At 36.0% G+C, this 72,089-nt stretch overlaps 3 protein-coding genes across 38 annotated transcripts in view; 2 read left to right on the top strand and 1 right to left on the bottom strand.

Annotated features, from left to right (window-relative positions):
• The first annotated feature begins 526 nt into the window (after positions 1–526).
• Positions 527–5,150, top strand: hapln3 (hyaluronan and proteoglycan link protein 3). The gene is given in 5 exon segments (NM_213101.1): positions 527–568; positions 1,010–1,182; positions 1,761–2,132; positions 3,176–3,478; positions 4,069–5,150. Coding segments are annotated over 4 exon segments (1,092 nt in total). The 5' UTR covers positions 527–568; positions 1,010–1,052; the 3' UTR covers positions 4,356–5,150.
• A 5,317-nt stretch (positions 5,151–10,467) lies between these two features.
• Positions 10,468–23,583, bottom strand: acanb (aggrecan b). The gene is made up of 18 exons (XM_087312109.1): positions 23,439–23,583; positions 19,433–19,515; positions 18,965–19,357; positions 18,689–18,863; positions 18,429–18,556; positions 18,047–18,340; positions 17,477–17,773; positions 17,088–17,271; positions 16,858–16,985; positions 16,474–16,767; positions 16,320–16,388; positions 14,911–16,224; positions 14,708–14,821; positions 14,229–14,387; positions 14,062–14,144; positions 13,812–13,956; positions 13,453–13,635; positions 10,468–13,232 (listed from the first exon to the last, which is right to left on the bottom strand). The coding sequence occupies exons 2-18, from the start codon at positions 19,506–19,508 to the stop codon at positions 13,147–13,149; spliced, it is 4,122 nt and encodes a 1,373-aa protein (XP_087168235.1). The 5' UTR covers positions 19,509–19,515; positions 23,439–23,583; the 3' UTR covers positions 10,468–13,146.
• A 13,985-nt stretch (positions 23,584–37,568) lies between these two features.
• Positions 37,569–72,089, top strand: part of ppip5k1b (diphosphoinositol pentakisphosphate kinase 1b) — a 109,024-nt gene continuing 74,503 nt past the window's right edge. For 8 of the 36 annotated variants that reach the window (XM_087312113.1, XM_087312126.1, XM_087312131.1 and 5 more), the window contains exons 1-15: positions 37,569–37,631; positions 55,156–55,535; positions 55,625–55,817; positions 58,339–58,429; positions 58,525–58,610; positions 58,990–59,144; positions 59,224–59,325; positions 59,395–59,556; positions 60,270–60,391; positions 61,985–62,086; positions 62,211–62,297; positions 65,756–65,831; positions 67,553–67,662; positions 69,563–69,586; positions 72,017–72,089. The exon at positions 72,017–72,089 is cut by the window's right edge and continues 13 nt beyond it. In XM_087312113.1, the coding sequence (XP_087168239.1) occupies positions 55,380–55,535; positions 55,625–55,817; positions 58,339–58,429; positions 58,525–58,610; positions 58,990–59,144; positions 59,224–59,325; positions 59,395–59,556; positions 60,270–60,391; positions 61,985–62,086; positions 62,211–62,297; positions 65,756–65,831; positions 67,553–67,662; positions 69,563–69,586; positions 72,017–72,089 (1,539 nt within the window). In that variant the 5' untranslated portion in view covers positions 37,569–37,631; positions 55,156–55,379. Of the gene's footprint in view, positions 37,632–50,267; positions 50,512–53,720; positions 53,852–55,155; positions 55,536–55,624; positions 55,818–58,338; positions 58,430–58,524; positions 58,611–58,989; positions 59,145–59,223; positions 59,326–59,394; positions 59,557–60,269; positions 60,392–61,984; positions 62,087–62,210; positions 62,298–65,755; positions 65,832–67,552; positions 67,663–69,562; positions 69,587–72,016 lie in introns of those variants that run through there. The other 28 variants (XM_087312118.1, XM_087312128.1, XM_087312121.1 and 25 more) reach the window with 11 other exon arrangements.

Genomic DNA, 72,089 nt, shown 5'->3' on the forward strand with positions numbered 1-72,089 from the left:
TCTACGCTTCTTTCCTTTGGTAGTTAAACCAAGGTTAATTAAGTCTTTTGTTTCACTTAAACATACATTATTTATAACACTGTGCATTGGGATGTAAAAAATGTAAAGTATTATACTAGCTGTAGTAGGCTATATTATTAGACATTCACTCCGGCCATTATAAGAATGGATTTTTTGTGTGTTAAACCCGCATAACGAGACATGAGTGCATATATTTTGGCTTCCACCTTGAACTCATGAAGCTCCAGGTTTGGGAAACCATCAACTCACCTTGTGCTGTAAAATTATACCGTGATGATGGACGGCAGCTCGACTGCTTTGTAGACCCCACAATTATTATTGTTCGCGAGCTGGAGAACTTCAAAAGACATGCCTAAGTGACGTCACCACAATATTATTACAGAGAGAGGGAAGGAGAGAGAGAGAGAGAGAGAGAGAGAGAGAGAGAGAGCGAGAGAGAGAGAGAGAGAGAGAGAGAGAGAGAGAGAGAGAGAGACTATTATTCCTCACCTCGGACGATGAACAGGGTAGTTGTAGCAAAAGGAGCCTGAGAAACTATTTGACATTGGTAAGTTGCGAAAATGCCTTCGTTGTTTGATAAATGTGTTTGTTAACGATTCTATGAACGTTGACTATATTGCTAAATGAATCGATGCGGGCTCGGTCATCATGGCTATAGTTTGCCTATTTGTGTTTTTAATTTGATTGTTTGTAACGTTAGCCTAAGTTTTATCATTGTCGTCTATTACTGTCTTACAACTTCTTTAAATGTCGCGTAATGTTTAACAGCTTGATGTAGGCTTGATGTATCCTTATTACTTTTGCTTCTCGTCTATTCAGCAGCAACTTAGTGTTTATAGAAGCTGATGATATATAACCCAGGCCATGACGAGCAAATCAAATCACTGTGTTTTAGTACACAAATGCTACCATATAAGTAACGTATGTTGCGTTTGAATTGTTTGTTGATTTGTTTTTACATATATCTCGCCTTGTCATAAAATTCAAGGATCCTGTTGGAAGTGTACGGGACACTGGGAAAGACTGTGAATATGTGGATTGTACGCCATCTGCTGGTTCTTCTTATTCACCTGGTCCTCGGAAGCTTAGCGCAGCGATTCTCCAATGGCTATTATTATCAGGACATAGTTGGAAATGGAAACAGCAACGGCAATGGGGAGAGTATGTTTATTTGTTTATGTGTTGCACTTAAAAATAAAGGTTTGTGGTACAATCAAAACGTGGCCTTCACTGTGATGCCATAGGCTATAGGCCTTAAAACTTTTTGGTTCCCCAAATTCCTAAACATTTATTATCAATTTTTTAAGAATATTTTTTGAATGGCCATGGATGTTAAAAGTTTTTCATGAAACCACTGAGTCCAATAAAAAATATTTTATAAAGAACTCCTGTGTATTTTTATTTGGTTAAATACGAACCTGGATATAGGCTATTTGAATAGCCCATGAGGTGTAGTCAACATTTGAAGTGAATAAAAAAACCTTTTCAAAAACTAGAGAATAGGAATTCAATAGTTTTGTGACAACTTTGAAGAAAGGTTTTGATGCGCTTTAAATGTTGACTAGCCTATATTCTTCAAAAATGCATTACGTTTTATTCTGCTTTTTAAAAATCTTATGCTTTTTTATGTTTAAAATTATATTTAATTAACTGGAAAAAAAACTAATAAAATGAGAAATGAGCTTTAAAATGCAACTAATTTTTCACATATTCATACATGCCTTTATTGTTTGTTTTAGTTTACTTACACAAGATCCGTCTTCATGTTGAATCCCCGGAGACTCTGGTGTCCGCTGTTCAGGGCAGTAACGTGACGCTGCCGTGTCATTACCGCTACGAGCCCGCGCTCAGTGCGCCCCGCAGGACGCGGGTCAAGTGGTTCTGGCAACCCGTGAACGGCGAAGGCCAGGAACATGACGTCATGGTTGCCATCGGCACACGTCACCGGAGTTACGGAGACTTCAAAGGACGCGTGCGGCTCCGGCGTAGCGCTCCGGGCGACGCGTCTCTCGTCATCAACCCGCTACAGTCCGACGATACCGGCCGCTACCGGTGCGAAATTATAGATGGTCTGGAGGACGAGAGCGTCACCATGCAGCTGAAGTTTCGAGGTCAGTCATAGAAAAAAACCTTATAGTCCTTCATTACCTTTACACTAAAACAGCCACAATTCTATAGATGTTGTAGGCTATTATTATTATTAATAACATTAAATACTCTTATCAATATAGGCTCATGATTAGTATATTAACATAAACATTCATTAATTCATTCATTTTCTTTTCGGCTTAGTCCCTTTATTAATCAGGGGTCGCCACAGCAGAATGAACCGCCAACTTATCTAGCAAATGTTTTTACACAGCGGATACCCTTCCAGCTGCAACCCATCAGGAAACATCCATACACACTTATTTACACACACTAACACACTATGGTCAAGTTGATCATATTGACGTGCTACCCACTGCGCCACCTAACATAAACATAAAATGTAGAATTAGCACATCAAACAAAATATATCATTTTTGAGTTTTATTACTAACAATTAGGCCTACTTATATGATTAAGTTATGAAATAATGTGTTGGTTTTTATATTACACAAATTATTTAGTTTGGAAATGCATTCTTATTTTCTAATTGTGAAATAATTATTTATAAAATAATTAATTAGCAAGTAAAATATTTTATTTCCCAGAGATGGGTTGCGGCTGGAGGAGCATCCGCTGCGTAAAAACTTGCTGGATAAGTTGGCGGTTCATTCCGCTGTGGCAACCCCGGATTAATAAAGGGACTAAGCCGACAAGAAAATGAATGAATAAAATGTTTTACTTAAAATCCTCAAATTTAGTAGGATTTAAGCAAGTTTATAATATTTGTCTTATTCTACAAATGTCTGTCTTCCAAACTTAAAGCTTTCTCATCAAAAGATTACAGAATATAACAAAGTTTTGCTCACACACACACACACACACACACACACACACACACACATATATAACCTAACTATAGATCACATTTTTATAAAATGTTTGTTTTTAGATTATTATATAGAAAATATAATTGCCAAACAATTGATTGACTATAGGTCTACAAAATACTCTCAAAGCAACAGAATAAAGAGCATCCGTCAATTTCTCATTTTGCACTCCACAGGTGTGGTGTTCCCCTATTACTCCTCCAAGGGGCGCTATTTGATGAACTATCACGAGGCAAAAGAAGCCTGTGAGAAGCAGGATGCACACCTGGCCACCTTTGAACAGCTGTTTGCTGCTTGGGAAGAGGGGCTGGATTGGTGTAACGCTGGATGGCTCACTGACGGGACGGCTCAATATCCTGTCTCAGTGCCCCGAGTGGCCTGTGGAGGCACCAACATGGCAGCTGGTGTAAGGAGCTATGGCATTCGAGACAAAGATCTAGATCGGTTTGATGCCTTCTGCTTCACTGCATCTATAAGAGGTAAAATGTTTGTATATATTTAGCTGAGGAAGATTCATTTAAGTTCAGTGTCCAACTGTTTCCAACTTTGGCTCCATGAAATTTCCTGGTAGATTCTCCTAAGGTTACTGTACATGTGGCTGTAATTTTCATTCTGAAAAATGTTGTTATTTTATGACTATTTGTTGATGTTGACAAGTTGGATGAACCTGCTAGCAAGAATTCATGAACTTTTCCATTTGAATCAGTCATGCAAATATTTAAAAGCTGTTCGCCTTGATGTCAGTTGTATTTAGATTTTGTCCTGGATTGGCATTCGATTCGTTTAGTGATGTTTTATACATAAAACATGAAGAAAAAAAGACAAAGTTGTAAAATAGTATTAAATTAAGATAAAATTAATAATTAAATCCTATGATTAAAATGAATATTATAATATTATTATATTAATATAATAAATTAATTCTAATATTTATTATTTAATATTTAAAATATTAATTCTAATATTTAATATGTATTAATATTAATAATTAATAAATTAATTCTAGTCATTTAAAGCTGAATTTTTAGCATCACGTGAAAAGTTACCTTATATCTTTCTTCAACTTCAGGTGAGGTCTACTTTCTGCAGCATCCCATTAAACTAAATTTCAGTGAGGCGGTGGAGGCCTGTCAGACCGACGGAGGTCATATTGCTAAAGTTGGCCAGTTATACGCCGCCTGGAGGTTTGTGGGATTGGATCAGTGCGACGCGGGCTGGTTGGCTGATGGTAGTGTACGTTACCCGATCGTTCACCCCAGGATGAACTGTGGTACATCAGAACCAGGAGTGCGCAGTTTTGGCTTTCCTCCCAAACATTTAAAACATGGCGTGTATTGCTACAAAGTCCACTGGTAAACTCTATAATACATGTAATATGTATAAACACTTCTGTGGAATGGGACAGTTTAGTACTTTTTCTACACTACTGATATTCGAATCATATTATTGTGTTTGTTACTGTATGTGTCTTTATTTGATATAGATGTGTATACATAGATGCCTCATTAGGGTCTTTTAAATGGGATGCTAAATAACAACATAGGCTCATTCTGAAAATGTGGCCCTATATACATTTCTGGAGATCATGAATTATGTAGCCAGAGCTACGTATGACTGCATATCATCTTTAAAACGAATGAAATGGGGCGGTATGACTTCCTTTTCTCGCTTACCAGCAGACCTCTTACCTCCATATGGGAGAGGGGTCTGGATGCAGACCTGGTGCAGTACAATCTGAGCTGCATCTAATGCTTTTTAATGGGCTAACCTAAGCCCACCTGTCACAGTGACATCATTCACTCTATTGAGTGCCTTGCGTCTGACATTGCATTGCTGAGTGATGCAATTTCAGCTTGCATCATAAAGGCTGCATCCTGATACTATTACCATATGGACGTTCTGCTGTTACCAGTTACCGGTAGCTTGACACGTACGTCGGCAGACTTGAGACGCAGAGCAGAGTCAACCATGATGACGGGGTTTGAGACTGGTGAAAAATGGTTCCAGAATGCAGGTGAGACAAAACCCAAAGAATAATTGGTCAGTCAGCAAGTCAGTGAGTCAACAGTGGCGCAAATGGCACTCGTCAGAGGAATTTGAGATCTGAAAAAGCGTTCACAGCAGCCTCTGGTGGATTCGTGAAAAAAAAAAAACTTAGCTCCTGGAACTTATTTTGCTTTCTCCAGAAATGTATATAGGGGTACGTATTCAGAATGAGCCTGGCTTGCTAAATAAGCTATATGCCAATGGTCAAAGTTAGTCGGTAAACACTTGATAACACTTAATAAACAATATACAAGACTTCAACAAATGATTATAACAAACTAATGTTAGCATACTACAACATGAGATCATATTGTATGATTACATATTTTAAAAACACTGTGTAATTTAGAGGGATAGTTCCCCCAAACATGACCATTTCCTCATTCATTTTATAAATATCTTTCTTTTGTTGAACACAAAACAAAGAATGTTGGAGACCGGTAACCATTGACATCAATATTGGGAACAAAAAACACTGTTTAAGTCAATGGCTACTGGTTTTCTACATTTTTCATAATCTCTTTTGTGTTCAGTAGAAAGAAAGATACTCAAACATGTTTAAAACAAGTGGAGGATGAGTAAATTATGACATAAATGTCACTTTTAGGTGATCCTACCCTTTAGATGTAATTTTTACAAAAAGAAGCTGCACAATGTTTTAGCTTCTTTGAAAACGCATTGATTTTTATTGTAAGTAGCAGCACATTGACTGTTTAAAGATGGCTGTCGAAAGTGGCATCTATCTATATATACATATCTATGTTGGCTTGATATGATATGTCCTGAAATTCTTCTAAAATGTTTCTACTTTTTGGCAAAATTACATTCTCAGCGCTGATTTACTTATTCAAAACTTAAAACATGAAGGGTAAAGCACACTTTTGTTCCATCCCTTATGAAAATAATCATGATTTTATTAATAAAATAGTACAATATAAAAACACTTAATTTTGTGTGTGTGTGTGTGTGTGTGTGTGGGTATTGATTACCATTTGTATAATGGCAGTTTTATAACAAATATGGTTCAACTACGGTTAGATTAATAATTTGTGGTTTAATTGCAAAAGCCATGCTTCCTTTTTAGTAAAACAATGGTTATTTTTCATAAGAGGGTTTAATGGTGAATCGTGTTTTAAGGCTAAGTCATAAATTTGGTGATTGGTCTATCTTTAAAAACATTTATGATCCATTTGCTTGAGATATGTCGAATTTTAATGGATTGAAATCAGCTGATCAGTGACATCTACTGGTATCGCATTTATATGCATGACTTTTTACTATTATATGAGACATCTTCATCCAAAAAGCTCAATTTCCTGTAAAATAAATTCAATAAATAGTTTTTTTTACCAACTGAAATTGTGTATGTGTGTTTACTTTGAGACATTTCAAATATTTAATATTTAATCTAAAAACTACTGCACACTCTCAGAAAAAAATAGTATATGTTGTACCAAAGAAGGTACAAACCCTTGTCATGGGGGCAGTGCCTTTTCATGGAACAGAATTGTACCTTAAGACAAAGAAACTAATTTGAACCATTGCAGTTTGCACCTTTAAGGACCTGATTTGTACCATGGGAAACCAAAATTTATCTTTGGTTTTTAAAACCTGCAGATACATTATCGTACCTTCATCAAAAGTACAAATCTGATCTATGGAGGTACCACTACAGTGACAAGACAGTTTCTACCTTAATAGTGTCAAATGTGTTTCTTCAAGAACTATTAAAAGGCATTTTGCTATATCCAAAATACCTCAATTTATTTTCAGTAAATCTAAAACATTAAATACATTTATTTAATATCTTTTAACATAAATCAAAATATCTATTTGTGCATATCATTTCACAACACTTTTCACAAAAATGTTACAGAAATACATTCTCCTACAATACAAAGCAAGATAAGACCTTTGTGATCACTCAAAAGTTAATTTAATGAACTATATTTTAAAAAAGAAATTGAATTATGCAATAGTATTGTAACGAGATATGCATAATGTTTGATTGGTTTTACAGTACTATAATGTCTGCATGAACACTTTGCATAAGCTGGACTTTTGCCAGCTCACGTGCATATCAATAATAAAAATGTATTTATCAGAAAATGCCTAACAAATGTGCATTAAAAACGCCTTAAATGTTTAGTTTACTATCGTTTTTTTTTCGTATTAAAGAACTTAATAAGTAATATTTATGAGTTTCTTTAAAGTCATGCTTTTAAATGATGATTCTTGTTTTAATATGGAAATTATTCATAAAATCACCTTCAGCAGTAGTTATTTAAAGAGATATTGTTATAAAGAAGGTGTTGGCCAACACTTATGTATCTTTTTTTTTATGGGAACAATTGTGTACCTTCATTTACCTTCAAAAGTCAATGGTAAAAATGGAAAAAAAAGTTAAATATTAACAATAGAAAATTTCTTTTTTACTTCAAAGTAACTAGTAGCTTATCTAAAGAATAAGCATAATGCATACACATACCAAAACGCATACCCATACACATACAAAAGTAGTAACTAATCGTGCTACTTAGTTACTTTTAATGTAAAGTAATGCAGTAAGTTACTTTTAGGTTGCTTTTGCATGACTTGTTCTTATCTGAGGCTTGATCTCTTTCAAAACATGCAGGGTTTTCCCCTTCTTTTTTAAATAGAGAAGCTCTGCAATTAACAGTGCAATAACCTCCATTTTCCTTATAAAAAAAAACACATTAGCATTATAATTCAGGATAGTTTTATCTTTTAGGAACTTTCTGACCCCAGAGATATACAATCTGTATATACAGATTAATAAAAGCTTAAAGCAATGTGTTTGATACTTTTTTGTGTCTTTTTGCTTGTTTGTTTGTTTGTTTGTTTTATTTTATTGAATGCATAAAATGACTGCCCACTGAGACAATATCATTTTTCCTTTTCTTTAATTCATTGAAATCAATGAATGAAAATACTTCCATCGCAGAAATAATTCCATCCACAATGCCACCCAGTGTGTGATTCAACGCGACAGTGGATTTGCATACGTGACCAACAGAGGGCGCGCTACTGTAGATACGTCAGAGTTCCCGCAGTAAAGCTAAATCAACAAGATTCAAAAACAAACTTAAGCTGTTTATTCTTTAAACCAGATTTGGTGGGTAGGTCTAATGATTATGCCACCCTTTCCACAGGATTTCATGATCCATTGGCGTCAAGGATATGCCCTGTTTACACCTGCTTCCCAAACATGGATGGAAGGCAGGGGAGGAAAAGCACATGAAAAGCCAGCAGTGTTTTCTCAGTTTGGTTTTTCCACTTCGCTAAACGCATAAAGATGCACAGTTTTAGGTAAGAGTGGGATATTCATACACTTTTAGCTTCTCATTTCCCCCTGAGAAAATGTCATGAAGTAGGTACTTTGTTGTTTGTTGTATAATTAAGTTTTTAGAAGTTTGTAATGTTTTCCCCATGTCCCATTTTGACCTGCCTCAACATTTTCGGCTATTTTAGAAAACACTTGACAATGCTCAGTTTCTATGGGTTTACTGGATTTGATAGGCATAAGCTTGAGTAGCATATTCAGTTTTCTATAGTGTGATAATGTTATTCGGTTACTTTTTTTTCTTCAGAAAATGACAAATAGTCAGAAGAATCAGGGTTATTCAATTAAATTTAGCACATCAAATATTGATGTCGTGTGTGTTGTCTAAAAATGATAAAAGCTAATCGTTTTGACTACGCTGCATGATTACCGTGAATAATTTCCTTCTATAACATTCAGAACTGAACAAAATCATCACTAAACTAGAACAAAACCAGCGTTGTGTGGAAAAGAATGATTCTTTAAAAGAATTAGATGATGATATTGAAAAACACTTTAATTCACACACATTTAGTCTGTTTATTTCAGGGGTACATGTATGAGCTCAGCATTGAGCTGATGGTGACAGAGTGCACAAGATGGACATTGCCGGGAACAGAGCAATTCTGTCAATCACTGTTAGGGACATTTTGTGTATTGGCTTATTAGGTAAACATATATTTTGAGACCATGTTAAAACTCTTTTGTTCTTGTGCACTCATTTGCATATGGGTACAGACATATACAAAGTTTGATAGGTACGGAATTCTAAAAGACTGTTATGACTTCATTATGAAGGCCAAGTCGAATTATCTTGCCTTGTGAGATAATTAAGAAAAAGTGAATAGATTGCACATGAAATAAATGCTACTGAATTACAGTAAGGTCAGTGACAGAATTGTCACAAATATAGTTTTATCATTACAGCTACTGTATACTGGGAATTATGTCTTTCTAATCTGAGTGAACACTTGTATACTATGCAAGCTAGTCTAGAAGAAGCTGGGGAATTTGTCTTTCACAGTTTCACAGAAAGATACAAGACATTTAAACTACAACAAACAACAAGACAAGTAAAAAAGACATCTTAATTAATGTATTTGAAATACTACAGTACTTAAGTGTAATTGCGTCCAGCTGTGGTCATTAAAGCCTTTTGTCATGTTCATTATACCTAATTTTCTTTGGACTTTGTCCCAATTTGCATACTACATGTCTTAATCAGGGTTGACAAAACCCTGTTTCTAAAGCAGCGTTCACACTGGACTTAAGTCCCCATTGACTTCCATTCATACGCACGCAAATGTGCCAGACTGGAAACACAAGGTCATGCGACAAGTTTTGCAGATACCTGCGTTGAAAAGTTCAAGCTTGGTGAACTCTGACCTGCAAAATTGCATCACTTCACTGTTTGAGACCAATCAAGGATCAAAACATAGCCTCTCTTTACAGGAATTGGTCGCTTTTTTAATTGACTACTCATCTTGTTTAATCCCGCCTCTTTTCACAGCGCTGTACGAAAGAATTTCACAAGCTCAAACTCCAGTATGACTGCAGCTTAAGCTGCATATTTAAATTTTCTGTCAAGAGAGGTCATGTTTTGATCCTCGATTTGTCTCACGCACTCAAGTGATGTGATTTTGTAGGTCAGAGTTAACCAAGCTTGAACTTTCCAACGCAGCGATCTGCGAAAGTTGACGCACGACCTTGCGTTTCTGGTCTGACGCATTAGCCTGCGTATGAATGGAAGTCTATGGGGAGAAAAGTACAGTGCGACTGCAGCTTAAAGATCTACCTTTCTGCAGATTTCAATTGCAACCCATATCAAACACACCTGCCTGTAATTACCAAGTGCTGTTCAGGTCCAAATTAATTGGTTCAGGTGTGTGTGTCAAGGTAGGAGCTGAAATCAGCAGGAAGGTCTTAAAAAGTATAAGGATTGCATCCAAATCATAGTACTGTATGTTGAAAAACTGTAAGCCAAACTTTTCCGAATGGTACAGTATTTCTGGCAGATCTGTGCATGCTTGTAGGGCCAATATTACCTACAACCGTTTGTGATTTCTTTTTTTTTTTTTTAATTGTATAAAAATAACAAGGAATGCAAGGCCAATGTTACCACATGAAAATATATGAACCTCAAAGTTAAGCTAAAGTAAGCTTGGTCCTAATACATCCAAATGCAAACATTAGTTCTAAGCAATAAAAATGCTCCAGAGTACTCTTACTGTGCTTCTACAAAGAACAAGAGAAAAAAGCTGTTTTTATAACCAATAGCAGAAGTACATGGGAAACAGATCCATGCGCACTGGGAAGCGGCCTTTAAAAAGTTTTTAGGCTATGTCTCGAATTGCATACCTTTGTACTTTTGATGCATTATAAGTTCTGTTGACACCACTCATATGCAGAGTGTGATGTCATGTGATGATGCAATTGCCTATTAATTTACCTTTCGTTTTCAAAACATTCTTGGCAGCCCAGCAGACACACAACGTCATAAGACGTTAATATTAGGTTCGATTTAGGTCAATCTATGATGTCCAATAATGATGTGAAATGACATTAACTTTGTTGATTTTAGGTTGTGTTGGAAAGTGATCTAAACCAGTGGCGCCTGCAGGCGTACGGCTGTACGCACTGTGCGGACCTACCATGAGAGGGCGCGATTTAATGCCGCTTTTTAAATTTATTTATTCCATAATTTAAAATGATTATTAAACAGTATACAATACAATATACTGACAAGGCAAGAAGGAATGACAACAAAAAGGTGTGTGTTTTAAAGTGTGTATGCACTTGCATGGTGGGAGATGGGTAAAGAAATCTATTGGCTTTAGTTTTACTGGCGGTGTTTCCGCACCTAAAAATCACCATTAGATAGCTATTGTTTGAAACAAGGTTAAAATGAGTAAACGCTCTTTAAAACTAAATTGAGCTAAACTTAATTGAGACATTTGGAAAAAAGGCCTAAAACTAATGAGACGAATACTGATTTCCCGCACGGGGTGGAGACTGCAGTCTCATTAACAGCACCTGAACCGGGGAACCTGTCTGTTTCATCAGACAGATCAGATTTAGCTGCTACGCGGCCGAACAGCTACCCTTCCAGGTGTTTTAAACAAGTTTATCTGACAGACTGGCATAAATAAGCAGACATCTCCATTCTCACGAGTTTTTGAATTGTCTCACACTTCCAACCCAGTTTGTTCTACCGAGTTTGTTCGGTCAGTGGAAAGGATTTAATTAATGCTTCTCTAATTGTATTTTCTCACAATTTTCTGTCATATATTGGCAAATTTTTCAATATGTCATAATTTTAAAGATTATGTCTTGAGCATCTGATTTTTCCTTGGTACTTATGTGCTTATTACATTTAGATTTCAGCGAAATATTAAAATTAAAAAGGAAACAAGTTATGTTTTAACATATGCCCTTGAATAATGCAGCCTTTGACAGCAAGCATCAGTGTTTCTTGACATGATTGGCGGAAGGGGGCGGGGCGGTGCTGGATTTGTGCGTACCTTGGAATAAAATCCTGCAGGCGCCCCTGATCTAAACCAACGTCATTTTGACGTCAAATATTGACATTTATTTGTCAGGTATGGCAACCAAAATAGACGTTATAGTGGTAACGTCCACACAAGATTAAGCTGTAACCTCATTAGACATTGATATGTTGTTGTTTTTAAGTTCCATTTGAAAGTAACCAAAATGCAGTGTCTGTCCGACGTTGGGATACAACGCCAATATGATGTCATTTTGACATCCTGTGTCTGCTGGGAGTATATACTGTTCCAGGTTCAGTAAGTAACAAGTATACCACTCCGAAAATAGACACTGATCATCGTTTGTGCAAGCTTGCTGTATGCATGGACCATTCCAAAGTACCTCAGAAGTAATACAAGCCAGCTGAAAATTTTCCAGTGAAACATCACTTGTCAGAGTTGCGGTATCTTCAATTTTCAGAGGTAGCTTTAATAGCATGATTATTGTAAAGCTCAACATTACCTAGTCTGTTAAATACTTCTAGCATTAATATAGTTCAAATATCTCCAAGATGACTACCGCCACAGATGTCACAGTGTGTTTAAGTTTTAAAAAAGTGATGTAGCGCGCTGTGTTACTCATCTAGTGCGCAACACTGTTTATAGTTGGTTTCTTTTGGATTGTTGACCCAAGACAGATCTTGAAGGCAGCTTGTATAGAATGATATCTTGAAAACAGATAGATCACCAGAAATGCTCAAGCTGGCTTATCAAAAACCAGGAAGTAACCATGCTTATTGTTTGTGAGGTAATGTTCATACAAGTAAGCATTAGCATCACCGGGGAAACCTTTAAAAATGTTTGCACTAATGCAGAATAATTTCCTTGAATAATTCTTGATTTTTACTTTAAGGACTAAATGATATGTACGTAATAATAGGTTAAATTGAAAACTCAAGGAGCACTCTGTGCTATTTTGTCTGTTCTTCATAGATCAGATCATTCCTGACTCAGCAGTTCTGTACAAAAAATGGAGAAATACTATTCTTTTTAAATAAATTTAAATAAACCCAGATATCTATCTTTCTTCTCCCCAACAGAGCTCTGAGCAGTAAACTTGTAAACCAATCAGCCAGGTGGACTACAGTGAAGTTTGTCATTATACATTAGGTTGTTCTCTTGAGGTTTTCTTCTGTGTAAATAAGGCTTCTGTACAGATGATTTTTATTAATAATAGTCCTCTGGATGTTTTGAAGTGTGTGTGTACTTTTCTTTACAGGACCTTCCTCCACGTCCGACTGTTGACTGCCTTGGGACGTATATACAGGGATCTTTTCCTTAGCCTGTTGTTTTCTATGCCTGTTGAGGGAGGTAAAACATTTGCACAGATGACTTTTTAGATATTTGAAATGGAACTTCACTCCACAAAGCATAACTTTAAGCAGTGATTTCCCACCCCCACCTACTCCTGCCATGACTCCTTTCAGTACTGGGAATTATGGGTCCTTGCAGTACTCGGGTGCATTAGGTCACAACTCTCCTAAAACTTTGTATTTTAGTTTGTGTGGTAAATACTTACCCCTTATGCATTCAACTCGAGGCTTTTCCCACTGACCATCTGGTAAACAGCGCACCACAGAAAGGTGGCGCTGTGTAAACCCACTGTTACACTGGTATCGAATGAAAGAATTAACTGGGTAGCGATCTTTGCTGTTCCCAAGCATCCGTGCATTCTGCACCTCAGGAGGTGTTGAACATGTGACTACAATAAAAACATAATAGCAAAATAAATTTGGAAATAGTAATGTAGCTCCACTATAATAACAATACAACATAATGATTGAAATAATGACTTGGCATGTAGCTGGTTTGATAGGCTAATGGCTAGCATAGCTAATCGAGTTGGCGGTGAAGTTCTTATCTATCACCTCTTCTTACCAGGTTCACTCTTGCAAGTGAAAGGAAGATGGTAGTTGCAAGGTACATCATTCCACTGGCCATTCTCATGCCATATCATTACAACACAATCTTCTCCTGTGCTAAAGTAATTATCTGGCTGATTGGGTCTCCAGTTTTCATATTCCTGTAAAACAAAAATAGCACAGGTTGAAACAATTACATAATTTAGATGCCTCAGGTCAAATACGTCACTTTGTTTGGGAAGAATGTCAGGAGAAGTTGGTCTCACCAAAGGACTTCCATCTGTCCAACGGAACTCGTTTTGCACATCCTTATCATTTAGCCCTATCCACTGATAATCTTGAGCTTGAGCTATAGCATACAGAAATGTACAAGCACTTTCATGTAGATCACAAAACAGGTACAAAATTGTATTAGAAATGACTTTCGACTCACTTTTTACAAACTCTTGTTCTTGTTGGGAGGATATGCTAACTAGGTGAGAGTTTAGCTCTTGACAGTGTTGCTCAGCACTGGTCCAAGTCTCACGCTCATCAAAATGAATGTAACAGCTGCCCATGAACTCCATCCACCCTTCAGCACATCCCTGTACCACTGAAAACACAGAAGAGAAAAGGTATTTTTAAAGGGGTGGCTTGCATCTCAATTCACACATTTCCTATGCGTTTCACTGCTCTGCACTCTGTATTTGTAAGAAAAAATTTGTCCACATTAAATGTCGTAGTAAATAGTCAACATATATTCACTCTAAAAGCTTAGAATTTAATGTAATTAAATGGCTTTGAATTATACCCTTACTCATAGGAAGTAACAAGACAGTAAAAAAACAAAGGAAATGAAGATGTGTGGTTTGAAAATCATGGCATATTTGAATGGTTACCTTTTACATGTTCTATAAATGACTTTTCACTTACACACTGAGCAGTTTTCTCCACTGAATCCTGAATGACACTGACATAAAGCAACTCCATCTTGTAAAGAGCATAGACCTTGACCACAGGGGTTTGGATCACAGGGGTCAGATGGAGCTGCCAAAGATTAATTTTCAAATGTTATAATGTAGATTCTGTACAACGGTAAAATAATAAAAAGTAAGATATTGTAGTTGAGTTATTACCTTCATTAACAGATGGATTCATTGTCGATTTTGGCATTTGAAGTGAAGCTGAAGATGGAGTGGTGAGTACAGGGATGTTAGTTGGGGTGGTAATCAGAGGTGACTTGTCAGTCACATCAAAAGCCTCCATGGTGACACTAATTTTCTCATCTCTTTCTGGTAGGAGGTCATTTGATTCATGTGAAGTACTATTTGAAACTGATATGGAATCTTCTGTGTAAGGTTCTGGAGTACTGCCCTCACCACTGATCTCTACCGATCCACGACCCTGTTCTGTTCCAGCTGTGGGCCTTAACGTCAACTCAGTGACCTCATCATCTGTAAAAATAATCATCTCTCCATCTTGTCTCTGAATGTTTTCAGACACCTCGCCTGAAGGATGATTAGGATATCCTGATGTTCCAGTGACAGAGACGGATTTAAAGACAGAGGCTGAGCTTGATTCTAACCCAATGGCAGAGCTAGATCCAAATCCAGAAGCAGAGCTTGATCCAAATGCAGAGGCAGGGCTAGATTCAATTCCAGAGGCAATGCCAGATCCAAATCCAGAGGCAGAGCCAGATCCAAATCCAAAGGCAGAGCTAGATTCAAATCCAGAGGAAGAGCCAGATCCAAAAGCAGAGGCAGAGTTTGATTCAAATCCAATGGCAGAGCCAGTTTCAAAGCCAGAACCAGATCCAAGGGCAGAGTTTGATTCAAATCCAATGGCAGAACCAGTTTCAAAGCCAGAACCAGATCCAGAACCAGATGGAAACCCACTTTCAGCAGTGTAAAAACCAGACAATTCCTGCTCTCCAGAGGCTCTTGGAGTAAGGTCAATCATTTTTGTGTCTACAAATGACACACTGAAGAAGCCTGATCCACTTGATTCTTCACCACTGAAGAACCCACTTGTTCCTGAACCACTAATTCCACTGCCAAGTCCAGATGGAAGACCACTAGCCACTTCAAAGTGTCCAGACTCCTCTCCTGATTCTTGGTCCCCTGATTGTATTCCCGAAGTAATGATAATACCGCTACCACTGCCATCTTTAGCCTCTGAAGCACTACCTGAGGCAGAAGACCACATGAGTGCATCTGTACCTTCTTGGTACCTCACAATGAAACCTGATCCATCACCACTTTGGCCAGAACCGGATGCACTACCACTGGCTATACCGCTTCCTGATATGTAACCGGAACTAGAATCAGGAACACCTGATGCCGAGCCTGAGGCTGAATCTGAGTCTGAGCCTGATCCAGATGTAGATGCAGATGCATATCCAGATCCAGATCCAGACATGTCCACAAACAAGGGAGGGACAATTGGACGAACTGTAACACAAATCATTTAAAGTTAGCACACCTTAATGTGACAGTGATGCAGTCAAGATTTGCAGTATCAAGCAGAACTATCAAACATTTGATACCAGGTCTCTGCAGCATTGTTATGTCTGTAGCATTCAGCATATCTTCATCAAACCCCAAAGACAGATTTGCTGAAAAACAGTTAAGTATCTGAGATCAACACCTTGGCTTGCCTGTCATTGCAAACTTGTACAAACACGCATTGAGCTGTTATACCTTTAAAACAGTATGCATCATATCTTGAGTATGGATGTGGGGAGCCTGTTTGGTTTGGTTGGGCATAAATTGTCTGGACTCCAGTTTTGTTTCCACCACAATCAAAGTCTGGGCTACGTACAGGGTAGCGGACACTGCGGTCAGCCAGCCATCCAGGGCTGCACTTGTGGAAACCCTGATTCCACGCTGCATAGAGTTCTCCAGTTGAGGCAAGAGTAGAACTCAGTTTTCTGCAATGGGCAACAGCTTCATAGTAGGTAAAGCCAGCTAGTGAGCTCACATGGAAGATCTCTCCTAAAGGATACAGACCAAACAGTGATGTCATACAATAATGTGTTTACCATATTGTCATGAATAGCATTTATAACTTGAAATAGTACTCACCCTTTATTTGATCCATGTAACAGTACACATCATATTGTTCATGTGCAGGCCTAACATTGTAAGAGCGTACACCAGGGACATCCTCACTATCTCCAGAGCATTTCTTTCGAGGATGCACAATTGGATATCTAAACATAGGAAGTGTCAATATGCATACATTGGAGCCCTGATACCAGTTAATTTATCAGAGACACAAAATAAAGGGCTGCACTTTGTAAAAATATGCTCACCTGACAGTTTGATCTTGTAGCCAACCTGCACTGCATTGATGAAGGCCAGCTTCATAAGCAGCCTGAAGGAGCTCAGGAGTGGCAATGACTGCTCCCAGTTTCTGACAAGCATCTTGTGCTTCCTCATAAGTGTAAGCATAGCGCCCAGATTCAGCACGATAGTGGAATACCACTCCCTTGATTTCTAGGGCAAGGAAAAATATGAGCATATTTATTAAGGGGCTTTTCAAGAAGTTGTTGTCTTATCATGAAAGTAACAGCTTTTTTCGAAATCAGTAAAGAGAATTATAATGTCCGAGGAACTTTTTGAAAATACTTGGTCCTTCATTTGTGCAGGTGACTGATTGCAATGTGGTCATCTCAAGACACATTGGATTAAGTCCACTTACTAGCAGTGACATTGATACTGGGAATTGCATGTTCCAGGGAAGGTGGAGCTGTGGCCACATTGATGATGTCTTCCTCAACATCAGTTATGTTGAGAGGTGGAGATAGGGGACTTTCTGTGCTTGTTGTGTTAAAAGGCTCATCTGTCAATATTTGGCCACGAACCTCTCCTTCAGTGGTCACTTGTTCTGTATAATCTGAAGAGCTTGATGTAACTGTAGCCACTGTTAACACTGACTCGGTGGTAGTGTATATTTCTGGAAATGGCGTGGTCTTTATTAAGACCTTATCTTCTTTATCTGCAAAGTAATTAACAGAGTGTATGTGAGAACTGGGTTTTTTGAACCACAAAAACACCTAGATATCATTGGATGCTCAAGTTTCTAGTCTAGTCAATATCATAAAGAGGTCACTGCTAGAAGGGATACAACTGACTGGAAGATGACGAAAATGATTTATATTAATTATATTCTATTCTTTTAATGAGGAACTAGGATAAGTAGGATATGTAAATTATTTAGCAGACATATTTTACAAAAATCTATAATATTGATTACGATCTATGTGCTTACCTTCATAACAGATTGCATCATAGCGGGAGTCTGGGTATGGATAACCAGTCTGATTTGGAAACAGGTAAACTGTTCGCACTCCCAAAAGCCCCCCACCACATTGGGGTCTAGCTATATTTATAGGGTACCGCACACTCCTGTCTGCAAGCCAGCCAGCGTTGCACACATCCATGCCAGTCTTCCATGCTAGGTACAGCTGTCCTGTGGTAGCTAATTGGGCTCCTAACTTTGCACATTGGTCTTCAGCATCTGCAAAGGTGAACTTTTCCACAGACATAGAGTAGAACACTCTGCCTAGGTGATGAGGAGAGTCCATTAAGTAAAACCCAGCAGCACAAATACACAAACAAGATACATATAGGTTTGGAAATGCCTGAGGTACCTGACATTTTCTCTGCAAAACAGTACACATCATAGGTTTCATTGACGTCTCGGACTCCATATGTTCGAACACCTGGGAAATTATCTTTGTCTCCATAACAAGGCTCCCTTGGTTCATGGATAGGATATCTAAGCAGAATGCATGCAATGTTATTATAGTTATGAGTTTGTTTCTTTAGAAAAGTTGAAGGGGATGTTGATTATTTTACTTAAATACTATATTTTTGTGCATATCAAGCAGTTAAACACAATTGTCATTACCTCACGGTTTGGTCTGAAAGCCAGCCAGCATCACACTGATGGAATCCATCATCATAGGCAGCTTGCAACTGTGCTGGAGTTGCGATAACAGCACTGTTCTGAATGCAGGCTGCTTTTGCCATTTCAAAGGTTAATGTGTATCGGGTAGAAATTGCTCGGTAGTGAAATACAATGCCTGTAAAGATTTGAGCCATTTAACATGACATTTAACAGTTATTTATGGCATTTTCAGTTCTTTATGCGATAAATAATTGGGCTTGATTTAAAGTGCCTTACCTTGTATTTGCATTTCCACCGAATCATAGTTATCGTCAATCCCCTGCATGACCTCACATCGGTAGGTGCCAGAATCATGGGAACGGAGTTCTGAGATTTCAATGGTAGCATCACTTGGCACCATGGGGTAGTTTACCAGATGAACCCTGTCCAAGTACTCTGTCTCAACCTGCACCTGACCCTCAGTGGCAACCAGTATAAGGGATATTTTGCCCTTGTGGATATGACTCCATTTAATGCGCTGGGACAATGGGGCATTGGTAGGGGAGGTCAGGGTGCCAGGGTCCTGGAGGGTGATGTCCTGAAAGTAGCAGGGGATAACCATGCTCCCCCCAAGTAGGGGACGCAATGGCTGTTCCACAGGGATGCTCACACTGAGGGTGCTGTCTTGATCTGTACAACATAATTTAAACTAAATTATTAAAGCAATAAAAAATGCAATACAAAAATAACCAATATTTTACCTACCAGCCATGTCTCCAAATAATATCATGCCAGAAATGCCATGGGTGCATATATACAGCAGGAGCCAAATCAAAGACATGTTTCACCTTAAGAAATATAGAAACAGTTTTTTACATTAATAATTCAGCATCATGCACATTTGACTAATGTTTGACAGTGAAGCATATAACAAAGCAGCCAAACAGTATGCACTGACAGAAGAAATAAATGACAGTGGTCCTCGAACAAACCCCCTGTAGTTCACATTTGGATGTCTCCCTCCTCTGACACAATCAATTTTGGTCTTGGAGTCTCTACTAAGTCGATTAATGAATCTGATGTATTTTATTATATGCGCACACGCTTTGCGGAGTTGGGGGTATTTCAGGACCTGGATGGGGAACCACAGCTTTGTGGTACAACAACTTTAATCAGAGATTTAATCTGTCACTCTTCTTTGAGTGCTACAGCCCTGCAGAGTTTACTTTTAGTCCAGTTGCAACTCAGATGCTTGTGGTTTCCAAGAAACATTGACTGACTGATTAGTTTGATCAGATGTGTTTGTGCAATGCAGTGTTGCCCTGTCTTAAATGCACAATTTTGTTTCTTAACCCCTAAAATGCATGCATTAGTACCATATTATTTGCGTTAGAACCAGGGGTGACTACTTCCTGGAGGGTCATTATTGTAGAGCAGGGATGCTCAACCCTGTTCTTGCAGATCTACCTTCCTGCAGAGTTAAGCTCCAACCCTGATTAAACACACCTGAATTAATTAATTGGGACATGAACAGCACTGGATAAATACAGGCAGATGTGTTTGATATGGGTTTCAACTGAAATCTGCAGGAAGGTGGATCTTCAGGAACAGGGTTGCGCACCCCTGCTGTAGAGCTTAGCTCAAGGATGATAGCTTTAAAATTATTAGGGCATAGGGATGAGTTCTTCTAAATGGGACAGTGTGTGACACTAATCAACTTTCTTGCACTCTAAATGTTTAATTCTAAGGGCTTTTTGAAAGTGGACAATTTTGAGAACTTAGTTTTAAAGTGACACTAATAAGGACACTAACATGAATAGAACATGTTTTCTCTTGCTAGAGAGAGCTACTCAGAGGGCAATGTTTTACTAAATCTCACGAGATTCCCTTCCCTGATTAATTTCCTGCACTAGTTCACACATGTACTGTAATTTTTCATTAAGCTTAAACTACCTGATCTGTCGAATAAGGATTGTTTTATTAAGATTTTAAGCTAAACTCTGGAGGACTGTGAACCTTTAGGAGTCCAGTTTGACACCATCTACTTTCTAGGCAAATGAGGTACAAAGATGTCCCAGAGGTAAATAAAGGACAGAATTATCCCTTTTAAAAGGGTCATGAAACACTCTACAAATTTCATTATTAATTCCATTACCACAATGTTAGCATCTGTTAGCTTTCACTGTATCTAACAAGTGGCTAGTTTTTATCTTTTCTCCTTTATATTCTATAATCATCTGGGTTTTAAAAATATATGGGGTTGGTATCGCCTATGATGACAATGTAGGGCTGTGAGGATTCAACGGTGCACCGGTGTATAATTATTATTCATGCAACTGTGTGTCTTTATTTAATGAGAGAACACTGTTTTTGAAATATTATGTCAAGCTTTGAGATCATGCAGTTGTTAGGTGTTCATAATAGGTGGCCCAACAGAGATGACTGTGATTGGCTTTACTGATGACCAGTTTACAAGAGTATGGACACTGGAGAAAGCTGCATCTGTCAGCTGATTAGTTTGCCCATGTCTCTGCCCACTGATCATCTTGCTGACACAGCATTCAAAAGCTGACAGACACAACTTTCAAATGCTCCAGTGAAATTTTCTGTCTCTTCAAAGTCTAAATCTGTGTAAATTGCAAAACAAGCACATGTAAAAATGAAAATTTCCTCATGGTTTGCTTTAGATTTTTAGTCAGTGTGACAGATGACAGTTGAAAACACACCTGCTTGTAATATTCCAGCAATCCTGAAGACACACATTATGTATTTTTGTTGTGCTGGCTTAGGGATGGCGTAAACCTTAACAGGACCTTGGTTTCCCATGACTAGAGTTGCCCACTCCTTCCTAAAAAGCACATTTTTTTTTTGCTTTTTTTCTCCTAATCCAATGTTTCTAGGGCACACTGACTGGACTGAGCAAATCACTTAAGCCATTCCAAAAGGAGTTTCTCCCTTTCTCCAAGTCTTTACTCCGCCTGACTGAGCTACTGTACTCCGGGTGGAAATTTGGAACCGATTTGAAACATGACGTCATTAATTCACTCACCCTTTTAAACGTTCACACGTACACTCTCTTTCTCCCCGTCTCTCTCTCTAAAGAAGAATAGTTCACTGTTTGTGCCACAGGAAATGTTCTGGACTTGGTAAGTTGAATTTTAATCAGTGGCTACTGTGAAATCAAGTTGGATAGTGGCACAATATTTCTCTGTAATATTTTTAAATGCTGAAGTTCAGGTCGCTGATAAACAGTGCGACATTCACCACTTTTCCTAAATTTTTCCATCCTGGCTTTTGCTCAGGTTTTCTGAATCAAGCTGTTTTAAATGCACTGAGTGACTGTAGGAGACCTCCATCCTGGCACGGCCCGTCAAGTAGCTTTTTATCTCACTCCCCTAATGCCTTACTTCTGTTTTACTGGTTTATATGCCAGTAAGACCAGAACTAAGAACAATAGACCACTTCCTATGCAAGTAAATGAGCACTTATGCAAAGACAAAAATGCATGTTCAAGATACTTAGGTTGTTTTCAATAGATCTTCTGCCAACACACTTACAAATAGGTTGTGTGTGGTGAGAAGCGCCACATTCAACATCTGCTCGATAGACGGAAATATGCTAACTCGGCTGTCTGAGATGACTTATTGCGGATCTCTTCTGTCAAGAAGACCAGATTACTGTCTAGTTCACAAGAATCCATTAAGGAATCAATTATTTTGACAACCAAATTTGACTCTATCAAATTAGGATATATCAAGTAACTGCATTTTATGCACACAGCATGACTAAGAAAGCACGTCTTTGTGAAATAAACATATCTGACTACTCAAATGTCTTTTTCAAATTTTTTTTAATAGATAAAATGCAACATCTACAGTTATATTCTGGTCTTGTCATGCAGGTGTGGAGAGAGAACTTCCACAGTATCTCCATTCAACCAGTGCGGTATGTTCTCTTCCCATCAGGCACAGGCCAATAAGCAGAGCTCTGTTCCTGCTGTGGTCTGTGCCTTAGACTCAGGCCTGCATTAAAGCCAATGTAAATACTCTGCTCTATTCCACAGGAGGCCCTAAATCACTCAAACCCCCAGAGGGCCACGGGACCAGAACACTGTCCACATTCAAAACACACAGGTAAGCAAGTCTAGGACTCCTGACTTGTATAGGGAAAGTATGTCAATACACACATGAGACATGTCACAATTCCTGGACCATTTGACACAGCTTTTGTTGCATGCAAAATCATATAGGCAGAAACAATAGCTAAAACTCAAGCCACATTGAAAACCTTTCCTTTTACTAACTTAAACACATAAATGACCCAAACCCCAATATAACTGATTCAAGATTTATTTTTCACATATGCACTTATATAGATAAAATTTATTGGCTAGCAGTGAAATTAATTATGAAAAAAGGTTTTAAAAGCAAGCACATAAATAATTAATACTAATTAATAATAATAATAATAATAATATATATATATATATATATATATATATATATATATATATATATATATATATATATATATATATATATATATACACACACACACACACACACACACAGTCACATTTTGTCTGAAGCAATGTTTTATCAAATTTAAATATTTTAATAAACTTATTTTAAAACTTGTTTTACATAATTTTAATATTAATGAACCAAGAATACATAAACTTCACAAATACAGAAAATAAAATTACTTGAGTTTTGTGAATATATATTAATAAATATATTTATTATATTTAAAAAAAAAAAAAAAAACTTACCAAACTAATATTGTTCCTTCTTTCTAGTCTTAGCTGTTGTTTGCAGTGTAGTTTTGTCTTGCATTAATCTTTCATTTGGGAAATGTCTAAATCCCGCAGTTTTTGGACTGCTTGCCTTCCCTGAGTGAGGCAGGAGCAGAAAGGGATCTAATTCAGATTGGGAACAAGTTTAGTGAAGTGAGTGGAAGAGAGAGAGACAGGAAAGCACATAGAAAGGCTAGGATGTGGGAGTGGGGACTATTTAGTGCCGTTGAATGGCAGATTGAATGTTCAAATCACAACTTTTAGGAAAATGCTGCTGATTGGCTGCATGGACTAATTGGCAATAGATTTATTTTGGGGTCATGGTAGAATTTTGTCACGAAATATAATATGTTTAGTTCATGAACAGATGTGCAAATTATGACTTTCATTTATTTGTGTTTTTTGATTGTGATATACAAACATTACAATCTTTCAAAAATGGAGAGCCTTTACTTTTATTGTACTTATTTTTTGTGTGTGCTGTCAAACAATTAATTACGATTAATCACATCCAAGATAAATATTTTGTAATACACACACAAATATATATATATATACATACATACACACACGCACACACACACACACACACACACACACACACACATATATATATATATATATATATATATATATATATATATATATATATATATATATATATACATACAGGTTTACTGTGTATATTTATGTGTAAATACACAGACAAACTACATAAATACAAAAAAATACAAATATTTTCTGATTTCTATATATATAATTACATTTACACATCATCTGTATTATATATAAATGTTAATAAATAAATATAAACAAATATGTTATACAATATAGCAATGCACATATTTATATACACAGTACACACAAATATATTTTGTAAATATGAACTTTTATTTTGGATGCGATTAAGTCACGAATAATCGTTTGACAGCATATTGATATGATGTGTATAGTTATAGTCAGAATTATTAGCCCCTCTTTGATTTTTTTTTTTTTTTTCACAAAATATGTTTAACAGCTCAAGGAAATTTTCACAGTTTGTTAATATTTTTTCTTATGAGTTTTATTTTGGCTGGAATAAAAGCAGTTTTACATTTTTTTAAAAGCCATTTTAAGGACAAAATTATTAGCCCCTCGAAGCTATTTTTTCAATAGTCTAGAACATCAGACCATCTTTATACAATAACTTGACTAATTACCCTAACCTGCCTAGTTAATTTAATTAGCCTAACTAAGCCTTTAAATGTCACTTTAAGCAGTATTGGAGTGGCTTGAAAAAAATCAAGTAAAATATTATTTACTGTCATCATGGCAAAGATAAAATAAATCACTTATTATGAGTTATTAAAAGTATTATGTTTAAAATTATTGTGTTGAAAAAAAACTTGTTAAACAAAAATTGGGGGGAAAACAGGGGGGCTAATAATTCTGAATTCAACTATATATATATATATATATATATATATATATATATATATATATATATATATATATATATATATATATATATATATATATATATATACATACATACAGAGAGAGAGAGAGACACTAGATCTTTCAGTTTTTCCCCCAACACTTTCATTTCCACCAAGGTAGATTATCTTGATTAATTCTGAATTAATAATCAGCAAAGACTGAAAATCGTGCCAAACAACACCAGTTTTTCCTTCCGATAACACCATTTTCATTTCAGTATTTAAGATAACATTTAAGATAACGCTAATATTTTCTCCTTAGATCTTTTTAATTACTTTTTTAATTTAACCAACAAAAACATAAGCTTATTGCTGTGTGTCATAAGCTTTATTGCTGTGTGTTTCCAATTAGAGCTAGTCATGAAACAGACATCATTTGTTATTATTAATCATCAGCTCAGCTTAAATATGACATCTCTTCAGACAGACACATCAGTCTACGCTTCAGTTTCCGGTTCAGTCAGGTTTTAAAGCTTTATTGTGGCCCTTTGCTGTGGTGTATTTAAAGACGCTGGTGAAGCTTTACAAGAATCTCTCAACCAAATATCAGTCTGCGTCTGATGGGGCTGGAATTTCACACGGCAGACTTTAAAGTGATGATTCACCAACAGAAGCTGCTCTTTACGCAGGTTTTTGAAGTGTGAGATACACCTCTGAGTCTCTCGTGTCCTTATATAGAAAGTAAAGAAAGCTGCTTTACCCAACTTAATAGACTTCATGAAAACAAGTTCATTGTTATGGCTACTGCTATGGAAAATACATTCAATAAAACAACTTGTATATGGTCAGGAAATGTGAAATGTTATGGATTTAAACACATGACTTTGGTTTGAAGAATGTGTCACAGGAAGTGTGATAAGACTGGCTAATTGTGTGAAAAATGTTAAAGGTTTCAGACATTTATTAGAGCAGAGGTTTAGTTAAGGTTGTGTTAAATTCGCATGTTTACACTTAAAATAATTTCTGCAGACTTCACACTTTTTTACATTGTTTAAAGAGGTTGCTAAAAAAAAAATGGAGTAAAAAACAATTAAATTTCATTTTTTTTTTAATGTTTGATGCAAAATGACTTTTTTATTCATAATGCTTTATTTTCTAGAACAGGAATTGCATCAGGCTATGGTCACATAGTATGGAAGCTTGTTTTAACTAAAAAAGTAGGAACAATTTGTCTTTTTTTAGCTTGTGGCTGTAACATTTTTTCTTCACAATTCTGAGTTTTTATTTCACACACAGTTCTGATTTTTCCTTATAATTTTTTATATTGAAGTTTTATATTAAATCTATATTGCCAGTAAAGTAATTTAAAGGTGCATGACATTTACATGACATTTATTGCCGTACTACTGAAAGCAGCAGCAGATAATTCACCTCAGATCTTGAAAATAAAACGTAAATAAAATAAAACGTTTGAAATTGAACTTTAGAACTGTGACTCAATGCAAACCAAACACATGTCATTAATCCAGAACATTTAATAATGTTCATTTAATAATGTTAAATAGCTTTAATATAATTAGATTGTAAAATTGACCATTTTGTGGAGTGCAGTGAGTGCACTATTTTGTGATTCTGAATGGCTGTATTTAAATTTCTGTTTTGTTTCGTCTGATGCAAACAGCCACTGCAAATCTCGTCATGTAGCATGATGTTGGGCTACAATGTAACCTGCTCATCCAATGTTTACATTAGGTATATTATATTATTTGTTAATTAAAAATCCCCTTATGTGTAACTCTGAATCTACGTCTCATTTTGGAGGCTGCTACTGTCCACTGGAGTTCACATTTTGGTCACGGACACACACTTTGAGAGCCTTTCTGAGTGAATGAATGAAATATGCTGTTTTCCACCAAGGCAACACAGGGTGCTGAAATATGATTGGCTAAAGTGGCATTGGGCGGGTTGAAAAAACTAAAACCAAGACAGATGTTCCAGCATGTAATGCACATTTTCAAAGCAGAATATTTGATTTTAGCATTATTTTTCCAATAAACAAGAATGTTCACTTAGCATGTTTCTTAAAAATCTTCAAACACATTAATATGCTTTAGAATAATCAAAAATGTACATACAGCACCTTTAAGCTTACATTTTAAAATTTTTACTACACTTAATAAAAAAGACATAATCAAAGTTATAATAAACCCAAGATGTAACCCAAATAAACAATGCTGCACTATAAAGTAAGTGTGTAGTAACTGTATTTACAACTCTTTGTTAATGAATGCTACAGCATAGTGTTGTATTAACTATTGTAAGCAGTCCTGTCCATTGTTATATACATTTTGGTCACACATATTTGATTGGTATTCTAAGGCTTATAGTAAATCTTTACCATCTGATGCAGAACCTGCCATTTTCAGATATTTACATCACATTTCTCATCACCCAGACAGACTCCAGCAGTCTTTGTCTTTGGGTATGATTGTGGCTAAAAGGCTTGTGCTGTGGCATTGGAAGTCATCCTCAATGCCTTTATCTTAAAGTTGGATTCAGGACATGATTTCGCTAACACAGATAGAAATCTAGAAATAGATTTCTGAGAACTCATTCCTTAAACAAAAATTTTCAGTGTCTGGGGTTTATTATTTCAATATCTGGGTGGACAAACTAGACACTCAACCTCTGTGGATTCTTCAGAGACTTAATTTATCTATTTTATTTATTTATTTATTTATTTCAAATTCTTTCTTTTATTTAGTTTCTGTTGTCACCCGCTAAACTGTGTTGTCATTGGGGTTTTGCTCATTTACTCATGTGCTTCTCTGTGGTTGTTCTTAAAAAATTCATTCATTTTATTTTCGGCTAAGTCCCTTTATGAATGAACCGCCAACTCACCCAGCATATGTTTTACACAGCAGATGCATCACTCGGAAACACACATATTCTCTACTATTCTCGCACATACACACTGGATAATTTTTAGCTTTCCCAATTCACCTATTCACCATGTCTTTGGACTTTGGGGGAAACCCACGCGAACACGGGGAGAACATGCAAACTCTACACAGAAATGCCAACTGACCCAGTTGATGCTTAAACCAGCGACTTGTTGCTGTGAGGCGAAAGATTTTAATTGAATCTTTCCTCTTGAAAGATTCAATTAAATGAAATGAATATAAATTTGTTCGATCTCATTGGTACATTTTTGTATAGGGTTTGCTGATCTGCCAGTGGAGAGTAGGGTAGCTGGGGTTTGGAGACACGTCTTCCTTTTAAATTTGTATGTTTTTATACAAATGAAATTGTATGAATTTGTAGGATTAAGCCACTTTTCTGACAGTATCTAAAACAGTTACACATGCTTTTGTGATCGAGCTGGAAATTTCTGATTGAAATTTGTTTCATACAACAATTTTTTTTTAGTGTAGGACGTTTCTTAGAGCTACATCTACAAAATGCACCTTATAAAACCAGCAATATATTCACATGTGCGAACTATAAACCATGTGTGCAAAAGAGAAGCTTAATTACTTGGAAAGCCCTGTTAGGGTCAACTGAAAACTTGTGTCTGGTCACACAAACCATGCTTGTTGATTCTCATATACTAGCACATTGTTGCCTTATGTCGCTACATTGCGAATCCAACTCAGAGGTCTCACCGGTTACCGTTCTGCTTTATTTCCATATATATTCGGTCAGTCAGTGAATTGGCGCTATTGTCTGTGCTTAGAGGTGAAAAGTTGATGTACATGGTTTATAATGTTGTAGGTCAGTGAACGGGGCTGAGTTTGTTGGGGCAGTGGGTTTTACACTCCTCTGGAGACTAGTTAACAGTCATCAACAGGTAAAGTGGTGACATCATCTGTACTGCAACAACAATAGTGTATGTGTTTGGCTTAAATGTTGCTAAATTGTATAATTCCTTAATGATCTAAATGTGTTTGAATGAATATTTATTTGTATTTTTAGACAAATATATTTATTAATTTTGGTACTTACACAGTTTACTTGATTTTTTTAACATAAATGTTTATAAAGGTTAATACTTGCACAGTTTATTACGGCTTTGCAGTTTATTAATTGATTCAGCACATTTATAAACATATTCATTTCAATAACCAATTTCTGATAAATGCTTTTACTCCCTCACTGACTCTTGCACTAGGTTGCACATTTGCACTATAGACACTTTCTTAATCACTCCATGTCTCTTGCAAATATTGTGCATTTCAAATTGCGCTTCACAGAGGGTTTAATTATCTCTCCTGCTCAATATCACGCACTACATTGTTAAGTCTCATATAAAAGTACTTATATAGCCTGTCTATGTGGAAATCTTAAAGTATCTTAAAGTATCTTAAAGTATATGTTATGCATATGTTTTTAAATAGCTCTTATGTCCAGTGTTGTGTTTGTATTTATGATTAATTCATGTAGTGCTTAATTTATTTCTCTGTATGTCCACACATGTAGCAGAATGACAATAAAGCTCAAAGCTCAAAGACTTGACTTAAAATAAAACAAATAAGAATTTTTCCACTGGAAAATATATAATCTGAAATACTGTAAACAATTTTTTTGCTCCATTAAATTATTAGAAAAAGTATATATATAAATATATTAACATTACCTTCGAATTATGAAAGGATCTATCTGAAATTTTTGTCAAAATTAACCTTATAGCCAGCGCCCCGAAGAGGACACACTGAGTAGCTGTTTTTCCACATGTCAATGTTTACATCGCTTTACCATGGTACTTACACATGAAAACAGAATCTTTGTAGTAAAAAGCAAGTCATTTTAAACACAGCCGTGGCTCATGATGAAAACTATAGCCTATAGGTGACCTATTATTTATAAGCGGAAGTTATGTTACATCTCCAAAGCTTGTAAAAACAAAAAACAGCATATTTTAAATTAACAAATATAATTCAATAATTCATTTAAAGCATATAATTTTATAAATATAATTCAATATTTCATATAAAGCATATAATTCAATAAATATTGCCATATTATTCATTCATTCATTCATTTTCTTGTCGGCTTAGTCCCTTTATTAATCCGGGGTCGCCACATCGGAATGAACCGCCAACTTATCTAGCAAGTTTTTACGCAGCGGATGCCCTTCCAGCCGCAACCCATCTCTGGGAAATATTGCCATATTAATTACATATAATTAACAGCTGTACTGGTTAAAATATTTAGCAAAACCTTGTATGCTTAATTTAAACAAGAAATATTCATCCCTAAACAATGAATAAATGATATTGAAAGCAAACATTTAATTTTTTCAAGCATCAACATATTTTTACAACACCAAATTCTTATTATTTTAATTAAATTAATGAGAAGACTGATTGTATTTCTTAAAAAGTAATGCTTCAATTAATGATCTGCCAGATCATTAATTCATGATTACCATTAATTCATCATTAAATCATGCAGAATATGACTTTTTAGAATTAGAAGTTTCTATTTGCATTTGCCTTTTTTTTTTTTAACCCAGTTTGCTAATTAAAGAGAATTTTGATAATACATTTAGGGTTTCTGTCATGTTAATGTATGAAAGAGAACTGTTACACACATAGGGCTCTATTTTGACGGTCCATGCGCAAAGTGCAAAGCACAGAGCGCAAACGCATTAAGGGCGTGTCAGAATCCACTTTTGCTAATTTAAGGAAAAATTACCGTTGCCCATGGTCTAAAAGGGTTGAGCTTATTTTCTTAATGAGTTATAGGTGCGTTTTGAGAATAAACCAATCAGAGTCTCATCTCCCATTCTCTTTAAGAGCCAGTTGCATCGCACCATAGCGCGTTTGCTAATTACATGACGGCTTTGTAAGTGGAAAAACGGAATGCTTCACTAGCAAGAAAATAGTTAAAGCATCTGCAGCGCGAGAATGAGAGAAGGCCTCTCATTATCTACTTTCACTTTCGCTCTGGTGGAAGGGGAAACCTTGTACGCACAGACATCAATTTGCCTATTAATATTAATTTTGTTTGTTAAGCGCAAAGATTTGTTTCAAAACTATTTCTAAATTCTGTTCTAATTTCAGTTCTAATAATAACGAAGTGTGGTCAAAAACCTGAGTTATATCCTAAAACACATGCTGTGCCCCATATGGTCTAGACCTGACAGGTGGGCAAATCTAAGCTTGTTTTTAATAAAACAAATATAAATTTGGATATAATAAATAATACTGCTAATAATAATAATAAATAATTAATAATAAATAATAATAATAACATTATACAAAAGCATTGTTATGAATAATTGTTATGAATAAACTGAAAAAGCCCCGCGAGATGAAGAAGGCATGAAAGTATGGTTTCTATATTTATGTAGGCTAGAAAATATGTTTTGTAATATTTTAATCATTTATATTTATGTCCTATATATATCCTTATTATATCTTATATATATCCTTAATATTTTAATTATTTTTCATATGTAAAGATATTTGCGTATTGCTCTACATCTTGTGTGTATTAAGCAGTGTGTAAGCTAGGCGCACAACTAACGCGCTCTGCACTGGACTATAGCCTGGCTTTGTTCTGGTCTATTGAAAACTATTATAGTTTTCCAAAATAGCAACGCGCCAGCAATGCGCCTCAGAACACCTTCCTTTTTAGACCAAAACGCCTATGGGCGCACATTTGAGCGCAAATGCATTTGCTATTTAAACAGTGTGCTGCAACACGTCAAAACGACTCTTGCGCCATGTTGAAACTAGCGAACAATTGCGTCGCGCCTTGCGCCACATTGCGCTGGGTGTATGATAGGGCCCATATTGTTTGCTATATGTAATGCTAAACTCTGAAGCTCAATATCTAAAAATCCTTCAGAACGCAGATAAAACCTTATAATTCCAAGGCACCAAATATAACATGAAAAAAAAATATATATGAAAAATTGCTTGTATCTGAGAATATGTATAAACACCTTATACTATATATCGGTGTGTGCATATATTCATTTAATTAATACAAAAATTAACTATCTATAATATTTTTCATTGAGAAAAATTTTAAAGTGAAAATATTTTTATAAAGAATGTATATTGAATGATTTTAAAATCTAAACTAAAATTAAATAACTACAAGCAAAAAGGTCACTGGTTCGAGCCTCGGCTGGGTCAGTTGGCATTTCTGTGTGGAGTTTGCATGTTCTCTCCGTGACCACGTGGATTTCCTCCAGGTGCTCCAGTTAAGCTAATTTGTCTGTAGTGTATGTGTGTATGGATGTTTCCCAGTGATAGGTTGCAGCTGGAAGGCCATCCGGTGCGTAAAACATATGCTGGATAAGTTGGTGGTTCATTCCGCTGTGGCAACCCCACATTAATAAATGGACTAAGCCGAAAAGTAAATGAATGAATAAATAAATCAATTGCAATACATAAAATGTGCTATTATAATATGAAATATATAATGTGATAAAGACATTGCAGTATAAATCTAAAGTGAAGATGATTTGACTTTTACAGCCACAAGAGATGTTGTTTTTGAGTGTCACCATGACACACACAGTATGTGATTATTCACATCAGGAGTCCTGAAGCTCTCCATGTTTGCTCAAGTGCTGCTCTGAAATGAAAGCCACAAACACACATTCATCAGACTGAACACATGCTGGCTTGCTTATTTTGCGGAGCAGCTTGTGGAGGGAATCGAAAACAGTAGCGTTTTCTTTGAGGTGACACATTTCAAGCTGCTCAGGGACTGCTGATGCTGCAGTTTTCTGCATGTGATGAGGTCATCATGGGATAGAAACACCTTCACATATGACTGAAATGTGGCTCACACCCCCTGCTCTATTAATGCTTTATGAATCAAACTTATTTGGATATACAAGAATAAAGAATATATTATATTGCATAATACAGTTGCATATTGTTCATATATTTTTAGTACTCTGCAATGGAGACAAAAACTGCACTTATTTTTAATATTTAATCATTTAAAATTAAAGATGAATAAACGTCATGAATGGTAATATTAGAGCTCAATCAATCATCAAGCTGAAATTTTTGCAGTGTCTTTATGATTAATTGAGCATTAGTGCCAATGTTTTCAGTAGACCTGTCTTCTGATTAAGCTTCTGGCTTATGGAAACATATGATTCATTAAGGACAAAAATATTCCTGCTGTCGGTCATTTGCTTAGTCATAACCTGACTGAAAATGCTCATAAACAATGCTTTGTCTGTCTATCTGTCTGTCTATATATCATCCAAGGGGATGCTGCACCGGTGGTGGTGTGGAGAGACCCCCTCTTGATTGTGAAGCACTTTGGGTGTATCGTCATACACAATAAATGCGCTATATAAATGCACATCAACTACTTACATTCTGTCTGTTTGTCTGTCTGTCTCATCTATTTTATCAATCTTTGTAATTCTGTCTTTCTATCATTCTGCCTTTCATCTATCGGTAACACTTTACAATAAGGTTCATTCGATAATGAATTTACTAACATGAACTAATCATGAACAACACATGTACAGCATTTATTAATCATAATTGAACATTTACTAATGCATTATTAACATCCAAGTCCATGCTTGTTAATATTAGTTAATGCACCTTGAATTAACATGAACTAACAATGACCTACTGTATTTTCATTAACTAACGTTAACTAACATGAACAAATACAGTAGTAATTGTATGATTTATTGTTTGTTTATGTTAGTAAATGCATTAATTAACATTAACTAATGAACCTTATTGTAAAGTGTGAGCCATCTATCTATTTGTCTGTCTTTATCATTCTAACTATCATCTGCTTGTTTATCATTTCTTTCATTCATTATTCGGCCGAGACTTTTCTCAAGCCAACATTTTATTTTTGATCATATTTAAACTGATTTATTTTTATGTGTGTGTTGATGGTCCAGCATGTATCTTGCATTTGAAGATCAGTTGTGACTTTTGCTGCAGTTGTGATTGTCCTCTTTGAACCAAGCTCAGGTCTTGAACCCAAACTTTCACCACGTGCTGTCTCCAGTGTGAAGCAGGGCCTGGATCTGAACAAGCTTCCCATTCGGACTGCTCAACAGGGTATTGACACAGTATTTTGCTGTCCGTTGAAGAGGGAAGGCAGTCTTTTTTACTGGACTTCATTTAAATGAATGTAGGCTTTATGAGATGTTACAGCCACAGACCCCTACTGCCATATATGAGCATTCAGTGGCCAGCTGACAGGTTACGGATATAAATGAAAAATAATTATCAATAAATTAATATGCTTTATTAGGCTTTACACTATATATATATATATATATATATATATATATATATATATATATATATATATATATATATATATATATATATATATATATATATATATAAAAATATATTCCAAGGCGACAAATATAATATTAAAATAAATAAATAATTAAAAACTGCTTGTATCTGAGAATACATATAAACATGATGTAATATATATCTGTGTGTGCATATATTCATTTATTAATACAAAAAAATATTATTTTCATAATATTTTTCATTGAATTAATTTTTAAGTGAACATATTGTTATATTGAATGATTTGAAAAAATCTAAACTAATAAATTAATTGACTTAAAGCAAAAAGGTCACTGATTCAAGCCACGGCTGGGTCAATTGGCATTTCTGTGTGGGGTTTGCATGTTCTCCTCTTGACCACGTGGGTTTCCTCCAGGTTCTCCAGTTCTCCACAGTCCAAAGACATGTGCTATAGGTAAATTGGGTATGCTTAATTGTCGGTAGTGTATGTGTGTGAATGACTGTATATGGATGTTTCCTAGTGATGGGTTCTAGATATATATATATATATATATATATATATATATATATATATATATATATATATATATATATATGAATGAGTAGTTGTGTATACACAAGTAGCAGTGCCTATATCAGCATTTTGTAGGATTAACTACTTTCTTCTACTTTATAATTTCTAGTGTTTGAATGACTCCATAGCGTAATGTCTAAAGTGATGACAAAACAGGTGATTTTGCTCACATTTTAAGATTATAAGACTGAACGTGACATGAAATCAGTCTACAGAGATATCTCCTTACAGTATTACAGTCTATTACAGTCCACAGTATTTCACTGTACAATTGGGATATCAAATTAATTAACCCTGAAAAAAGCAGCTAAACGCTACTAGATTACTGTTGTGTTTGTTATAAGGAAAAATGCTAAACACATTTGGGCATTTCTTCTTTCTTTTTGCCAACACAACACACATTCCTGATATGCGAGTCCCATCTCACACTCAATACACTATAATTATATGGTATAAATAATACAGCACTACAACATAGAGAGAGAGAGATGGACTTCTAATATCTTAGAACATCTGATGGCTGTTAGCCAAAGACGTCTACGGTTGGCATTGAAAGCAGTGTGGTGTACAGTAAAATTTAAGTTTTCTATTCTTTGACTTTCGATTTTGGCATCCTACCGCACAACACGACATGTTTGTTTTTGCAACCGGTCTTTTTTTGAACCCCCCCCTGTTTATTTTTTCCCTCAGTTTCTCTTTAACGGAGAGAACAACACATTTCTAAACATAATAGTTTTAATAACTCATTTCTAATAACGGATTTATTCTATCTTTGCCATGATGACATTGCATAATATTTTACTAGATATTTTTTAAGACGCTTCTATACAGCTTAAAGTGACATTTAAAGGCTTAATTAGGTTAACTAGGCAGATTAGGGTAAATAGGCAAGTTATTGTGTAATGATGGTCTGTTCTGTAGACTTTCCAAAAATATATAGCTTAAAGGGGCTAATAATTTTGTCCTTAAAATAGGTAAAAAAAAAAATAAAATTGCTTTTATACTAGCCGAAATAAAACAAATAAGGCTTTCTCCAGAAGAAAAAACATTATCAGACATACTGTAAAAATTTCCTTCCCTGTTAAACATCATTTGAAAAATATTTAAAAAGTACAAAACATTCAAAGGGGGGCTAATAATTCTGACTTCAACTGTATATCAACATTTATCAAAAAGAGTTTATATATAAATATGATGACATATAGCCTATATTTATAAAGTCCAAAAAAAATTTCCAGCTTTTGATGAATATGCGAATTACTGGTTTGTTGAGAGTTTGTTGTTGTATTAGAGATAAGTTATATTGATTAAATATTATATATAATAATTACATAATGGTTTCAGCGTATTATAACAGCTTGTCACAGTGATAAGTAGTAATTCGGCAAAATTAACATTGAAGTGATCGGCGTTCATCTGACAGGTCCATTTATGATAGCACCCTTCCAATGGATATTAGATAATACAAAATGGCCAAGCATCCAGCCTACAATTTGAATGTCTCATACAACTCCAAGTGATTTTACAAGAGAGAAGTTAAATGCCTACAAGTCTTTGGATGCCAAAAATATTGTTCTGCGTGGTCATGTGCAAGAAATCATGCTCCATGATTACCAGATTCAAAACTATGTAGTGCTAAAAACCGAGATTCTGTCTAGCCAATGACAAGGAAGGAAGATGGAGCTGCACAAGGACTGGGTAATCATCAACAAGTAAAACAACTGCATTCTGACAGTGAACTGCACCTGTACAGCAGGGTATGTGAGCTGACATGTTTATATTTTATTCTAAAGATTCAGTGTCCGTAGTTTTATTAACCATATTTAACTGTTTTTGCTGAAATCATTGCTGCGATCAAAAACAAGTAATGTGAATGAATCAGCATAGCGTGAACTTACCTGGTATAAAAAAAAAAAAAAAAAACTGTAGAGTTGAACTTTTTAATTAGGTCCTCACTCCATTCAGCTCCTCTGATGGCTGTTAGCCAAAAATGTCTGCGGTTGGCATTGAAAGCAGTGTGGTGTACAGTAAAATTTAAGTTTTCTATTCTTGGACTTTCGATTTTGGCATCCTACCGCACAAAACGACATGTTTGCTTTTGCAACCGGTCTTTTTTTGCAACCGATATGCACGGTTCAACCCCTGTGACGTCATGTGTGACGTAGGTTGGTAATAAATTGCCCTATAGGCTACTTATGATGATACTTTACATTTAAGTACAGGAGTTTTCTTTTTACTTTTTAAGAACAGTGCCATTTTTAACTAATTTTAAAAAACACATTTTAATTTAAAAATTTTTTTTAACCTGTAAGCACAGTGCACTGTTAATGTTTTAACTATTTATATTGTTTAAAGTGACTGAAAAAAATAAATATTCATAATAATTGGAATTAATCTGCCTCAGTTTTTAACTGTGCAGAGCTCTAGCTGCTTAATTAGGCCTGCTACGCTTTTGTATTTTACTAGCAGAGACCCTTTTTTCTGAAGTGGTACTTGGTGAATAAAGTTTGGGAACCACTGATGTAAAGTGTTACAGATATTGTAAACAATGTTGGTAGCCATTGACTTCCATATAAGCGAAAAATAGTGCAAGTAACCGGTTTTAAACATTGTTCAAAATATCTTCTTTTGTGTTCAAAAGAAGAAGGAATCTCAAACGGGTTTGTAACAACTTGAGGGTGAGTAAACCATGTCAGAAGTGTCCTGTTTTGGTGAACTATCTCTTTAATAGTTATGGTTTCGCCCGTCCTGCAGGCGGCGCTCTACAGGGTTTGTTTTCTTCTCCAGCGCCTGTCAACAGTTTGCTGAAGGTAAGTTCACGCGCAGCTCCAGTTTCACACTGACAGCAGACAAGGAAGTCTTAACGCTGTCCTCCAGCAACAGTTCCTCTTTCAAACAAGTAAGTACCAGATAATACAAACCATGACATTCTGCGGTTGTTTTCTTGTTTTGCACTACATAAAGTTTGTTTAGTGGAGTTTTAAGAAGCTGTGAGAGTTCGTGTGAAGTGATGGAGCGCAGCAACACTTGTTTGAAATGTCAGACGACTCGATGAAAGAATGATGTTTTGCGCAATATAATCTCGCACTGTGTGCATGAAGCTCTTGTTTGACGAACACATTAATAATTGTGTTGTGTGCTGTCGTTTTGGTTGTTATTATGGCTTAGAAGATGGAAACAGATGCTGTCAGTATACTGTCATTTATGAAGGAGCCCGACTGCTTCTCATTGGTCAGTCAGTCATTGCGTTTAGGTTTAACGTTACGTTTTATCATTTGGCAGACGCTTTTATCCAACTTACAAACAAGGACAATACAAGTAAAGCAACAGAAGACGAAAAATGTGTTTAAATGCATTTTATGTGTGAGTGAGTGTGTGTGTGGGGGGGGGTTTGAGTCAGAAGGTCAGATAAAACATTTTTTGTATAGAAGATAAAGTTCCAATAAGGACTTATAAGATCAAGGTCATAATATTATAAAGAAAACAGAATATAGAATAGTTAAAAGAGTTCAAACGGAGTGTTTAAAAAACCCTTTTGCATGAGAAACTACTTCCACAATTGCTTCACATCTGCAGCTGACGTCTAAACAGCAGAAACAGTTGCTAATTCACAAGCTTTACTTTAAGCTATTTGAATGATTATTTAGTGCAATGTCTAAAGTCGTGACAAAACAGGTGATTTTGCTCTTCTTTTAGGATCATAAGGCTGAACGGCATGAAATGCCATCAGTCTACAGAGATTTCCCAGTATTTCTCTGTTGCAGTCGGAAATCACAACAATTAACCTCGAAAAAGCCGAAGCAAAGCAAACACTAGCAGATCACTATGGTATAAATACAGCACTACAACATATAAAAGAGACAGATCAACTTCACTGAGTTTTTTCCTCTCCTAAAGGACATATTATGTGGTCTCTGTCGTCATCTTTCATTTTTGTCTTGCCTAAAAAAGCCTCAAAAGTACATTATGTTGTCTAACAGCTGCAATATTTGTCTGTTGATCTGCTATCTCTCTGTGTGGGTGGAGTAATACACAAGGGTGAAGGCTCTACCGGTGCTGTTATTGCAGAATATCACACGGCCAATAGGATTCGAGAACCAGACAGAACTGTTGAGTGAAATTAAATTATAAAGTGAACGTGATTTTGAGAGAGCATTTATAAAAATGTAAAGCATTTAGCATTATAGACAAGAATTAAAGGCTAGAACGAAATATTGATTAGTGTTTTGAAGTGTTTTTATTTTAAAAAGATATAGAATAGGAAACATATTAGTAACTAATATTGTTAAAGAGGCAGAATTGTTTATATATATATGGAGTAGAAAGTTCAATAAAGAGAATTAGTAATAGAATTGTTGATAAAAAATTTGTGATTGACATTACACAGAACAGGGCGGCACGGTGGCGCAGTGGCTAGCACTGTCTCCTCCCAGCAAGAAGGTCACTGGTTCGAGCTGGCATTTCTGTGCGGAGATTGCATGTTCTCACCGTGTTGGGGTGGGTTACCTCCGTGTGCTCTGGTTTCCCCCAGAGTCCAAATACATGGGCTATAAGTGAATTGTAATAATCTAAATTGGTTATGTGTGGGAGTGAATGCAAGAGTGTGGGTGTTACCCAGTGCTGGGTCTTGGCTGTAAGGGCATCCGCTGCGTAAAACACATGCTGAATAAGTTGTCGGTTCATTCCGCTGTGGCGATCCCTGCTTAATAAAGGGACTAAGCAGAAAGGAAAATTAACGAATTATTGATTTACACAGAACAATATATATATAACAGAACAGAATATAAGTATAAAATAATATGTCGTTAGATATGCAAGTGTTAGCAAAAAATCTGTTGTCTACAGCCCTTGTAAGTAGCTATCAGCCAAGTCATTCCACCAGAGAGAAGCAGTGAAGGTAATGGTTCATTTCCAGTGAGTGGTACAGTTCACATTTGTTTCCATTTTTTTTTACACTCAAAAGTGCTAAAATAGCGAACAATACCACTTTTTTGGAACTCCTTCGTCAGTGCACATAGCACAACAATACAATACCAAAACAATGGAGCTAGACATACTGCTGAATGCCATTGGTTTACAGAGAATCGTCACCAGCGCATGCTACAAGCTAGGGAAACAAAAACACAGGAAGCAGCATTTTTAAATACACAGCCTAGACTTGAATACAATGATTGATGAACCATGGTTGACCCAATCGCAGACTAAATTTGTTTTCTTGTCACAAACAGCCACATGCCAAGAAGCAAGAATATGTTCCACTGTACAGTATGTCCTCCATTGTTGCGTCTAAACTTTAGGAAATCGTAGAATGCCACTTCCTCTCTCTGTTTGCCCGTGTTTTCCAGATATCCAAAATTGAAATAAATAATTAAGCATGCAAAAGATGCAATGTGTGAAAGGCTCAAAAAGCTTTCTTCTTCAAGTGAGATTGACATTGATCTCTGAAGGGTACGGAACACGTACGCCTGATCAGTATGACCCATACTCTACTGTATATAAAATTGATTTGTGAAGGAGTTGTGTATCATGTTCAGATAGAAAGGTCTTATCTTCTTAAGCCTGCATAAGGCAAATCTGGAACATATACTCATGGAGCAGCTGGACATCTGCGAGCTCTGGCCTCTTGTGTCTACTTTTAAGGCAGGGTTAAAGTGCTGCCATTGGTCTGACAGCTGCATGTCTCTGTCTGTGACTCATGCTGGATTTGCACGACATGTTTCTTCAATATTGTTGAATTGTGTGTCTGTGTGTGCCAGTTGAAAGCCTATAACACTGACAAGTTTTCTAAATGTTTACAACTTTAATTTAATGGCACTTTCAAGAGATATGTTACGCAGAGTTGAGAATTGTTTACTTTCATAATTTTGGGGGGGACTTTTCTGGGATATTGAAAGATTTATGGAAAATGTTCTTCTCCATTTGTGCATCAGAAAAGAAAGACATATTAGTCATATTATGAATTTGCATATTTTGCTTCTTTTGTTTTTTTTGTGTGTCTGTTGTTCTCATTTGTAGTTTACTTTGGAAAAAAGCATTGCTAAATGTAAATAATTGGATTGAATTAGAGATTGGGTAAGCTGGAGTTTAGTATAGCAATGACTTTTACTGCTGACTAGAAATTATTAACTTACTAGTTAATGATATGCCATTTTGCACTAGTTAGGCAATTTGGCACTCTCAATTCTGCAAATGCAAGCTCTTTTGCTTGTCTCATTTTTATTGTTGTGCAAGCTATTAATTGCTGTGCTGTTATTAATTGCTAAATTAAAGCTTTACATTTATTTCTGGCACAATATTGCATTTAATTTTAACCATTTTAACCAGTAGCAAAATCATTTCCAACTTTAAATAAATAAATGATTAATTAATCAATAAATTACCTTTAAAAAATAACTACATAGATTAAGATATACATTTAATAACTGCATGTATTTTTATATAAAAAATTGATTATAATGAATAAAAAACAAATTAGAATATCTTTTTTAAATCTTGAAGATATTGGGCTTACTTTGCTAAAGTGTTTAATAATTGTCATTTTTGTCAGCGAATTCAAACCAAATCATTAAAAAATAATAACCAAGTAAGCAAATAAATAAATAATTTTCGTCAAATTGTTTATGAAATGTTGGTTTGCTGAAGTGTTTGATATTTGTAAGTTTATTGTTTACAGCAATAAATAAATAAATAAATAAATAAGTTAATAATTAATGTGAACCAAAACAATCTTAATTAATAATTTAATAAAATGTTTAAAAAGGTATTTTGTGTTTACTAAAATCTTTGACTTTTGTGGTGTTGTTGTTCAATAAATAAACAAAAACATTAATATAAAAAAACACAATTTAGTTTAGTTTCAATTCATAATATGAATATAATTATGTTGTCTGGGAAAGTTATTTATTTTCTGAATTGTTTGAAATTTATTGTATTATTGTATTAATCAATTGGTCATGGTCACGTTCAGTCATGTAGCAGGCTTTCTGCAGCGCTGCTTTTCTCTTCTGTATCTTAATGATAATCATTTATGACAGGAATGAGCTGTTAAAAAGTGGCTATAATGAAAGCACTTCACATGATATGATCCCAAAGGTCTCTTAAGGAGTATCTGCTGGACTGCTGGATTCATCAGATGTGTTGGCATGTTTATGGAACAAAATCAATGCCAAAAGTCTTGAATTAAAAAGCTTGTTGAATATCACAAACTGAAAAAAATAATACACCGTATTAACAAGTTCTTGCATTTTAATGACTTGAATTCCAGGGTTTGTATTTTTAGGTCCTGAAATTTAACATATCTGTTTATTTAAGCTGTGAATATTTCAATGAAAAATATTTCAAACACGTTTTCATACTTAAAAATTCAATAATTCATATTCAATTTTCAGATTTCACTTACAAAATATTTAATACCCTTTAAAAATACGATGTATAATATTCAAAAGGTTATTTTCAGTTCATTTTAGTGGATCTAAGTGGATCAAATTCGACTGTTAAAATTCAACATTACATCCGGAACTGAAGGAGAAGCAATAGATTGCAGATTGAAGATCGCCAGCTGCTCTAGCTTTCACCAGCAGGTGGAGATGGAATAATGTAAGATTTTTAACCCAGTAAACAGGCAAGAAAAAAAGGCTATTAAAGGCACAAAAGTAGCATTTAATATTAATATCAATGCCTTGGACATTATAAATGATAAAAAGTACGAGTAAAATGAGTAAATGAGGTTTTAGTCATCTATATTTGCCCTTATGTAATGGAAGCAGCTGGTGATCGCGTAAATATCAGTCCTTGAATCCAGCGACAGACGTTGTTCTGCAATCTTTAGCATCCTCGGAGCTTGTCTCCCATGCCGGCTCGCTCCCTGCTCGGACCGGTGCAGTTACTTGCACATAAACCGTCTTTTGATGAATATGATGTTACACATTGTCTATCTTTATTGACTCTTTCTTCCATAGACGCGAAGTATTATATTGACAGCTACAGAATATAAACGTAAGAGAAACAGGAGAGGATATATTCTGATAATAATACAACATAGATAAACATTGACAGGGCTAAGAACAATTACGAACAAAGATATTCAAAAGCAGAGAGATTTTATGAGAATGTCACACAAAACAGTTTACTTGGAACTGTTAAAAAGAGTTCAGGTATGATTTAAGGTTGGTTATGGATGGGGCGTCTAATTTAAAATAATTTAACAATAGAATAAAAATATGAAACAAACTGCTTTAAGCATCTTTACTGTAAGAAAAACACTTTAGCTACAAAAGTCCTTCAGTCAAGAGCAGAGAGGCATGTTCTCCATTTGTTGATTAATAATCATAAAAACAGGCGGCAAAAGGATTATAGCGCGCTGTCTCTTTAATGGTTTCTCTTTCGCGTGTCTTTTGATTCTCAACTCGTTTGTTTATTACACAGATGATGGTTAATATGAATAATGACTAAACACCGCATTTTGACACCTATCTGACCCATTAAAGCGCTCAAGTTAAGATGACTTTAGATGTGTGCACTGACTGCGCTCTGCTTGTCTCAGTGTGCGAATGAGACCGTATGCTGACTGCATGCTTCTGTTCTGTGTGTGCACGCCTCACACACAGAATCATGAGGTCTTTCGTGCTTTTAAGGAGAGGGTGCTCGCTGCAGAGCCATTTGAGCAGAGCTGAGCTCCAGTGAGGGGGAGCATGAGCTCTCGCTCTGCCTCCTGTAAGCTGTTTTAATGCGTACACCAACCCCATCCCTAACCCTACCTCCAGTGACATCACTCGTAGAAGAAGTGCAAAAAAGGTGGAGCTCAAGCTTAAGCTCCCCCTCGCTGGAGCTCAGCTCGCCCAAATGGCTCTGCAGCGAGCACCACTTGCTTTTAAGAGCAACACGTGTACAACTGGAAAGGGGGCGGTAAATGACCCAATAATCGTTTATCTCGATTAATGGTTTTTCATAATCGTTAGAAGCCAAAATCGAAATCGATATCGGATTTTTCGATTAGATCACAGCCCTACCACTGTTATTATTATATCACTAAACCTTTTTACATTTTTAATAGAAATAATTATTTTAAAGATTAAGTCACAGGTGTCAAACTCTGTTCCAAAAGGGCCGCAGCTCTGCACAGTTTAGTTCCAACCCTAATTAAACACACCTGATCAAACTAATTGAGTCCTTCAGGCTTGTTTGAATCCTACAGGTAAGTGTGTTAGAGCAGGGTTGGAACTAAACTGTGCAGGGCTTCGGCCCTCCAGGAATTGAGTTTGACACCCCTGGATTAAGTCTTGATTTAAGGTTTCCTTTCCCTATCACGGTTCAAGTGCTCTCGCTGCGTGATAAAAAGACAATACTGACAACGCGCGCATATGTTGACTTTTGTAAACAGTTTTGTTGTTTAAATATGATATTGTATTAATTTGCATACATGCTTTATAAGCTGTAAAATTAAAGTTTATTTGTTGTGTTTATGACACAGATCCAGGAGGCAATCAGCATCAGGGCTTGTTTGGCATCAACTAATCTGTATGCAAATATTTCTGTAGGCACGTGTGGTTACACGTTATTGTCCTACGAGTTAACAAATACAGTTGAAGTCGAATTATTAGCCCCCTTCAAATTTTTTTCTTCTTTTTTAAATATTTCCTTAATTATGATAAACAAAGCCAGAAAATTTTCACAGTATAACTAATAATATTTTTTCTTCTGGAGAAAGTCTTACTTGTTTTATTTCGGCTAGAATAAAAGCAGTTTTTAATTTTTTAAACACCATTGACAAAGTTATTAGCCCCTTTAAGCTATATTTTTTCTCGATAATCTACAGAACAAACCATCGTTATACAATAACTTGCCTGATTACTCTAACCTGCCTAGTTAACCTAATTAACCTAGTTAAGCTTTTAAATGTCACTTTAAGCTGTATAGAAGTGTCTTGAAAAATATCTAGTTAAATATTATTTACTGTCATCATTGCAAAGATAAAACAAATAATTTATTAGAAATTAGTTATTAAAACTATTATGTTTAGAAATGTGTTGAAAAAAGTTTATCTTGTTTAAACAGAAATTGGGGGAAAAATAAACAAGGGGTCTAATAATTCAGGGGGGCTAATAATTCTGACTTCAACTGTACAGTATGTGTTGCAGTTGAACAAGGGGCCGTTCACAGCAAACGCGCTTTTCTGTTCCAAAAACGTGAGGTGCACCTCACTGCCTTTTATGTTGACAAGAAGAGCGGTGTTCTTTGATTGTGCAAAGAGTGTTGCTGTCTATGTTGTTACAATTGTAATATTTTATAATATTGTTATATTCAAGATTTTTGAAAGTTTTCAATAGACCTACAGAGCAGCATAATGCATCCTGAAGTAAAGCGAAACGGCTATAAACTCCAGCAAGATAAAGTCATTACATGCAGAGCCACAGACCTTTATCTATAAATAAAGTATATTTATGGAAACTGTGTTCATCTTAACTAGAGCTACGTCGTGTTTACTGGCTTCACGCATCACACACACCTGTCATTCAGTCAGTCAGTCAGCACGTAACCTCAAAGGGTTTAACAAATAGCGCACAGCACTATACGGTTACCGAAAAGTTTGCGCTAGGGCTGCACGATTTAGGAAAAATATCACATTGCAATTACTAAGGTAAAAATTGCGATTTGCGATTGCGATATGATAAACAAGTGGAATGACTCAACTTCCTTGTTATTAAGAAAAATGCACACATAGATTACTAATAATGCTGAAATTTAAATTTTTCAACTGAGATACAGTATACAGTGCAATCTAGCAACAACTAGAAATGAACAATGTTTTCATATTAAAACAAAGTTGTACAAAATTAAATAACAGTAACCTCTTTACATTACTGAAATAAATGACATTAAATTAATTTTAAAATAAAATTAAAAAGTCAAATGTAAAGATGAATAAAACAAATACCCATTTTTAAAAATATTTTTACATTACTACTCTTGGCTTTTATCGCCAAAAATATCACCAAATAACAGAGGTAGCATTTTTTCTGGGCACAAGTTCAGTGTTGGTCTGTTCTGTATCCATTTTCTCTCGTCTCCACACTGCGCTGCGTGAAGTCACGTGACCACAAGCACAGCGTGAGCAGCGCGTGTTTTTTCGTTTTTTCTGCGCTGCTCACGCTCAATTAAAGTGACAGTGCATTGATAATGACCAAAACACATTGAATGACAGAAAAAAGTAGCAATTTTACCCAATAAATGCGTTAATGATATCAACTGACTTGTGTAGTCAATCAAATGAACTTAAACGATTAAAAACTGCAACAAACATTTGTTTAGGCCCGAACTACAAAACCAAATGTAAAAAATTTTAGTATCAGTTTTGCTTAAGTTGCATGCTAGTGTTGCAGGAGAGGGGGAATAGAATATTTACCGGAGTTGTAGTCCATAGCGAAGTGTATTGTGGGTAGTGTAGTTCGACACGCATGCTGGATGATGCAAGCTCGCTGAGCAGTTGAAGCAGAGGAAGAAAGTTTTATTCGGCTTTGTTTTATGTTTACTCAAGTTAATAAGTATATAAGTAAGAAATAAGTAAAATAAGTGCATGCATTAATTACTTTTGTCCGTGTCATCCTTTGCACGAGCTGTTACTCTGCTGCTTGATGTTACTGAAGTGTGATCATGCATAAATCTCATTATAACTATATTGTATAAATATTATTATAACTTGGCCTAAAACATCCTGACAATCAAAAACCAAATGACATGATATCACAGGCAGGCCCGGCCCTAAACAATTTGGCGCCCTAGACAAGATTTCAGGTGGCGCCCCGTCACATCGCAGTAAATTCCACTGCTAGTGTAAAGTCATAAGAAACTAAATAGCTTTTTGAGTGACTACTACAAGCTGGAAAAACATCTGATAAATATGCCAATGCAATTAACGTTATTGCTGAATAGATTCAATATTTACACATTTGCTTGAGGAAGGAGTGATGGGGGTAGTTACATTACTATTACTATTTTCCATAACGTCTATGCCCTTCCATAACATTAGCTGACATTAAAACGTACAGATAGCACTATAGCTACAGTATTTATTGGTTAGCAATCTGTCGACGTTGGGATGTACAAAATATGGGACAACAAATAGCTTCAAATGATAGAATACATAGCAAACAGAAAATATTGACAATAAAATAAAGATTGTATTTGCATATTGATTAAAGTTACTATAATTATTTAGTGAAGAGCAGCAAATGAATCTCTCATTATTTTGTTTGATAACAGAGGTGTTCATGTGAGAATGCACAGATCTATAATGAAGCATTAGACTACTTTAGTAACTATTTGTGCTCATTTAAGAAAAAATTTAATTTTTTTTTAAAGTAAAACACACAGGACGGACATGTTTACATAGTTTTAAGTGTATTGTCTGTTTAAACACACACCCGAATCTGAGCGGAGCAAAAAAAAAAAAAAAAGAAGCACTTTTCCGACGGTCCCTTACTGAGAGCTCCTCTCAGTGCGAGTTCTCCTGGCTACACACATAATGGGACTGCCTAAATGGAGCAGTGCTCGTTATGTCGAGCGAAAAAAGAAAAGAAAAATACAGCTGTGAAACATAAGCAGCTTTGTCTTTTTGTAGGAAACACACTTTAGATCTTTTTAGGGTAAGAGGTTTTTGAGTTATTGTCGTCTAACACTGAATGTATCAGGAATAGGGAAAACAAAATCAACTTAACTGTGCTCATTTCTGGCGCCCCCTGGATGTACAGCGCCCTTAGCATTTGCCTATACTGCCTATGCAACTAAGTGGGCCTAAGTGCAGATAAAACGTTTTTTTTAAAGGTGTATTTGTATATATATAGAGAGATATATGTAACTACATAGAATAGACAGAGATAGATTGATCTCTACAGCTGCTGCCGAAGAGCTGCGCGCTGCAGACGCAGCTAGTGTAAAAGGCAAACGCCTGCGTGCTGCTTCTGCTCTCCATACGCACTGCGCACGCGCTGCTCACGCACTGCTTTCGCTTTTGTTTATTTAATATAATCGCAAGATTTACTGTAATGTAATCGCATAGGCTGACATTGCGATTGCGATATGATTAATCGTGCAGCACTAGTTTGCGCTGTTTTAATTCACTTACCTTTTAACACATTTTAATGCAATTATAATCCGCTATTAAAAACAACAACAACAATGAATGACTAAATGTTTTGAATGGGAAGCTGTAATGTACTGTAGCTGTGGCGGGATGCATTTTGGTGTGGCGTCTTGCCGTGGAAGAATGAATGTAGCGGAAACCAACACAAACAGTTCAGCTCTGTGATGAGCCACATGCACAACACTTGCGGCCGTTAGTAAACCATTCAATTTAACGCAAAAATTACATTCGATCTGCCCCTTATGCAGCCAAACTAAAAATATATAAAATAATGTTTTTTAATCGTTTAACTGATACCATTAATCGGTTTCAAACGCACCCTTTCGGTTAATGGTTAATCGAGTATTTTGAGCATGCCAACATTGTAGTTTTATTAATAATTCAAATTAGTTTTTATTTTTCATGTTATTTGTTTGGTTCATTTTCATGAAAAGTTTAGTATGTTTAAATAGAAAATAGTAAATTTCCATCTCAGCTAGTTAATAATAACATTATTATTAATAATATTTTTCAATATTCTTTGTTACTTTTCTGCATAAACCTGAAGTAAATAAAAATATTTTAGGGGAATTTGCTGAAGTAAAATAAGTTTAATCTTTTTATTTGTTTGTATAGCATTTATAATGTTTTTGTTATTTAATTATTATTATTTTAAATTAATTGTTTAAGATTTAGTCACTTTGCAAGATAACTTTTTTGTTACTACACATCCCCTTTTCAAATAACAAAAATGTTTTTTACTTTCTTATTTTTGTTTTGATTATCATTAACTATAATAACCCTGTTTTGGACCCTCATATTGTTTGTCTGGCCAAAAACTATTTACATTTTGTGTTTTAAAAAATGGTTTGAAGAGAAAGAAAAATGCATGCAGTATAGCTGCACGATATAGAAAAAAATGGACATTGCGACATTTTTTTTTTCTTCGATGCATATTTCGATACAAGTGTATTTTCATTAGATAACTTGAATATTTCTTGAATGTTTATATAATAAACAATCTACAAGCATAGATAAATATGATAAAGAATAAGATACAGATGAAATAAACAGTGTTTTATTGTTTTCAGATAATGTCGTCAGATTCAGTACTTGAAATGTAAAATAATACTGTGTAGTCTTCGTTTTATAAATGATTCAATAGATTGGATCATTATGAAAGTTACAATCAGTACAATTTCTAATGCCTGAAAGCCTCAAAGGGGGGGGGGGGGGGTCCCGACCCACAAGGGGGCTTCAGCATGCCCTGTGGGGCGTCGTGTCATATTTAAAAAAATGATCTCTCTTTGCAACAAACTGAAGGTCATTTACAACTTTATTACTCGTTATCACATCCTATGCAGGTTCTGTTCACTAAAGTAGACATGATTGACGGGCATGCACGAGTCCACTCTGTAGTAAATAGACAATGCGTCAGCTCCTTATTTTACGGCCACGAATACGTCATTACATGAAGACAGATATGACATTTTTGGGAAAATTATACCTTAAAAATACAGTATGTAACCCTGGAGGTGTCCAGGTTGCTGGGCAACGTATATAAAAAAATGTATATGTGAAGACTTACGTGACCGCCTTTACGCTTCTCTCCTGACCTTGAAAATATAATTGACTAAATTGTAGAAAATCTGAATTAAGATCATGTTGGGGGTCGAATCGAGATCACCATCTTTTTTCGCTTAATCTAGCAGCCCTAATGCACATATAAAACCACAAAATAGAACTCTTAATACATCTCCATTTGTCAAGTATTATTATGATGAAGCTTATTTCATCCACAACACAACTCAGGAGCAAACTCTTCATTTCATTCCCTCACTCGTTCTAGCTAAATTAAACCTCTCTGCCATGTTATTGAAAGCTGAAGTATGGTTATAATGCTTACATATTTATTTCAGAGTACAGCAAGCTGTTTGTGGGTGTGAGAGCGAGAGCAGATTCTGGCTCATTATTATTATGCTCATTAATATTCATGACCATTCCAAATACAGTCAAAAGCGTACTTTCCATTTTGAATTTTTCTTACTCGTATTTACTGAAGGCGCTAATGTTAATTGAGCTCACTATATAATCTTAGTTCGAACTCAATCCTTCAAAAAAACTATATCTTTTTATATGATCTTGCGAGGATGTTGGACTCTGGCTGCTTAGTGGCATAGCCTGCAAGTGATAGTAACATTTATTTATGAGTTTGTTTATCTGTATGTGTGTTTTTCCTGACCCCGGGTCACTGCCGACGGCTTCCTCTCAACTTAATGTCCCCTGTCAACACATCCACAGCGTGAAGAGTTATCTTTGGATGAGCCGTAGACCTCAACATTTGATCTAAGTGTCACCCCTCCCCCAGATTCACCTCTGCCAGGGGCCTGGCAGCGCTATTATTGGGCCCTTGCTTACATGATAACATAAATGGCTCACTATTTGTTGTAATTGTACAAACCGTGCAATGTATCAGATGGACATATGTAATTAAAGTTAAAAGGGTCTGTAAAAATGGGCTCCGGGATGATTTGGATTGAGAAAAAAAGGTTTTTTTAGAGGGATCTAGCATGACGTGTATTAGCGTGGGTTTGGAAATGCGATATGAAACAACATGCATATCCAGCAGTGCATTCTTTCCCTTGCAGTCAGCAAACTGAAGGTATGGCATTGCTTTGGATACTGACTGTAGGCTAAGTGCAACTGTGAGACATGTTTAAGTCTACTGTAGAATTTTTATTAGTGTTATTAGTGCACTTGCTAAGCTAAACATTACGTTTGTTGTTGGATATGAAGTGGTGCACAGGTAAGTTGTCTTTGCAGGTTTCAACTCATGCTTGTTCAAAAGATTTAAGGGTTGCTTTACTGCTCTATTGAATGGCATTTTAGATAAAATTGAATACTTGTGGGTCAAACGTGACAAGAAAAAAATTGTGCAACATCAAATGTTTTGTCCCATACATTAGAATGTGTGCTGTTTATATTTTTCTTACATCTGAACACCCATTTATAGTACATTTTAGTATAATGCACACTAAAATAATGTCATTCAATTTTTATCAATATTTTATTGTTGGAATCGCATATCTACAAGTATATAACTATCTTTATATATTTATGTACCTTTATATAACAATCAGACCTAAAATACACATTCTTTCTCATTTTATATCTTTACACTATACTCCAAATCACCTGTCAGCAAAAAGTTTGTTATTCTTTAAGATATAGTCAAATGTATTATGATCACATTTAAAGGGCCATGAAAACCTCCTTGTTTCAGCAGGGTGTTTTCACACCTCTACTTTGGAGAAAGTCAGGAAAGTGGGCGTGTCCAGCTCTGTTTAGGGGGGAGTGTCGGAGGAGGGAAATGGGGAAGGTCTGTAAAAATTTGCATAAAAATGGGAGTGTCGGTTTGGGCACGTGCTGATTTTCACAGAGGCTAAACAAACACACAGACGCAGGGGAGAAAGACAGTGACTGTGTTTACATGGACATCAGTAATCAAACTATTTTACAAATTATTAAATGGTGGACTTTTACTGCAGTTTGGCTCTTTCATTCCGAAATTTCATTTATGCCCCTCATGACAAACGAGATATTTGGTTCGCAGAATTGCTGGAAGCGTGTATTTTTCATGCAATGTTTGTTACCGCACGGTGAATGAGAGAAAAAAACCCTCTGCATTTCTCAGTAACTTAGATGCACTCGGCAGGTAGCGTCAGAAAGCTGTGTGTGTTATTCCTGTCACAAAATGCAGCGAAAATCCTACACGATGGCAAGTTTGATTGTGGTGCTTACATGTTTACACTCAGAGAGCATCATTTACAGCAAATTCTATAAACCATAATATTGTAGTGATATTAATGTACTGTAAACTTTATAAACTTAGAAATCATTTGACCAAGGTCCGTCTTTGAACACTGAAAGAGTACTGCTGACTATACAAACTAACTTTGCCTCTGAAAAAACAAACAAAGACCACTGATCGCTTACTTACCAAATCTGTAGAGACAGGACAATCAACACCAATTGGAGCTGTGTCTTTATTAAAAGGAGACGAGAGGCAAATCCGAATTTCAGCATTTCCAGATGAGAAAAGCTCTCGATTGAACAATGTTCCTTAGACACGTATTTCTGTTGAGCGTCGTGTGCACTGTTATCCACACATGAATCTAGCTGCGCTCTCATTGAGGGAAATTGAAAACAAAACTTTCACTGCAGCAAAATATAAAAGCAACACTGTTCTCCCGCTTGGCAACACAACGTGGCATCTCTCTGCCGTCTAAACACCGTAACAGCTCTTTGAAGGTATCATGCATATTAATGAAGTTGCACCGCATACTCAATAGAGTGCGCTGATTGGTTTGAACCAAGTCTTACTCATGAATAAATGCAGCACACTCCGCGACAAAATAAGGTACTCCCCGGTACAGACGTCCAGTCTACACGCTGGACTACACGCTAAGATCTCATGGCCTAGTTTCAAACCGGAAGTACGAATTTGCTTGAAATAATGCAAAAAATGCGTGCATCTGCAGAGTTTTCTTCACCGCGTCTATCATGGATCAGCTGTGATCGCCGCTGCCGTTTCTCTGTGTTTAAATCAGGCTTTACTCATCTGTGAACAGCGCCAGCCCGTAGAGGGAATCACAACCCTTTCAGTTGAGCGCAGGACCAATCAAAGGGGTATAAGAAAGGACTTTTCTAGACAAGGATCAGAAAGTGATCGGGATATTTAGATTTGTTTATTTGCTATAAATGCTTGTGTTGTTTAAATGCACATTTTATATATCTGACTGTTTGTATTAAAGGACAAAACTGTATTACAGACAGCATATAAATTATATTTATACATTTTTAATTCAAGAACTGCTGTGCTGTGTAGAAAATATAAAACTGTATGGAAAGCATCGTCAATGCACCGTGATGCACAGAGATATCGAATTGAACCTAATCGATGGCATGATAACCATAACCGAACCGAACCGTGAGACCAGAGTAGGTTCACAGCTCTAATGATTTTGTAGAGTGCATCTGCAATAAATATAATAAACTAATCAAAAGTATTTATAAAAGCAGTAGAGCAAAGATATAAATGAAAACAACAGGGGAGTCTAGCAGTATTCAGGTACACAAATTGAGTAATCAAGTGTAAAACAGTGCAGTTTTCATTGTGTGTGTGTATAAACTTAGGTACAATTAATCTTTTTTTAAAGTTAAACGCTATAGTTTCTTGTGCATGAATGCTTTAAATGCTAACACAATCACAGGCTTTAAAAACACAAACATAATCAACTCTGGTTCCTGGTCAACTATAATCCTGCCTTAACATTGCAGATCTTGCGATGGGCCTATTACAGATGTGCAAATTGCGATGTCGATGTTGAAACGATATATTGTGCAGCCCTAATCATTTTTTGTTAATACAAATTTTAATACAGGTCAGATAAAGCTTGTTGTTTCATTTTTACATAAATAAACTGTTACTAGGAAGTAGGAACAATTATGTTTCAATTGAACATTCTTTCGCCTGTATTTAACTTTTACAATCGTTTAAATAGACGCTTTACTTGCATTTAATTTGCATTACAATATGACATCACTTTAGTATCTAACTTGATGCAGTCTTCAAAATGGGAGATCTCCACTTTCACAAATGTACAAAAATACACTTTAGAATAAGGTCATATATCAGCATTAATAATGTAGCACTCAGCATTAAGTTAATTTTCTTCATTCTAGTCATTAATTCCTGAAAAGAATAGTTGTATAAATGAAATGTTTAATATAATTAATGTTTGGCAGTTTGTTGTAAATGAAAATGGACAATGTACAAGTATAATTGATAAATTAATACTAACAAAATTGTTCATTCATTTTCTTTTCGGCTTAGTCCCTTTATCAATCCAGAGTCGTCACAGCGGAAGGAACCGCCAACTTATCCAGCACACGTTTTCACGCAGTGTATGCCCTTCCAGCTGCAACCCATCACTGGGAAAGTATTACCATTATGTTAATGTAATATTGCAAAGACACATGACATAATACACAAGAGTGTCTACATAGTAAGCCATACTGATCAAATGTGCGCGGTAATAGGATTTTCTAAAAGGTTTTTCAAAGAAGTCTCTTCCAAAGGCTGGATTAATATGATCAAAAGCAGGGGTGGGCAATTAATTTTTCCAAAGGGCCACGTTAGACTCTGGGGTGGTTTTAGAGGGCCAGACCAATACAAGTAATTTGTTAAAAAAAAAAAAAAAAAACATTCATAAAAGTCATACACAAAAAGTATTTTAAAGACCAGCATCACAATATTACCTTTATATAAATGCCACAAGGTTTTTGTTTGATTGATTTACCTTAGTTCACTTTTATTTATTAATAGATTCATAATTTTTTATGATCTGTAAAATAATTTTAGCCTATGTTAGGCTGAACAAGTGCACTGAAGTCAGATTGAATGTGAGGTGGATATGTGTTGTAATAATCATCACTGAGAGAGGATCTGTATCTGGATTTTTTTTTTAAATCTGAGGTAATTAGTTTACCTTCATTACTGTGTAATTCCATACAAAGTGTAAAGCTGCCTGTTTTTTTCCATCACACAACTTGTGGTTTGCTCGCAGCACTTTGAAATATTTAGATTTCTTTCAACTCGCTGCGCCTGGAAATCATGAGCGTGACATACCACAAATGTATCCCTTTTTTGCCCGCTGAACCTGTGTATCTCCATTTAAAATAACGAAACTGAGCGCACAAAAGACGCTGTATGTTAAAGTCCCCTTTTGTTGACCCCCAAGAATAGACCTATGCATTGCAAGACCCTGTTTGCGGTTGAATTTAAATTAAATTAATACCTCACACAGGCTGTTCAAAGAATCTTGCCGTCCACATGTGGCCCCGGGGCCGTAGGATGCCCAGCCAGGTCTGATCAAAAGTATAGCAAAGCACAAATATTGTGAAATATTGTATGTTTAATGAACAACTGCATTGTCAGCAGCATTATTTCAGTCTTTGTTGTCACATGATTACTCAGAAAACACTATAGTATGCTGATTTAACACTGCAAATAAACCGCAAATTTGTGGAAACTGCATATGATGCTTTTTCTAGTATTCTTATGCATTTGATTCATTCTTACTTTGCCACATGCCACTTTATGATCATGCTTATTGAGTTTAATGGATCATTATTTTTTTCTTATTATTTTAAGGCTATGTTTACAAAATCAAGAGGACTGAACTATGTGTGAACACACCTATTTTAATATTAGGCATTTAATTTATTTTTGTTGTTGTTGCAGGTAAGACGTTGATCAGGATTAGCATGTTCCTGGTTCTAGAAGGATGACACAAAATCTTTAAGGATCCAACAAGCACCATTTTCAAATTCTCTGTGCTGTTGAAGTTACTTCTTGGCCTTCATCCCACTGGATTTCACACCTCATCTGTCTAATGTTCTCACCACTGAGCTTCAGCGCGAGATGCTGTTCTGGGAGTTGGGCTGTTTGACAGAGACTCGACAGAAATGTCGAAGTCAAGCGGGATGTCCAACAGTGAACTTCCTCGGTTCCTCATTGGAAGTGAAGTAGGTGAAAGCAGAAAATTGGACAACAGAGACATGAGGAACATCTCAGGGCCTTACGGGGAGGAGGAGGAGGAGGAGGAGGAGGATGAAGATCAGGTAAAGAATTTGTGAGGAAGTTTTTCATGGATGAGCATCGTTGCAGATTTGTGGTCAATTTGTTGTCTTTTTCTTTTTTTTTCTGTTAGTCAGAGCGTCAGATCGTGGTGGGGATCTGTTCGATGATGAAGAAATCCACATCTAAACCAATGACAGAGATTTTGGAGAGGCTCTGTAAGTTTGAGTACATCACCGTGGTCATTTTTCCAGAGGAGGTTATACTTGGTGAACCGGTGGAGAAGTGGCCGCTGTGTGACTGCCTCATTTCCTTCCATTCCAAAGGTAAATCTCATATTGCACACAGTCTTTGTTTCTTCAGGAGCCATACTGTCTCAGGCTTCCTTTACACTAGTGCCTTTTCATTTTAAAACATTTTCATTTTTCATTTTCGTTCCACATTATACTAAAAAGCATGTATCGTGACCATTCACACTCACTAGGCATCTGTACTTGCAGTACAGTTGTCTAATAGTAATAATAATAATAATAATAATAATAATAATAATAATAATAATTCCTTACATGTATATACTCTTTTCCGGTGTAACAACCTCTTTGATGTTAGTCTAGGGTAAAAGTAATAACATTTAAGAGGTGTGGTACCTTTACAAGATGATGGGTGAAAACAAAAGACACAATCAACAAAACTGCCAACAAAAGTGATTTAATGTACAAAAAAAGTGAAATCAGAATAATGCCCAAATATATATACACTCAGAAAAATATTTACAATAATAAAGTAACAAATTAAACAAAGTATCAAACAAAATTAGGTCAACTCAAGAGTAAGGGGACGCCAGTGAAGCCAAATCAAAGAAATAAATATAACAAAACAATTCTAACTCATAAGCGAAACCCTTACCTCACTAGAACATGAAAAGAAAAAGAAAAGAAAAATCTTCAGCGCCGAGCGCTGTAAACTTACCTATTCTGAACTAAAAACAAAACAAATACATAAGTGGCATTCACTTTCTTACCTGGTGTTTTAAACAATGGATTGACTACGTGTATGTAAGATGGAAGTCGTACGACATCTTCCCTGTCCGCCTTACTCTGAGGACAAAGTCAACTCTCAATAATCTGTTTTGGATTTGAGCAGGTAAGAGTTGTGCCAAAGTAACAAACAAACAATCGAATATAAATGTACAGAAATCACAATCTCGTTCAAAAATGGGCAGAAAATATACTAAATAATTTTATACAAACGAAAGTTAAGCAAAATTAACGAATAACAAAATCATGACGGCAAAAATACACAAAAACGGGATCAAAGGAAAAGCGCGCTGTCATCCGCTCTCCCTGGCGTCCTTATATGTGACAGCGCCACGTCACCCAATGATGAGTGACTGGTCTCCTGACCAATCAGATTCCGTGAAGGCGGACCTAAAGGATATGACAGGTAGAGATGGGGAGAGAGAAAGAGAGGGAGATAGAAAAAGAGAGAGAGAACGGGACGCAAACATTTCACCAATATACGACAACCGTTACACTCTCACCCTTATGAACAAACTCGTTTTGTTAAAAAAAAAATTAATCCGCAGACATGATCTATGCCCTCGAGAGAGCATCAGCCAAAACATTCTCAGAACCCTTCTTATGTCTGTTCTCCAGATTATAGCCCTGAGTGACAAGTGCCCAACGCATTAAGCGTTGATTGTGATTGCACATACGGTTTAAAAACACAAGTGGGTTATGATCCGTGTACACCACCACAGGAAGATTACTCGAACCAAGATAAACTTCAAAATGCTGCAATGCAAGCAGAAGAGCAAGGGTCTCTTTTTCGATAGTGGAATAGTTCAACTGATGCTTATTGAACTTACGTGAATAGTAACTAATAGGGTAAACACTCAAAGCGCTTTACATATGGGGTAATCTGTATTGCACCAGACCGCACACCAGCTGATTGGTGGAGAGGAGACAGAGTAATGAAGCCAATTATGTTATGGGGATGGTTAGGAGGCCATGATGCTGGGGTTAAACCCCGACTATGCACTCATGCACTATGTACTTATGCACTTACACACTCAAAAGCATAATATGTGTGAGAATTTTGCTTTCACCATCCAAAATAAATAATGTTTTCCAAAATGTGCGCTCGATAGCTCCGCCCCCTCCGCTACATGAGCAAAGCTGTGGTTGTTGAGTGCCTAAAGTGTCCATCATTACACACTTCTTTTTACCGGCTGAGTGAGTGCATCATCCGGGTAATTAAAGTGCACTTATAATTTTTGGAATTTTCAGTGTGAATGCACTACTTGCACTATTAACACTACAAAATGGCGTAGAATATTGCATAAGTATGCAATTTGGGACGCAGGTAAAGTGATGAAGCCAGTTATGATATGGGGATGGTCATGATAAACAGAGGCCAGTGGGCAAATTTATAGATAGTTAGATAGATAGATGGATGGATGGATGGATGGATGGATGGAGGGATGGATGGATGGATAGATAGAGACAGACAGACAGACAGACAGACATTTAATCATGTGATAGCATATTGTTTGCATGTATTAACATGTCGCTAGCATTTTTATATCATTTTTTTATGTTTTAATGTTTAATTTGTTTAAAGTTACAGCAAACAGATTTATATTGAAAACATCTGTTTTAAACCTAGGTAAAAATATATATTTTTGATTTAACGTTTATATTATTGTAGCATGTTGTACCATGTTTAACGTAAGCTTCTAGCATGTTTTAAATTTGCTAACACTTTTAACATGTTGTTTGAATGTTTTAGCAAGTTGCTAATGTTTAAATATAATGTAAATGGATGCATTTTCCCCTTATCTTTAAGGTTTTCCCCTTGACAAAGCAATGAGTTATGCCAAACTAAGAAATCCCCTTCTTATCAACGACCTCAACATGCAGTATTTCATTCAAGATAGGTGCGGTAAATCTTTCATTTGAAATACCCTGGACAAGCAGACTTTGTTTTAAGGGCTGTCTCTAACATGCTATAACTCTATGCTCATGGCTTTAGGAGGGAAGTGTATAGGATTTTAAAGGAAGAGGGCATTGACCTTCCACGCTATGCAGTGTTGAACCGGGACCCTGACCGACCAGAAGGTAAAGGTCGTCAGTTTGAAGTTATGTGTGTGACGCTGTTAGTTTCAGAGTGGAGCATGTTTTCCTTTACAAGCAAAATATTGACGCACCTTTCTATTTTGAATTCTTTTTTATTTATTTTTATTTTGTTTATATATTGAAGTTATTAGAGTTCTAGTACTTTTTTGTGTCTTTTCCTTTCTATTTTGGGATTTTTTTCAAATATTTGTAAATTTGTTTTAGCATTTTTAGTGTTTAGCATTTTTATTAGGGTGCAACTCTGAACAAGTACAACAAACATGAAGCTTTTACATTTCAAATCCTTTTTTGCCTGAAAGGTTTCTTTTAGTTGCTTTCCATATTGCAAAAATATTGTGACATTATATCTTTGCGATATCAGAGTGTAACCTTGTAGAAAGCGAGGACCATGTGGAAGTGAATGGAGAAGTGTTTCATAAACCCTTTGTGGAAAAGCCTGTTTCTGCTGAGGACCACAATGTCTACATCTATTACCCAACCTCAGCCGGCGGGGGCAGCCAGCGCCTCTTTAGAAAGGTACAGCAATAATAACAGCAGCCATGCATTAATAACTTAAGATCTGTTTGGTCTGGAGCTCAAACACTCTGTCCTGTAGATTGGCAGCCGGAGCAGTGTTTATTCTCCTGAAAGTACTGTCCGTAAGACTGGGTCTTACATCTACGAGGAGTTCATGCCCACAGATGGCACTGATGTCAAGGTACAAAAGTATTTCATTAGACACTATGTGGTGTTTGGATGGCTTGTTTATTTCTAGCGGTTCTCTTAGGTTTACACGGTAGGACCTGATTATGCTCACGCTGAGGCCCGTAAGTCTCCTGCTCTGGATGGGAAAGTGGAAAGAGACAGTGAGGGGAAGGAGATCCGCTATCCTGTGATGCTCACTGCAATGGAGAAGCTTGTTGCCAGAAAAGTGTGTCTTGCGTTTAAGGTAATAATACTACTACTAATAATAAATAATCTATTCAGAGAAAGTCTTTGGTTAATGGCCGACTGATTCAGAGATCTATTCAGAGTCAGTCTCCAGTTAACAATTCTGAGATTCAAATAATCCATTCAGAGCAACTCTCCAGTTAACAACTCACTGATTCAAATGCTCCATTCAGAGTGAGTCTCCAGTTAATGGCTCATTGATTCAAATTATCCCCTAAGAGTGAGTCTCCAATCTTTGCCTCACTAATTTAAATTATCTGGTCAAATCAGTTATTCTATTAATGACTGACTGATTGAAATGAACAATTCAGAAAGACTGCAATTAATTAATTAAAATTATTTGCTCAGAGGGAGTCGGTTGTCTATTTTCTGATTTAAATAATTCTGTCAGAGAATCTGCAGTTAATGACTCTTTGATTCAAATCTGGTAAAAGCGAATCTCCAATTCAGAACTCACTGATTTAAAATGTACTTCCGTACAACAGAATAAAACACTTTGTTGCTATCACAAATAACTATTTCCACACATTGTCACAATATTTTTTCTATGTTTTTGTAAAAAAACATGCTCTTGCCATTTTTTAATGCCATACGAATGTGAGTGCTTTAAGATGAAAGTAAATCTGGCCTCAAGTGTTTTGTCAATGGTTACAGGTTTGAAAGATAAAATCTGTTTTGTTTTTTTTCTTTTCAAACAACTTTCCAACTCAGCAAACAGTCTGTGGTTTTGACCTCCTCCGAGCAAATGGCCACTCTTTCGTCTGTGATGTTAATGGCTTCAGCTTTGTTAAGAACTCCATGAAGTACTATGATGATTGTGCCAAAGTACTGGGGTAAGCAAGACTGTGTTGCCTCGATTTTTGGTTACTCAAAACTCATGCATTTTAAAAATGTATAAAAATAACGGCATAATTCAAATCATTTTACCATTTCATTGAATTTAAACACACAAAGAGAAGCTAAAATGCATTATAATGTTTATAAAGGTTTCATGTTTGTTAAGGTCACAGGCAGGGCTTGACAATAACTTTTTTGATCACCAGCCACTGTGGCTAGTAGTTTTTCAACATCACTAGCCACAATTTTGTTGTTGGGGTAAAATGTAAAATGACTTGATTTAGATTTTGTGTTATGTCCACATGACTTCATTTAATTTTTTTGTGTGTTGTGTATGACTTTGCTCAATGAGCATGAGCAAATCTGAAGTGTTTTGTGATGTTGCACTGCAATTAGTTATTAGCTCCTCTGGCCACACCGAAAAACAAACAAACAAACAAACAAATAAATAAACAAATAAATTCTTAGCCACAAATTTTAAATAGTTAAATTTTAAAAACTAGCAAAAATATATCATAATATACACACACTTTTTATTCAACAACACTTTTCCTAAAAAAAAAAAAAAAAAATTGACATTTTTAAAAGAAATTATTGTCATGTATCCAAAACTATGTACAGTAGTCTGCCCTGGCTAAAGGCCTCAGATCACCAGTTACTGTACATAAATGGGAAGTTAATCTTTTATTAAAGCAATGTTATGGTAACGGATTATAATAAAACCATATTAGCAAAAATAACTGTAAGCAAAAGTAAGCAGGTGAAAAACAATGTGTGCAACAATAAAAGGATGATCACGCACACAGTTAACATTAGACCCATTAATAATCTGTTCAAAGAATGTTTAAAGCAAAAGCTGCAACTGTGGATGCTTACAAAACATTTTTTTTTAAATCTCGAGCTTTTGAAAGAGGTGCACGAGCATCGCTTTTGTCCAGTCTATTTTTAATTGATCTCAGGAGTTGCTTTTTTTGGGCATAGTTGCTTCATGCAAGGAAACTAGAGCGCACATTACATCACCTGTGACACTAAAGAATCTCCTATCTCACCATGCACATGATCCACCTCTCTATCAGTATTCACATGCTTTCTTTTGCTCACACTAACACAGTTGTTTTTTGTCAGTCATGCTTCTTCTCAATTCTCGTGGGCCATCTTTATTGTTGAACCCTGCTTTTAAGAAAACTACAGTTTGAAAATATATTCAACCAGCCAAAGTGGCTATAGTGGGATTGTCTGTCTAACCCGCCACAGCTGAAATCTACCCACATTTGACAGATTGGCAGATGTTATTGTCAAGCCCTGTTCACAGGTATCCTAATTTACATAATTTAGATTATAAAAAATAGCTTATATACTGATGCAACTCATTTGTTACATTTTGTTTAACAGTTTACTTTAAGCTGCATTGGTGCTACTTTTATCCTTCATAGTAGTCTTTAGTTAAGTTTAAATATTGTTTTATGATTTAGTTTTTATTTATTGATAACTTACTCTGCTTGTGCTTGGAGCTTTTGCAGAAAACGGTTATGTCCTAATTTCAACCCTGTAAGATAATCTCTATCCCACATTGGCTATCTTTCCATCAGGAACATGGTGATGCGAGAGCTGGCTCCTCAGTTCCACATCCCCTGGTCAATCCCCATGGAGGCGGAGGACATCCCAATCGTCCCGACTACCTCAGGAACCATGTGCGTGTGCTACTCTTGACCTACTAATATAATTGTGGATTCTGTTATTAAAAGCTCTGAGGTAGAATTATATGCTTTGAGTGTTGTTGCTTTTAAAATGAGACGTGTCTCCTCTTGTCTGAAGGATGGAGCTGCGTTGTGTCATTGCTGTAATTCGACATGGTGACCGAACACCCAAACAGAAGATGAAGATGGAGGTCAGAAATGCCCTGTAAGAATCAGATGCTGGACACTTTTCTCGCATATCTCAGAAGTAGAATTTGTTACTTTTAGTCACTTTACACACAAAAATGTTTGTTTCAAAATGAAAAAGTGGATGCAGGCATAAAAACTAAGTTAGCTACAGAAAAGGATTTAAAAATAGTGTCTGATTTGTATACAGTGGGCAAAATAAGTATCGAACATGTGATGTTTTTTTCCTGGAAATAATATTTTTAAAGAAGCAAGAATTGAACCAGATTTTGGTAAAAACCCAAACAATACAAACATAAAAATAAAACAAAACAAAATAAAATTCTGAAAAAGGAATAATGTGTAATAACAATGAAATGACACAAAGAGAAAGGACTGAACAACTAAAACGTATTTAAAGAGCCCATATTATACATGAAATAGGGTCATATCCTGGTTGTAAGGGTTTCCAACAACAGTCTAATATGCATGCAAGGTCAAAAAACACTTTCATGGTCTTATAATCTGCATTTATTTTTAGCTAATTATCCCAGCGACTCCTGTATGAATCGTCCAGTGATTCATTTGTTCCCAAACCCCTCCTTAGCGCGGAGCTAATCTGCGCTGATTGGACCGATGACAGTCTGTCGTGATTGGTCGACTGCCTTCAGTCAGAGAGGGAAATGGCCAATAGCTAATCAGCAATTTAAAAAGTAATCACAGTTCATACACGCTCGATAGTGTAGGCGTGGAGTTTAGCTGCCACACTATGGCGAGTGGATAGTGCCACGGATAACCGAACGAAGGAGACAGTCGTGTACTCGCCATACCACACACACACAAAAACACACACACACCTCCGGATGACAACGCTCCCGCCCGCACCCGCCAGGTTTTAGCCTGAGAACCCGCTCCGTTTTCTGCCCGCCGCGCCCGGTCCCGCTAGAGCGGAGAACACAACCAAAAATCACCCAGTATACAGTCCAGACAGCCAAGTATAAACACACACACAGCACAAAGCTCGTTCGTTCGTTCGTTCGTTCGTTCGCTCTCTCTCTCTCTCTCTCTCTCTCTCTCTCTCTCTCTCTCTCTCTCTCTCTCTCTCTCTCTCTCTCTCTCTCTCTCTCTCTCTCTCTCTCTCTCTCTCTCTCACGCGCGCGCGTGCGCACTAACACACACACAAGCACCACGCAGACTCTCTTTCTAATTCGCATAGCAATATCCGTGATATTGCTAGACAGCCCGCTCCCGTCCCAAATTAAACCCGTTACCGACCGCTCCCGCGATTTATTCGGAAATTTATTCCCGCGGCTGTCCCCGCGCCAGATTTCTGCGGCGCGGGAATAAATTTCCGAATAAATCGCGGGAGCAGAACTCTAGCACGGAGCTCCATAAACAAACAGCACGCGTCGCGTTTTTAACGTGACTTTGCACGCGATAAGATAATATATCCAGATAACCTGATACAGTACACGCGGTTACAAGTAACAAATCACAACTAAATACATTTGCAAGCTAGAGTAAACGAGGCAACAACTTTAACCGCACGTACTTACACTTGAGAAATGTAGGAAGAAACCCATCCTGACGTCCATCAGTTACTCTTTACTGATCCTTCCTTTAACAAACTCAGATGAAGTATTCTTTGTAGCATGTAGCTTCCAGAAGTTTCCAACTGCTTGGCTATAATGCTGATGTTTCATCTTTGGGTAGAGACTCAATATAATGTCCATCTGCAGTGTTACTTCAATCGACCGGCATGTTTGTGTGCGTGTGTTTGTGGGTGTGCGTGTGTTTGTGGGTGTGTGTGTGTGTCTGGGTTTCTGCGTCAGAGGTCGGGGCCTCAGGTTTGAAATCTCCCGGGTTTGCGCGTGCACGTGAATAACTTGGTTTCGTTCGTACGTCATGGCGAAACACCTAATGAGTCGGTATCAAGGCGACTCGTTCGAAGCACTATGAGTCGACTCTTTTATAGATGAATCAACCGTTTTAAACACTGTATTCTTACAGATTTAAGCCTTAGCTGGATACTTCACTTCACTTAGAGCTGTGTTACACACTACATGGAGGGGAATTTTCAAAAACTCATAATATGGGCTCTTTAATACTTCATATAAAAGGCTTTTTTTGGTGATGGCAGCCTAAAGACGCCTCTCATATAAAGATTAAAGTCACATGAACTGCTCAGGTGTGAATTTTTCAAATCGCGATGGTTCTGTGGTTCTCGTCCATAAAATCTAAACTAAGATTTTTTTCTTTGTATTGTTTATTGGATTCAAGTCAGGTGATTGGTTGGGCCATTCTACAGCTTGATTTCCTTTCTCTGGAAGTATTTAAGAGTTTCATTTTGTGCTTTGGATCATTGTCTTCCTGAAATGTCCACCCTGGTTTCATCCTCATCATCCTGATAATGTGGATGTTGCACTGAAGCAGCGAATATTAATTTATAGTGACAAAGGGCAAGGGGTTGCTAAATAACTACTGAGAGATTTCAGCTGCTGTCTGGGCTTTCAGTGCCATTCTACACCTCACTTTCTTCATGTGTTCAATATTTTTTTCTTGTGTCATTGCATTTTAATTTGTAAACTAATTAGATTTTTTTATTTCTTTGCAAAATTTGGATTTCTCTGGTTGTTACCAACGTCCGGTGAAAGTTTCAAGTCAAGGACACCTTTAGAAATGAATTTCTGAGAAAATTGGTGAAGTGTTCAACGCTTAGTTTCCCACTGTATATGTCTCTGTATATATGTATGTTTGTATATATGTCTCTGTTTGAATGAATGTTTTAGATTTGTTTAATATATAGTATACCAGGGATGTCCAAACTCGTTCCTGGAGGGCCAGTGTCCTGCATAGTTTACCTCCAACTTTCTTCAACACAGCTGCCTGGAAGTTTTTAGTATACCTTGTAAGTGCTTGATTAGCTGGTTCAGGTGTGTTTAATTAAGGTTGGAACTAAAATATGTTGGACACCAGGCCCGAGTTTGGACACCCCTGTACTATACTATAAAAAAATTTGGGGTATTTTTGTGTACAACTTATTGTTGTACAGTTGAATGTACTTCTCAAAGTCAATAATAATAATAGTAATAATTAGAACAATAATTTATTATTATTATTATTATTATTATTATTATTATTATTATTATTATAAATAAATACAGTTATTAAATATGACTTTAAAAACACACACAATTAAGTGTAAAATGGTATAGTAGTAACTATAAAATTGTAAATTGCCTAGTTTTACAATTATATTATATAAGTTATAAATATACAGACCATTTTTGTGAATTAAAAATGCATTGGATACATTTGTTAGTAAATAAAAAAGACAGTCTGTGCACATTACGTTTTTTCTATTTAAAAAAAGAATGAAAAACAGATTTAGCCAATTTACATTTCAGAATTGAACTGAAAAGCAATTTCACTTCTCATTGCCGTGTGATTGACTGCCTTAAAGACAGATCTATGACTGACTGATTCAATCTCTTTTAGGTTTTTCGAATTGTTTGAAAAATATGGTGGATATAAGAGCGGAAAACTCAAACTGAAGAAACCAAAACAACTCCAGGTGGGTCTGTTGTTGAAGTGCAAGTGATCTATGTGACTAATTTATTTTTATGACAGCTGCTACTTGTTCAGTAGTTGCCATAAATGACTAATATTTCAGAGTCTTGCCTTCAGCCTTATTTTTTATCTTGTAAAAGAATTAGAAGTTCAAGGTCCGGCTGTCTCATTTTTAGAGACATTGCAGGTGAAGAGGGTAAAAAAAAAATAGATTTCATCATATTTCCCTGCTGGTTTATTACATTATAAATATTGCAAACAGTTTTTGTATTACAACTTTTCTAAAATGTTATTCTGTCAAATATGAAAATGAGGCATTATTTAAAGAAAAATGTGCTAATTTTTATATATTAGTAATCCTTTTTGCCCTCCATAAATTAAAATATGTTGGTAGAATAAAATGTTAATGTACAGTGCTCAGCATATATTAGTACACCCCTCACAGATATTTCATTTAAATTCATATTTTTTATAGGAAGCTTTACAATATTAGATTTGTGCATATACATTAGATTATTCAGTACTGAAGCCAAATCTTGATCTAATCTACCAAAATAACTTATGAATACGGTAATAAATTAGTACGCCCAAATAATGTTTTTTTATATATTTTCTTAACAACACAATAACACATTTGAACTTAATTGAACAGTTGACGTGTTACATGTTTTGTTACAGGTCACATTAACAAATACATATAAAGATCAGTTTACACTGTGTAAAGGCATGAGTACAATCCATTTCTCCCAATAATACAGGTATTTGGTTATTTGTAGTTTTAAGGAAAAAGTCATCTTCTCCATATTTTGAACATTAGATACAATATCCAACCATTCAGATTTCGTAGGGGGGTTCGAGTTGTAGCCACTTTCGAGTTACAGTTTTCTTACTGGTTGCTTGAACAATTTTTAATAAATACTTGTACCAATACTTTTACCATTAAATTGTTGTGAAAACCAAATTATATGTTAGAAAATATTATATAACATTTTAAAAATAGCAAAATTCAAGAGAATTTTGTTGAAATTATGTAGTTTGTAATTTTTGTTAAATATTTTGCCTGAATTTAAATATATTGTTGTAAATGTTTGGTGACTAAACTATTGTTTTATTGAATATATCCATTTAATAAGTCTGTTTTGTTCAAATGCACCAAAATACATTGCCTAAATTCACTTAGAAATGGATAAAAATTTCATAATGGGGTTTACTTAATTATGCTAAGCACGGTATAATATTAATGTGAAACAAAATGTATATGATCAGAAGAATTATGTTTGATGCGTTCGATAAACATTTTCAGAAAACAGATTTGAATAAAACCGCTAAGGAGACATAAAAGGAGACATAAAAGGAGATTTATGGAGAGAAAAAAAACTTATTTCAAAAAAACAATTCTTAAAAAAATATGTATTGTAACTGAAATTACACAAATTTATAAAGGTGTGAAAAACAAAACACCTAAAAGTGTTTTATTGATGTTATTATAGTAATGACTCTTATATTAGCCTTAAAAACACAAAAAGCTCAATCTCAAAATTCACAGCTGCATGAAAAACAGTGTATAATGCTGCGTGTCTCACAATTTTAAATGCTGCGGCAGTGGGACTCAGTTTTGGTCTGACAATTGACAATTGATTTAGGCCTAGACTTTTTAAATCGATCTCTGACAATACACAGCTGTGATTTTATATTATTATGATAGCTTTATTTGATGTTTTGCAGGAAGTGCTGGATATCGCTCGTCAGCTGTTGGCAGAGCTGGTCCTGCATAATGACTGTGAGATTGAGGAGAAGAAATCCAAACTGGAGCAACTCAAGACGGTTCTGGAGATGTGAGTAAACTTCCATTTGCTGATACATTTTTTCCCTTTTTTTCTGAAAGTATTCATGTCTCTTTTCATGTCTTTGGGCACAAAGTCTTGCCAATAACAATAATAATAAGGTCTGGTTAAAAACTAATTTTGATTAGCGTCACTGTATAAAATAGTTTATAAAATGTTTAGACCAATCGGTGTTGCCAAAATTGAAAGGAATCAAATTAATCCATCCAACATATGCATTTTATTTTTGACTTACACTGGTATTTAAACTTTGATCAGTAATGTAATTTAATTGTAACTCATTAATTTCAATAACAGTAGAAAGGAATGAAAATGAAACTTTTTTATATTTATATTTAAATGAATCTTGTGCAATTTTCATGCAAAATTAATTATTTAATTTTAAAGGATACTTCATTCAAAGAAATTAACATTCTGTCATTAATTAATCACCTTCATGCCGTTGCACACCTCAAGACCTTTGTTCATCTTCAGAACACAAATTAAGATATTTTAGATGACATCCAAGAGCTCTCTGACCTCCCATAGACAGAAATGGTCCAGATTTGTTCAAATATCCAGAAAGTTATGAGAAACATCCTCAGAACAAACCACATCCCTTCAGCGGTTTATTCAGACTATTTTGACACTTAGGTTTAAGATCAGGTTTAAAAGTGTGCAGTTATGGTGGTGGAGGGATGTTTAAAGTCAAGAAAAAAGTGGAGGTAGGACATGCTTGACTATTTATAGGGGTTTGGTTTTATGCTGATTGGATAATAATGATTGTCAATATTGAATTAGCCTCGTCAAACTGATTATGCATCTCCCAAAATTTGTTTATGAAATACCCTTAGTGATGCAGTAGCGCAGTAGGTAGTGCTGTCGCCTCACAGCAAGAAGGTCGCTGGTTTGAACCTTGGCTCAGTTGGTTTATATGCGGAGTTTGCATGTTCTCCCTACATTCGCATGGGTTTCCTCCTGGTGCTCCGGTTTCCCCCACAGTCCAAAGACATGTGGTACAGGTGAAATGGGTTGGCTAAATTGTATGAGTGTATGAGTGTGTGTGTTTGTGTGTGTGTTTGTGTGTGTGTTTGTGTGTGTGTGTGTGTGTGTGTGTGTGTGTGTGTGTGTGTGTGTGTGTGTGTGTGTGTGTGTGTGTGTGTGTGTGTGTGTGTGTGTGGATGTTTTCCAGAGATGGGTTGCGGCTGGAAGGGCATCCGCTGCGTAAAAACGTGCTGGATAAGTTGGCAGTTCATTCCGCTGTGGCGACCCCGGATTAATAAAGGGACTAAGCCGACAAGAGAATGAATGAATGAATGAATAAATGAATGAAACAACCCTATGTGCACCATATACTGACACTGAGGAAAAGAAACTGTCGAATTACTTTAAGCAATTATATTTGTTTTATATGCAAGGACATAATATTGTAGCTTGATGATATTCTGATTAAATATGGTCTATTTTTAGTCATTGCCGAGAACAAGTCATGAACTATGGTGGATGAGAGAGCTCTCGGATTTCCTCTAAAATATCTTAGTTTGTGTTATGAAGAAGAACAAATGTCTAAGGAGTTTGGAACAAGATGAGGGTGATTAATTGATAATATAATAAATGTTTTTGGTAAACTAACCATTTAATATAAAAGAAAAGAATGCTAACTTATTGTGAAGCTTATTAAATGTGTTATATTTGGATTATAATATCAGATGAAATTTAATTAGGATGTAAACAAAAATAATATGTATAATAATATCACATATTACATTTCTAGAGGAGCATGTAATGTATTTCCTGCAGATCTGACCATATGAAACTCACTTTGACCTATGCTCTCCCTCCTTAAGTGGACAAGTTTCTTAACCTCATGCTTTTTCTCTCTCTTCTCTGTGTCCCTCTCTGTGTCCTGAAGGGAGTCCAGCCTGAATGATAATCAGTGCGCACCCTCATATCTCTTTAGAAAAGCAGGCAAAGTGGATCATAACCCTCATTAACCTGAAATCTTGCCCAAATGACTCACACTTAATGAGGGCTCTGAGTTTGACGAATCTCAGAGATGAGATGAATCCCCTTTGTAGTTCTGTGTGGCGCCTGCATGCCATTTTTGAGAGTGTTTCTAATCTCTCACCATGCATCACTTCCCTTCTCACCCCTTAAACGAGGATCCTAATCAACACATTAGCGGTTGTTCAGGGCCCGATTAACAGATGAACTGGAAAACGGTGCTTGGGGAAGTGCTTTGTGATGATTGAACATAATGCAGCAGAGCTAATAGTGGGAAATGGACTCAGTTGAGGTAAAAAATATGTCTAGCCCAGGTTTAAATCAAGTTCAAATAGTTAGATCAAGTATTTAATTAGATTTAATTATTAAAAGTGCAGTAGGTGATCTGCCAAAATGCTAACGTTAGCCTATTAGCTTTGAACATGCAGGTCTCTCCCCTGCCGTCCAAAGTCACGCCTCTCTGAGTCATAAACACGCACCGAATAGATGACCATAGGCAATCTGTAGTTACATCTGTAGTTAGGTTCATTTGGTCCGGAGCAAGGGCAACAAATTATACATCGTTGCATTTTCTGTCGTCTTTGGGTCATTTTCACACCACACTGATTGCTTTGGTCCGAACCAATTGAAAAGAACCAATATGCAGTCATTTGACAAAATCCACATCACTCATTGGCCAGAAGTTATTGAGCGTATTTCCTAAACTGCTTTTCGATTGGCCAGAATTCATTTGCGGGAAAATGCCCATGGACCTCCTGCAAGTAAACAAACCGGCAGACACAAAATGTCTTATTATATATTATATATTTTGTATACATCAGTTTAGACAAACTATACATTTTGAAAATAAAGCGCGGCTGTGCCTAAAAAACAATGTTTTAAGGCATTGCGAACGGCGAGGGCGCGTTACAAACTGTGACATCTTCCGGAAATATTACCAACGATCTGTCATGTAATGTCTCACCTCTTCAAGGAGGTCTCAGTACGCTTTTTTGGTCTGCTTTTGATGCGCACTCGAGTACGATTGCTACACTTACACCTGCCCAAAAAAAAAAAAAAGGACCAAGAAGGAAAACAAACTTTAGTGCGATTTAACCGTGCTAAGTAAGGCAGGTTTGAAAGCACCCTGCATAATATCAGACCCTGTCATTCACTAATTAGAAAACTCTGTGGAGACATGCACTTTGTCAAGCGTAGTTGTTGACAGGCCAGCGGTTGCATGAATTGTGTTTCCCCAAATCTCTTTAATAATATAATTTCAGACTAGTATTGTTTGCAAATTCCAAATAGTGAAATCATATAACCAGCCAATGACTATAAAATACAACATTGTTTCACAGTCAGTTTAATAGTGCTGATATTGTTTTGAAGTCATTCCTACACGCTGTTTCAGACCCAATATTCAAAGTAACGTTAGAGTGGGAACGTGTCACAAGATGTCACTGTTCAAAAATGAGTGAATGTGCGAATATAAATCAAACTTAACCTCTGTAAATTTGTTTAAGCAGAAGAGCAATATTTACTTACGTTTAACTAAATAAAATTCTGACCAGAAAAAAGGAATGCTAAAAACAGAAATATCCTGTCATGTTTTTACATTACACTTACATTACCAAGACAACGAGTGACTTCAATTGTACTTGCTGATCCTTGTACATCACTTGTTTTCTTTTGTCTTTACCCTTGAACAACTAAATCATGGGTCTAAAACTTTATTCCTGGAGGGCCGCTGCTCTGCACAGTTTTGCTCCAACCCTAATCAAACAGTCTGTTTTAAAATAGCAACGTGCCAACAATGTGCCTTAACACACCTCTTTTCTAGACCAAAACACCCATGAGTCCACAAAGTGGCGCAAATGGATTTGCTATTTAAACAACGTGGCGGAAAACTGCAAAATTAATGTTGCGTTATTCTGAAAATAGCATCACGTCGGGGCAAACCAGTCTTGTGCCTTTTTGCACACTGTCAATTTTGAACAATTGAATACGTCCTTCCTAAATAAGAGTATTACTTCAAGAAAAAAATTTACTGACCATAAACCTTTGACATATACATTGCGTAGATTTACTTAAAACATTACATACATCATTTATCCTTATTTCCCTACTCTCTGCTAAATTGTGCAACTTAAAAACGTGCCTCCAAAAGCCTGTCATTCCTGGTATGGCCCAGATTAACCCCTGCCAGCTTTATGAAGGTCACTCAAACACATGTTTCCAGAAACATGGAGGCCACGAGCACCCGCTAGTGCTGTGAGGCCAGTGTTTTGTGCCATGTGTGTGTGTCTGTTGTTCAGAGGGAGAATGTTGATTAAGAGGGGCTGGTGTGTTTATGTCCCCGTCCTGTGTATTTGTCTTTCAGGTATGGACATTTCTCAGGGATCAACAGGAAGGTACAGTTGACATATCTGCCAAATGGCCAGCCAAAAGCATCC

This window comes from Danio rerio, chromosome 25 (assembly GCF_052040795.2).
Source record: "Danio rerio strain M-AB ecotype USA chromosome 25, GRCz13ab, whole genome shotgun sequence".
Taxonomy (NCBI): Eukaryota; Metazoa; Chordata; class Actinopteri; order Cypriniformes; family Danionidae; genus Danio; species Danio rerio.

Coding starts and splice junctions, on each gene's coding strand:
- acanb (XM_087312109.1), bottom strand. CDS start 19,508: ATGTCTTTGATTTGGCTCCTGCTGTATATATGCACCCATGGCATTTCT. Junction 18,557..18,688: donor CTTTCAGACCAAACCGTGAG/GTAATGACAATT, acceptor CATTCTGCTTAG/ATATCCTATCCATGAACCAA. Junction 16,225..16,319: donor AACAATGCTGCAGAGACCTG/GTATCAAATGTT, acceptor TTTGTGTTACAG/TTCGTCCAATTGTCCCTCCC.